This window comes from Numida meleagris, chromosome 4 (assembly GCF_002078875.1).
Source record: "Numida meleagris isolate 19003 breed g44 Domestic line chromosome 4, NumMel1.0, whole genome shotgun sequence".
Classification (NCBI taxonomy): Eukaryota; Metazoa; Chordata; class Aves; order Galliformes; family Numididae; genus Numida; species Numida meleagris.
Genome location: NC_034412.1, coordinates 76,615,214 through 76,687,302, shown reverse-complemented (window position 1 = coordinate 76,687,302; position 72,089 = coordinate 76,615,214).

Here is a 72,089-nt window from a genome sequence, read left to right as displayed (position 1 = left end):
AAATGATGAGAGTTCCAGTTCTTCATTCTTGAGCTTGGTGTGTGGGGAAGGGTGAGAGTAACCGGTTCGTACAACTTTTCTTGTCTGAAAAGAATTTGCATTTCATCTTTAAGGAGGCCCTTTTGAATACTTGAAAACAAAAACTGCAGTGTCATAATACTGGAAATATTTTATAACATTATGCAGTATTTCAGAGAAGCTGATAAGTTTAATGTTAGAATAATTGTATACAGATTTCTTTAAAAGAGCAAGATAAATACTGATAAACACTCACTGAGGGGTAATTTTGCATAGCAGCAGCTAAAAGTCATTTGAAGTACTTCAAGGGAGACAAGAAGGTTTTAGTTTGGATCTGGATTTTTATCTTCAAGTTTGGAACTGAACAAAAAAAATAGGCATTGTAAGTGTAGTTGCTCAAGTAAAAGGAAGTATATAGTAAAAATCAGGAAACAAATATCAATAGTGATGCTCAATTTAAATGAAAGTAATAATAAAAATATTAAGAAGTTAGAACTCCTAGTCTTCAGAATGTAATTAATTTTGTTATAAAAGCATAGCTACCCACTGTTCAAGTCAAATGGCTTACACTAAAACAAATACCTCTGCTTTTAAATCATATTTGCTTCTATTTTTTTTACCTAACATTCTCACAGACAAAAGCACAGATTACTACAAATATGAAATAACCTCTGTGTTTTTTAGCTTTCTTTTTTCATCCATCTGGCAGCACCCTGCTGGACATTGTTCCTTTGATTTCTGTTACACAGTCAAACCACCTCTCCCCCACTGTTTATGTAATTCTTTCACACAGAAAAAGGAAAAACTAAAGGAAGAATGTCATAAACCAAATCAATATTACACTTCTTATAATTTCACAGAAAGCACTCTGTTGATTTACCAGGATACCTATCTAATCAGATACACCATTATCCTGGGATCCTTAAGTACGGGGCAAAAGAACTGGGGGAGTGATAGATTTGGAGTGGGAGGATGAAATGAGGGAATTCTGTGGAGATCTAATTTTCATAGAGGCTAGATTTGAACAGAAATAATGAAACGATGCCAGCAAAAATAAGAGGAGATCAGAAACGCAATGGAGAATGTAGCATTAAGACAGAAACAGTGGAAACAAGGAATGAGAGCAGGAGAGAAAAGATCAGGTTGGTAAAGGTATAACGAAAAAAGAAAAAAAAAAAAGAGAGAGAGGTGACAAAAAATGAAATTCAGCAGAACTTAACCAAATTTGTATTGCAAATTCATCCACACAGGCAGCAGCAAAAAATAATTTTCCAATGATTGTCAACAATGGGTGAATACTTTGGTTTGATGCATTATGGTGACTTTGTCTTGAATCTTCAGTGAAGAAAACCTTTGCAGCTGCAGATTTCTTTTCCCCTACCTTTTTATTTTTCCTCATAAAATAGTAGATTATGGAAACATTTTCTTTCCCTGAGGAAATTTTTAACATGTTTGTCAATGTGTCCTTTATTCCCAGCAGCTCATAGGCCAAAAAGAACTATCTCTACATATCAGCCTATGGCTAGATATGTCACACAGATACGAGTAAGGTTCCTGCTGCTCAGTCTTATTGCTGTCTCACAGAAAAAGCTGGCTGAGGAATTATTTGGATTTGTGATATCAACATGAAAAAAGGAAATGAGATGGAAAATATTAATAAAACAATAGTTCTAGAAGACCAATCTGACGATGAACTGTCAACATAGACTGCTCCCACTCTTTAAGTCTATGTGACAATTTTAGTATGATGAAACAGGGTAAGAAGGTAAAACAAACAAATGAAATAATTCTTCCAGAAATATGATTTGAAAATAATCCTCCTGGGACATCATCCACATATAAACAAAATAATTTTCTTATTGTCCTTCGTAGTAGCAATGCAGGTATCCAATTTAACTCAGTGAGTTTCCCTGTCTTTCAGAAAACCTGTTTTTCCTGTCTACTGCCTTAACTGTCTTTTAATTCATTCCATGTTAGTATTTTTTTCAAATATCTTAATGGAAAGTTACATTTGGGACCTTACCACAGATTCTAAGAAAATTCAGGCAAATTTGTATAGCAAACATTCAGGTAAAAGTAATCTCTAACACAGCTGGAGGTAGTACTTCAGGATGGGTACCACGAATTTCAAAGTAAACTTTTCAAACATGTAATTCTGTTTCTTTTGCCTGATCTTGAGGTTACTCGCCTCCTAGAGGAGAATATTTTGAGAGCCTTCTTACAGAACTGTTCAAGAGACTAAGTTTTGCAGTTCAAATATGAAATTACATGCTCATTTCTAATTTTTGAAAAATTAAAATAACAAAGTTAAAACCCCACTCTGAAGTATTTTTGTCTCCACACAAAATAATTGCATTTTATTGAAAAGATTAAAAAATGTTTTGTTCCTTAATATTGAGCCAATTTCTAAAAGCCAATCCTCAAAAACATTCACAGGTAAAATCCAAAAAAGTAACTTTAAGTGGATATGTGCAGATATGTGTTTAGAGATCACACATTTCTCCCTCCCTGAGAGCAAGTATGGTACATAGACTAAACTCAATAGCAAGTGGATGATTAAAGTGTAATGTATACCATCAGTTTTAAATCTGTATTCTATGAAGATTTTACTTCCATTAACTTCAGTCACCTCTGAACAAGATGTTTCCCTAGTGGTCAAATGAAAGATATCTTCAAAGAATAATTATATCAGGAATTGCTCTCTTTCCAATAGAAGGATACTTCTTAACATTAAAAAAATGTAGTTATATCAAAGTAGAAATATATTGTACATAGCTAATACACCTGCGCGTCAAAATTATTCAGATGTCTCTTTTTTTAATTTGAACATTTGTATTTTGTAATTAAAAACTGCTTGTGAGTTTTATCACTGAAGTTGTGATGTCTGCAGATGTACTGCACTAACCAGTAAATGATCTTACTTTTGCTGAACTGACAGTTACTTTTTCTTTTTTATTTCTTCAGAAAATAACTATCTGGAGTGGCACAAAGGAAGTCAGAATACATGAATTGAATTAACTCCAAGGTATAAACAACTTGATTGAAGCTCTGATATTTTAGTTTTCAAATTGTATTGAAGGAGATGAAATTAGACTATGTAGCATGTAATCTCCCTTTTGTACTCTAACTTAAAAGCAAGAACAATTATGGATTAAATGCAGTGAAGGAAAACCATGGAGTTTTATAAGAAAAAACTGTACTTCCAGATCAATTTTACTTCATGTTTATTCTAAAACAGTGGACAACTACCTTGGCTGTCTAAAGTAATTTCCTGATTAGTTAGTGACTGTTATTTGGATTTTTGCACTTACAAAACAAAACCTGATGCTTACTGGATGTGTATGTTGCAAAAATGACAATTAATTGCACTAAAATATATGGGTCAAAGTTACAAGCCACTGCAGATTTGTAGTCATTACAGCACTAAAGAAATGAATGAGATTCACTTAATTTGCTTTTATGACAAATAATTCATTAAATTTAGATTTCTTTAAATAGAAGTGTGAAATTATCTTCTCAAATCTTTTATTTGTGAGTTAACTAAAACAACAACAAAGTACTTTCTTTTGAAGTCTAAATATTTCTGTTAGATCTATTCAAATTTTTGAAAACGTACACATTAAAAAAATAGCAGATATGTCTACAGACAAATGAGTCAGACAAATGCAACTAAATCACAATCTGATCCATTTTAACAGTCTGAGCAGTCAGAACTGAAAAACTAAAGAACATTTCTTGATGACTAGTTGAAAAATGGTGAATTTAGCTCATTTTTGTAAATGACAGACTGAGTCTTAAGATTACTATCAAAACAAGGAGTAAATTATGACATGAATAACAATAGAGATAGGTATCAATTTAAGCCCTGGAAATAATTCTCCTAACAGACATAGTGGTTGCACTCCTACTAACTCTTTGAATCTATTCCATCACCAAGAATGCATTTAAGTCTCTCAGCACTGACCATTAGACTCCATATAACATCTTTACAATTTTCTTCATCTTAACTTTATTGACAACTTATCTCCCTGAAGATTTTAATTAACTTTTATTCATGTTTTACCTTTGTAGATAGGGATCACGACATGCTTTGTCAAAGTCCTTAATGCCTTTATATTAAATGCATGTTATCATGGTAATCTGCAGTATGGACTTGTTATTTACACAGTTAATACTGTTCTTAGCTGTAGTTATCTAACTGTGAAACAGGGTAATGAGAAGATTTATTTTGAAAACGTTTTTAAAATCATGAAAAGATTGTACTACATAGTGTTTTAGATATTTTTTTCTGAAAAATCTATTGAATACATTGTTCCCATGGAGTAAAAAAAAAATTAAATACAAACATATTTTCTGCATTTTAATTACTTATTCAGTAATATCTTAGCCTGCCATTAAAGAGGCTGATTTACGTAATATCCTATTTACTCAATGACAAGGAAAATTTAATTCCAAATCTTCATCAATTAATTCATTTCTGATATTTATGGAAGAGATAATCTCAGGAGCCATCATGGATGAATTAAAGGTCAACCAGGGGGTCAGGCCCAGTCAGCAGGGGTTCATAAACAGAGTTAAATCCAATTGGCGGCCAGTCACAAGCGGTGTCCCCCAGGGTTCGGTACTGGGGCCACTCCTATTCAACATCTTTGTCAATGATTTTGATGAGGGGATTGAGTGCACCCTCAGTAAGTTTGCAGGCGACACCAAGTTGGGAGGGACTGTTGATCTGCCAGAGTGTGGAAAGGCTCTGCAGAGTGACCTGGACAGACTGGATCAATGGGCCAAGGTAAACTATATGAGTTTCAATAGGGCCAAGTGTCGGGTCCTGCACTGTGGTCACAACAACCTCAGGCAACTCTACAGGCTTGGGGCAGAGTGGCTGGAAAGCTGCCTGACAGAAAGGGACCTTGGTGTGCTGATGGACAGTCGGCTGAATACGAGCCAGCAGTGTACCCAGGTGGCCCAGAAAGCCAATAGCATCCTGGCTTGTATCAGGAATGGTGTGGTGAGCAGGACTAGGGAAGTAATCCTGCCCCTGTACTCAGCACTGGTGAGGCCCCACCTCAAGAACTGTGTTCAGTTTTGGGCATCTCAATACAGAAAGGACACGGAGGTGCTGGAGCAGGTCCAAAGAAGGGCAACAAGGCTGGTGAAGGGCTTGGAGAATATGCCCTACGAGGAGCGACTGAAGGAACTGGACCTGTTTAGTCTGGGGAAGAGGAGGCTGAGGGGGTGACCTTATTGCTCTCTTCAAATACCTGAAAGGTGATTGCAGTGAGAGCGTGATTGGTCTCTTCTCACTGGTGATAGGACAAGGGGAAATGGCCTCAAGTTGTGCTGGGGGAGGTTTAGGTTGGATATCAGGAAAAACTTCTTCACAGAAAGGGCTGTTAAGCACTGGAATGGGCTCCCCAAGGTGGTGGTTGAGTCACCATCCCTGAATGTGTTTAAAAACCCTTTGGATGTGGTGCTCAGGGACATGATTTAGTGGTGGGTTGTTTGAGTTAGGGTAGTATGGTTAGGTTGTGTTTGGACAGGATGATCTTGAAGTTCTTTTCCAACCTGATCAATTCTATGATTCTATTATTTAAGTGCACCTATAATAAATGTTTCCAACTAGCATCAGACAGTTAGGAAATAATTTACCTTTTGAGGAGTACAGACTCTGTCTTCTATGATTATTTTTCTACCTACAATGTTATAGATTTGATTTCCTCTCAGGAAACCATGCTGTAATAAAATATATATAAATAATTCAAATATTTTAAATACAGCAGCTTATTTTAGATCATTCAAATAAAAGATGTAAGATAGACCAATGGATATGAAACCTATCAAATCAATGGAAGACTTATCTTCAATAAACTCTGCATGATATTATCCTGACATGCAAGTGGAAAAGGTAGTAACTTGATATTCTTGGAATCCCCCAAGGCGTAATGTTAAGACAAGGATCCGTAGAATTACTGCTTTGACTGCTCTGATGTTTTTTAGCAGAATACTGGAGAAATAAGCATACAACTTGTAAGCTCAGTTATTGTAATGTACTGGTCAGCTACCAGCACCTCAAATGCGTTGAAGTTACCTCTTTTGTGACAGCAGAACAATGAACAGCTAGGATTGGAAGAGGAAGTGGAAAGGTATATCTTGACTAAGAGGAAGCATAAAAATGAGCTGCTTAAGAGGCTGCCATGCAATGCACAAAATGTGGTCATGATATTCCAGGACAATGCAATACAAAAGAAAATATAATTTTCAAAGAATGGTTACCATGAATTCAGTGTCAGGCAGGAAGAATACGTCAAGTGAGGTTTAGAAGGTTCTCATTAACACGCTCATCAATGAAATCATTGCTGAAAATATGTTGAAAAGGGAGTTTTCTATATGTCCAAATGGACTAGACCAAAAAGACATGACTAAATAAAAGAAACACTCTGACAGGAAAAAAAAAAGGATTGTAACTGTAAAGGTGGTTAATCATTACACTAAATTGGAAGAGGATGCAGTATATGTGGCATCAAAGAAACAATTGCCAAGAGTGGTGAAGGCATATTTTCACTTATAAGGCACAAAAAATATACTAGATGACCTGCTGAGGATTTTCTTAGCCCATTACTCTATTAAATGACACCAGATCAAATGTGGGTAAGTAATTAGGAGCATCCATGTCCTTAAACATATTAATAGTCTTACTGAATCTGGTAGATTAACTTCTGTGTCACCACTCAGTGCACTCTCTTTTTTATTACTCACTCAAATGAATCACTCATTTCCTAAAATTACACATCACTAGGTTACACCAATAGTCCCAATAGTCTCTCTGAATTGCTCCTCATACAGTTTTCCGCAATCTGTTACACTTTTCTCTCCATACACTGTTTATTCACTGAAACCCATTTATAAACTCACTGATACCCCCCTATCTGTACACTCTACCAGAAGCCATACTGATTCTCTGGCTTTATTACAGATCCTTCTGTCATACCAGAGACAAAAGTCAGTCACCAGTTTCTCATTTCCAGAATCCCCTCCTTGGCCATTTTTGTACAGTTCCGTTGTCAGTCTAAAGTTTGTCAGCTGTGGCTGTTTGTAATGCTGAAATACACTTTGGCCAACAGTCCATCAGCTTAATATCTGAGACACTTCAGGGGTCTCAGCTGAGTGAGATCATGTAATGATTTTTTGGCATTTGACTTACTCAGGTGATGTAATAGTTCCTTTGTATTTACTTCAGTCTGATCCAGCTTCTCTGACATCTCTGCTACAGAGAAAGGATCATTTGGGCACTGGTCCTTGCCCTATACCTTCATCCAGGTTCCAAAACAAAGAATTTATTGTTCTTCTCAGATAGAGCCTGTTCACCTGGCACACACTCTTAACAACTTTGTCCTGAAACATTTCCACCGGTTCCCCAGCTCGTTTCTTGCTTTAAATGTGTTAAAGCAGTGTTTGACTCCCTCTTTAAGCATGCTTTGCAAGGTTTTAGGGCTGATATTTCTGTTTCGGGACTCTAAATTTCCTCTTTCCACTTGACCTTCAATTTTAGTAAGTATTCCTTTTTATTTGAGCAAGCTTTTAATTTTTTAGAAGCCAAACTATTACCAACAGAAGTCTCCTTATCTTTTTCAGGAAGTCATGCAGGGTACATTTGGACAGCTATGGTTTCTTTCTGAGTTTTAGCAAACATGCTAGCTGGGATGCAGTATTCATGTAGAATGCAGTATTTTTGAGAAACGCCATCTTGCATTTGAAAATTTGTCTTTCTTTATAGCTCCCTTTCTTGAAATCAGATGTCAATATCCTTGATTTATTTGGCCCGTTCTGTTGCACCACACTCTTAAAAGTAATTGCACTGCAGTTTCCATTACAGCATAGCTTTCCCACTGATCTGTCTTGGACCGTGTTCTTTGCATGTTTCAGGGCAAAACTTCCAAACATTCTCTTCTTCTATGAGCTTTAAGACAAGCTGATGGAGTAAAGTATTATTTACTGAGTCTGAACTTATTTCTGCATCACATCCACATGGCACTGCTTGAGTCTACTGAAATAGTTGAAATCTCCTGCTATCACTCCTTTTCTGATATATGTAGTTTGTCCAATCTCATTTCACATTTTCCAGTCATTGCCTCCATCCTGATAGGAAGCTGACTGTGCAACCCTCAGACATATTTTACTATTAGGAACCTACAATTCAACCCATGTTTTCTTCTCTGTCATAGTCTTTCTCCTTTCCTGTAACACCACAATACTGTTTATATAATGCCTTGATGATAGTGTCATCCTCACATTAGTACATCCCACTAGATTCCTGAAATACTGATATTCTAATAGCACTGCCCTTCTTCCACTAGATCACTCAGATGTGCATTCTGGTGCCTGTACTGTGTGTAGGTGGCAGAAGGAGGGCTGCAGGGACCTCAGTGAGAAGAGGAGGAGAATCTCTAGACTCACATAGCTCAAGTAGTCAGTCAGTAGCCACAGCAGTAAAGAAAATACTATTACCAACCAAAACGTTTTATCATTATTCACAAGCCATAGACTTGCTGAGATAAGCATGAACACAGAAACAGCATATGGAAGTCTTGTATCATTAGACAGACCTTGGTGGTTCTCATCCCACTAAAGAGTTTCTACTCTTCTGTCTTGGACATGTGGTGCTTGACAGAGCCATACTTCCTGCTATAGAGATGTAAAAACTTGGCAAATAAATAAAATCAAAACTTGAGGAAAACTCTGGAAGAGGCAATTTGAGGTAGATGAATGACCAGATTAGAAATCACTTCTGGTCATTTTCAAAGGAAATTTAGGTGGTTTTTTTTTTTTTTTCATAGAACTTAAATACTACTAGGGTGCATAAACAAAACAAAATCAAATAACTATCAACAAATTTTATAATAAATGTAAAATAAGAGTAGAAGATGAACAACATATCGCAATGTTATAGCTCTCTACAACTACTTGAAAGGAGGTTGTGATGAGGTGGGGGTCAGCCTCTTCTGCCATGTAACTAGCAATAGGACTAGAGGCAATAGCCTCAAGATGCACCAAGAGAGATTCAGGTTGGACATTAGGAAATACTTCTCTGAGAGAGCAGTCAGGTGCTGGAATGGGCTGCCTAGGGAGGTGGTAGAGTCACCATCCCTGGGGGTGTTCAAGAAACATTTAGATATTGTACTGAGGGAAATGGTTTAGTGGGAAGTGGTAGCAAGTGGATGGTTGGATTGGATGATCTTGGAGGTCTTTTCCAACCTTGTTGATTTTCAACGATTCTACATAAAAGGTTTTGTAAGTGGTATTGAACACTCCAAAACTGCAGATATCTGAAGAAGTATGTTTTTTAAAGTCAAGACCAATACTGTCCTTCTCTTGATGCCAACTTTATTACTCTTTTCCACTTTATAACTTCTATTTATACTGAGTCCTTTGAGTCTTAAACTGCTTTTTCTGCATGTCTAGCTTCTTGTTATAAAACCTTCCTCTCTCAGTACTTTGACAGCACATCAACCAACAAATCTCACTTGTGACAAACTCTAATGATTGAAGCACACATCTTGATTCCTCTCAGTACCTCAATACATTTCTGATTCAATACAGACTTTACTGTTATTAGCTCATCTTGCCTTTTACTGTCTCTTTTCATCCATCAAGCATAAAATACTTGTCACTCCTACAACCATCAGATTTGAAAGGCCAGAGGGGGACAAGAATAGCAGTATTAACTGTAGTTTCTAGACTACTTTTCCAATATTCTGGCTTGGGAAATTCTAATTTATTTCAAATTGGTCAGTCTTGCACTTGAAAATCTTTAGGCTATTTTTAGTTACATACTTGAGAAAACAGGGGGGTAACTATTTGCTTAAAAAAATTACCCATCATTGGTTAGATCTATCCCTTAGCCATATATTGGAACAATTAGCATAACATTTGTTACAAATGCGTTCAATAACCCTTTTGTAGCGGATGTTAGAACTCACTGGGGTCAACATTGCTTTGACAGCATAATCATGTCAAACATGGCCATTATCATAACTCCAACTTAAAGAAGGTCAGATTCAGAATATTTTCAGTGCAAGTAATTATACTGGGCATTTAAACACTATATTCTTAGTGGTTGGGGTGTTTTTTCTGTTTTAGTATTATATAGACACAAAAGTATGCGTACCATGTTAGTTCTGTACTGCGCTGCCTTGTAAGCATTGAGGAAATTCTAACAGTGAATGGGTTTTGGACAGAAAAAAAATTTCCATCTGAATGATTTCTTTAAGGAAGTAATAGATGGTGAGGGATGGTTGACAGTTTAAGCTTTTAATAGCTATTCGCAATGTCTATTTGATTTGAATAGTTGAACTGGACAGAAGTCAGTGCTAGTGGACCTACCAGGTGAAACCTAGTAAATTATAAATATTCTTATCAGAAACTGAATGTAAGAGATAGAAAAAAATTGTAAGGACCACATCAATCAGAGGTTTTGTCTTACAGACCAAGTGAGAAGTGGACAGATGTGTTGAACCCTTGATCCATGCCTCTATATTATGTGAAGAAATTAATGAATTTTATACATTCATTATTTGTATGTCCAAACCAAGAAACATGAATTTTATGTTTAGAGACACATAATTATTTAAAGAGCAACTTAGTCACGTTCTGTTTTGTTTTGAGCCGCAGTTAAAAAAGTAAATGTCTTTATTCACAGACGTAGATCATGTTATCTGTAGTTGCATTTTGCTTAAAATGCACCCTTGAGGCAAAGCAGGCCAACAGCTTGCTTTAGGAACAGCACTGCCAATGGGTTGAGGAATGTGACCCTTTCCCTCAGCACAAGCAAGACACCTCTGGCTGTGTCTAGGTCTGGACTCCCCAGCACAAGAGAGCCACAGATGTAATGCAGTAAGGGCAGAAAGTGGATGGAAAGTTGATTAGAGGATTGGAGCATCTTCCATGCAGGAAAAAGCTGAGAAAAATACGACTATTTAATCTGGAAAAGAGAAGGCTAAGGGGAGTCTCCTCAGTGTGTATAAATATCTGAGCAATCTGTTCCTACCCAGCTGACACTCCTTCAGGCACGGAGGTTGGACTAGGTGATCTCCAGAGGTCCCTTCCAAACTCAGCTACTCTGTGATTCTGTGATTCTAGACATCATCTTCTGAATACAGTTGTGAGTTAAAAAGTAATATAGATTTGAAATAAGTTTTTCTACATACAGTGAGTTGATAGTGGACATGAAAATGTTTAGGTCTACCACAGAAACTTTGAAAATAATTACCTCCCAAATTATATTAATTATATAAAAGTGGACAACAAAAAATTAGATGTGTTAATCTGTTTTTGTCAGCAGACCTCCTTCGTAAAAAACACATGGGCAGTCAGATAGTGCTAGAGCCAATAAGCTTCGCATTCAAAGGAAAAGCAAACTGAATAACATAGTTTGTACTGCTGAGCAGGTCATTTAAACACCACAGATGAATTTTAGCTTTTGCTTGCAAAGTTCAAGAGCAACACCATCATTTATTTGTCTGACATTGTAATAGAGCTTTGTTTGGGGGAATTCTTCAAGCTAATGCATCTTGTGTACTCTAAAGCATTAAGTTTGCAATACAGTTTTCTAGGATAGACCTCTATATCTGGCAAAATAGTAGCAATCTATTAACATCAGCTGTATGCTGCACACATGCAGGAATCTGCACTGAAGAAAAAATGAATACTGGGCCAGTGCCATAAGATTTCTTATGCTACAGCTTTTAAGAGAAATGCTGTTCACATATTTTAAATATGGTCTATATTTAATCTGCTCTTACAATCTTTGCTCTTCTTCTAGTACATGTCCAAACCCTTAAAGCTGTTTATGTAGTAATAATAATGTATATAAAGAAAAATAGAAAGAGTTTAAATTTCAAGACTTTATATTATTAAAGAAGAGAAGCATTCTATTTGTAGTGATTTGGCTGTCTGCAATAGAATAATTTTTCCATTCTGCTTCAACGAACAAAAAGATATTGATCTGTCAGGAAACAAGCCATTGTCTTTCCAACAATTTCCCTCAGCCAGAACAGTCCAGTCTTCAAGTTGTCATTTATTTATTTAAATTTTTTAAGGATGAGGCTGAAAATGGATATAAGAAAGCATCCCCTCATATACACACTGGTTCGTATCTACGCTACTGAATGACACTTAGGTTACGTTTGCCTCTGTGTGTAAGTTACAGGCTGTCAACAGCAAGCTATCAGCCTAGCACACTGTAGAAGAAGAGGGAAGTGTGGCTTCTTTGAAGTTGTTCATAGTTTCCATCAATACCAGCAAAGATTCAAGCTTATGACAAGATAGCAGTATTCCCTGAGAGAAAGTAATAGATACCTGCAAAAAGCAGACGAAGCTTACTCAGGAGGAAGGATACTGAGAAAGGCACATTTCACTATTTGCACTGAGTCACTGCAATACTAAAAGCACCAATTTGCATAGCCAAAACTACAACGAGACAACAACAGGCCAGGAAGAAGAATCTCTTATTAATTCTATTAATTCAAAAACACAGGCCAAATCATAATTAAAAGTTTCTAAATCAACTGACTGTTCTAGACCATTGTGAAAGGCCTTTCAGTGAGAATCTCTAAAGAAAAATGCTTTCAGGTATAAAAACAAGATTCTGATCTGTAGTAATAGTTTGTATCATGAAGGTTATCTCAAATTGTAACAGAATGTGGGACTTGGTTCATTATATCTGCTGCCCTAAATGCATTTGTCCCTGAGGTAAAACTGGAAGGCATTCATGCCAAATGCTGAAACAAAGCATGCTTGTGCATAAAACAAGAGCCAAATAATTCCATGAGAAGACAACCTTTTTGCAAGGTTTTTCAAGTCATGTTGGCAGGGTCAAGATCTGTAGAACGTAAGTTACTACTTCCATTTTATTTTGAGTTATTAACCTGTGGGTAGATTTAAAATATATATTGAATACTTTCTCAAATGTTTTATAGTAACTTTTTCATATTGAAAAAAGCAAGAGAGTATTTAATTTGTGTTATCACAACCAACATCTTTATCTTATTTTCTTCTCAATATAAACTATAAAAAAAAGTATTTTTTTTTAAATATATATGTATGTCAACTGATTCCATTTTAACATACTTATCTATGCCTTTGGTCCAAGAGCTCTCAAATCATCACAGAAAGCAGCTGGAAGCATCATTTAAACAAAATTACTAAAGAAGTAAGGCCAGTAAGATTTTTGATTTATTTTCATTCTTTGAGATAATTTACTTGTTTCCATGGCAAGGAGCTGCCGATTCTCTTCTATTTCATCTGAATACTAACGTATTAGGTAGCATACATACATTTAGAGATATCTTTTGTTCTATATAGAAAATCAGATGTTTGTGTGTGTGCTTATAAGTAAGCACATGGGAGAAAGACACATCACACTTCTCTTAGTAAAGTATGTGGAAATACACTTCGTGATCAGCATGTCCCACATTCAGACAGAAAGCTTAATGGGCTTAAAGTGTGCATCTTTATTAGATAAGAGAGAAACAAGGATCAGAATACTGCTGTTGTTTTTACAGTTGTTTCAAAGGATGGCCTGGAACTCATTTGTTAATGACCATGGAAGTATTCAATGTATTTGTAATGATTTAAATTATTTTTTTGTCATGAATATTTACATATGCATATGTATTTTGGAATCCAAAAGAATCTATAGCAAGCAAAATATTCCAGCATTGACCTGGAATTACATTTTACTAAGGGCAAAATTCACAAAAGATACTCATACGTTCTCAGCTTTAATCATATAAACAACCACTTCTACTTCTCACCTCCTTCCTAGACTAACATACTAACATTATACCAGTATAATATATATATTATATATATATATAATATATACTAACATTAAATCAGACTTGGATTTGGGTGCTTTTCTGGATTTTTGCACACTCTCCCACTTCATAAAACTGAAGATTCATATTGCAAAAAAGTAGATAAAATGCTGTGGGTTGATCCACACAATTGCTCACTCAGTCTTTGCCACCTCAGCAGATGGAGGAGAAAAGAAGAGCAACAACTGAAGAGAAAAGGAAGGAAAGAGAAATTTTATAAAAGAATTGTAGGGAAGACTAATATATAATGAGTAGACCTATTGAAGACTGCATGACTAACTCCATTATAAAGTGCTACACTGCGTGACCAGGAGGTAGTGATAAATTACACATAAAAGACAGAACTGAAAAATGTAGTGCATTTCAACAGTTAGCTTTCAGCACTATTCTCTACAAAAGCCCTGCTAAATTATAGAAGCAACAGTTCTTAGAAGGAGTGCACATTTTTTCTTCATGAAATATTTGAGCACCAAGGAATCTCTACTAAACATGGGTATATAGCATTTGTTATCGTGTCTCAGATGCTCCACAGTGACACCAGTACTGTTGATTAATCTAAAGTTCCTATTCAAAGCATTTAATGACATCAACAGTGTGACTGAGTGTACCCTCGGTAAATCTATGGACAATACCGAGCTGTGTGATGAGGTTGATATTTTTGAGGGATGGGATTCCATCCAGAGAGACCTAGATTGGCTTGAGCAGTGGGCCCTGGTGAACCTCATGAGGTTCAATAATTCCACGTGCAAGGTCTTGCACCTGGGTCATGGCAATCCCTGCTGTCAATACAAGTTGGAGAATGAAAGGATTGAACATTGCCCTGCCGAAAGGACTTGGCAGTACTGGTGGATGGTAAGCTAGACATGAGCCTGCATTTTGTCCTTAAAGCCCAGAAAGACAACCGTATCCTGGACAGCATCAAAAGAAGCATGGCCAGCAGACCAAGGGAAGAGATCCTGCCCATCTACTCCACACTGGTGAGGCCTCACCTGGAGTACTGCATCCAGATGTGGAGTCCTCAGTACAGGAGAGACATGGACCTGTTGGAGCACATCCAGAGGAAGACCACAGAAATGATCCAAGGGATGGAACTCCTCTCCTACGAGGACAGGCTGAGAGCGCCGGGGCTGTTCAGCCTGGAGAATAGAAGGCTCTGGGGAAACCTGATAGCAGCCTTTCAGATACCAAATGGGGGCTATTAGAAAGAAGGGGTCCTTTAAGAAGATCCTTTAACAGGGTCTGTTTTGATAGGACAAAAAGAAATGGTTTCAAACTAAAACAGGAGAGAATAAAATTGGGTTTCAGAAAAAGGTTTTTTACGATAAGGGTAATGAGGCACTGGAGTGGGTTGCCCAGGTATGTGGTGGAAGTCCCGTCACTGGAGGCATTTGAGGTCAGGAAGCAACAGGCTCTGAGCAACGCAATCTCTTAAGATGCAGATGTCCCTGTTTATTGCAGGGTTGTTTGACTAGTACGGTGACCTTTAAGGGTCCCTTCCAACTCAAATGATTCTATGATCCTAAAAATCATAAACTTTTAAGCTTAATAGTCTTATGAGTCTTGAATGGATATTTAATTACTTCACAGACTTATTGTCTTACCTTTACAAAAACAAAAATCCCTTGAAATCTTACCAGATATTTTTGCAAAAATAGTAATTGAAATCACCTTGAAAAAGCTATGAATTGGAATTGCATCAGAGATGAATTACAGTGGTGTCTATCACCTGGAGATCAAAACATTTTCTTCTTTCTAAATCATCACCTGATTTAGATCAGACACTTAAGATTATTTCTAAATGTAATATGTTTTCCTTGTACAAGTATTATTTTCTTATACTCCTTCCCATATTATTTTCTTACAGTCCTCTGCTGCTAGAATGCCAGTTTTGCATCATGAACAGATTTCATTAACTCATTTCTACTTTTAAAACTAATATGAAAATACAGGAAAAATTCACATTGGTTTTAACAAGCTTGGGCTCTTTCTCCAAAAAATACAAAAAGTATACAGTGAATGTGACACAGCACTTCATGCTACTATTTGTTTCTCATTACCACTGTTCACTCGCCAGCCACTTTGTCTTTTCTCGCTTAAAGATAGCATGTATCATCTTCTGAAAAATGTCATCATTTAGAAAACTGCATGCAGTCATGGCCCTTTTTAGTTAAAATGATGCTTTGTTTACCAGTTTAAATGTTTTTTTAAAAAAGTATTTTTGTTACATTGTTATTTGGACCATCACACAACACTTGCAAATTCAGTTTGAAGGTTCAAGTCACATTTTACTACTTTTTAAAATAGAACTAGAATGATAAAATGCTTCATTTTCATCCTTAATTATTCTAACCTGTTCTTTCCTAATAAATTAATGTTAAAATATAAATCAAAGAAAAAGTTTTCGTGAAAATAGCTATACTCCTACATTCATATTGCATTCAAAAGGAGTAGAAACATTTCTAATTATTATTCAAAAACTATTTAAGCAGAAAGCTGAATTATGGTACAGATAGTCTCAAAGGAGCGGCCTAGTTTACTCACACTTTTGCAACTCCTTCAGAAAGAAAAATGGAGCAGCCTTTTCTGTTAACTTAGACAACTTCTTCCTCCAATGTATTTAAATAACATGCAGAAAGAGAGAGATAACTAAGATAAAACACCCTAAAGATCACAACACCAACTGGCTGTTTAAAACATTGTATTACCTTTGAAACAAAAAACATAATTGATCTGATCCTTTAGAACCCTTCTAATTAAAAGACTCTCCCTAAGTATATTGCATTTCCAATAATACACTCACAATAGCAAAGGGATCTAAATAAGTATGATGCCCCATTAGTTGGCTTTTTTGTTCGTTTGTTTGGGGGGGTGATTGTTTTTTTTTTTTTTTTTTGAACACCTTTTTACTTTTCAACTTAGAGACATGATCTAAAAAATACTACAAAATAAAATTGATTTTTTCATGGGAACAATAGATAGAAGTGCCAACATCAGAAATACACCTTTTTTTTTTTCTTTTTCTTTTTCTTTTTTTTCTCAGAAGTCTTGTATTCAGTGGCAGTGAGATTGAGAGTGTTTTGTTTGACTGAAAGAAAGGCAGCTCAGATCTCAGGTAAGTTTCATACTCCAAACACCCCATGCTGAGCCTCAGCCTGTTCTGAGCAAGCACTTTTTCCTTAGATGAGTCCTGTTCCCCTTGCTTACTTACTGTTTCAGTTTATGCCTGTTGTTTTCACTTTCCCAACAAACGCCACTGCAAAGAGCTTTGCTTTGTGTGAATAACCATGTCTGATTGCTAAGGGGCTGCAGTAATGTTCCCCTGAAGCCATCTCTTCTCTGGTCTGAACAAGTTCGTGCTCCCTCAGTCTCTCTTTCACAAGACAAATACTCCACCCCATCAGCCTGGAGACTCTTCCCTGTACTTGCTGCAGTTTGTCAGTATCTTTCCACTAGAAAGTGACCCAAAACTGTTTGCAGGATGCTAGACAGAACCTCACAAGTGCTGAGGAGAGGGGGACAATTATTCCCCTGCAATTGTGCTCCTGTTTTAAAGACACTATTGGTCTTTGATGCCAGGGTACACTGCTGGCTCATGCTCAGCTTGCCATCTTCCAGTACCCCCAGGTCACTCTCAGCAGACATATTTCCCTGCCAGAAAAGCCTCAATTTCTATCATTATTTCAGAGACGTTACAGGGCTGTGACCACATACACGGCTCTAGTTTCTCCTGTTTGTTTCCCGGGCTGCATGAATTTGAGCATATATTCTAGAGATAAACATCTTTTCACCCTATTTTAACATTCTTGAGGCACAGAACACATCATCACAAAACCCTAATATTTTCCCCAAGATAAAGATGTGGATGAACAGCAGAGGGCGATAGTCCAAAGACTAGACAAGTTTTATCAGTCTCCATAAAACATTGAATCTGAGTGTCTGTGAAGCACATAACTTCCCTAAACAACATGCCAACTTGGGTCATGGGATACCAATCCTCATGAGAAAGGAACCTTTCACTGCCATTACTTCCTAGCTCTGAAATGTCCCAGGCTTAGCTGGCTGTGATACCCCCCCTGTGACAGAGCTTTCTCCCCATGATCTGCTACTAGGGCAGTAAACTTTTTCTGTGGTGGCTGATCTGCAAGTGGAGAACGAACCTGTCTCACACTGCAAGAAGTTACAAGCTTCCAGCCTTCCCCAACCTGAGACTTTCCATTTACCATTGAATTGACAGGCTCTAGTTCTTCCATCTTCTGCACTGTTAGGGAACTCTGGCTTTTGCCTCTTCAGAGACTCTGTGGCTATTAATTCTGTGAAAATCTTTTATTGTCATTTCCCCCAAAGCTATGCAGCTTGCAGACCTCTTCCTACACCACCTTTACTCAGCCATACAAATCTGCCACCAGTTCATAATACCTACAAGGAAGAATCCCATCCCCTGACCCTAGCAGGATTGAACTCTACAGCCCGAGACACAGAGAGCTGCGTCATCCCTCTGCAGCTCTGAGACAAGCCCCATGCTGCACCACGGGCCTTTTTTATGTGAAATTTTTCTCTTGCCTAGGCTTTAGGGTCTGAATATAGATTCTTTAATCTTAGCTTTCTTCTATTTGAAAAGGAAACCTACTGGGTCACAAAAACATCCTCGGTAAAATTTAGAGTACTGTGCATTTGTGGTTAACAAATCCAGCAGGACTTTCATGACCAGATATTTATCTCCATTGAGTATTCTTCTGATGTGGCTTTCACTGCAACCTGATAATTTCTGGAAGAAGAAATATGTTTTTAAAAATGGATTAAAAGGTAAAACCTACAGTGTTTGTCACCATCCCTCCCAGACCCATTGTATCAGCTGATTATGAGGTCAGATGAAACAGATTCTTACTACAGTGCAATTTTTGATTGGATAAATGTTATAGCACTACTGGAAAGAAACTGTCTCCTGTTATATATTGTGATGTAACTTGTTCAGTTACTGATACTTTCATCATTTTCTCTCTTGCATATTCTCATATGGTAGTTGCTACCCAGGCATACAAACTGCATATATCAGACTGCACAGCGCATTTCCTAGTAACTGGCTAGTAGCAACAAAGAGGAACAATTCTATTAGCCACAGAATTGTAGAATGGTTTGGGTTGGAAAGGATGCTTAGAGGCTATCAATTTCAAAACCCCTGGCACTGGCATGGATATCTTTCACCAGATCAGGTTGCCTAAAACCTCATCCAACCTGGTCTTGAACATTTCCAGGGATGGCACATCTGTAGCTTCACTGGGCAACACATTCCGGTGCCTCACCATCCTTATTATAAAAATGTCTTCCTTATGTCCAACCTAATTTTACCCTCTTTCAGTTTAAAAAGCTTTGTTCTGTCACTACAAGCCTCAATAAAATGCCATTCTCCATCTTTCACATAAGCCTTTATGCATTGAAATATCATAGCATTTCCCTGGAGCTTTCTCTTTCCAGGCTAAACAACTCTTGATACTTAATAATATCCATAGCAGTTTGGTGTTAATTCTTATCTTCTATCTGGCTTTTAATAGCTGATCTGTTTCTAACTACGTATCTGTAAATAGAGAAGATATATTTTAAAATATATAATGCAAATGAAGACCTAAACTTTCATATGGCAATTGTCTAATAAGCTTCAATAATTAAGTTTTACGTGAAAACATCCTTATTCCTATCACAGATTTAGGCACACGATACCTTTACTCAGCATACTTGGCAGCAGCTCCAAGCACCCTTGTGCTGAAAAGTCCTTTGATATTTGGCAGTACAGAATGCATAGGTAGATACCAGTTTTTTGTCTTTTCTTACTTACCTAATTAATGGACACAGACAGATAGAAGCACGCAAATTTAAACAGAGAAAGCAGACAACTCACTGGACATATCAGAGAATAAGATGCTTTTCCATTTGTTTGAAACATTAAAGCGGAAAAATATAAAAAATAAAAAAACATGCATAATGCTTTCATGCAATTCATGGGACTATATATAATATTTGTTAGTTACAGTACATAATATAGTTAAACTTTGTACCCATATTAGTAATCAGAAAGATAATCCAAATGAATATAACGTATGCTTTATGTGTGTGCATCATAACCATCTAAACACATCATCTATTTTCAAAAATTTGCTGTTGAAATTCATGATTACACTGAAACATTTATTAACATATAGATAAAATACTTATTTCTAGGCATTTTAACTATCTGCACACTATTCAACATAGACATTTTTCTGCTAATTCCACCCGCAGAGTTCTAACTTCCAGTTCAGTTTGAAAATATATTTCACAAAAACATCAAAAGGGACTTTTTACACTCTCTCCCTCCAAAGCTAACAGAAGCTTTGGAAACTGCCCCCAAGGAACAAAAAATACTCTTCCTTCCTGTTGGTATAGTTTAACTTTGTTAAATAATTCTTCTGATGCTGGGTTACTTTTATACATGCTAGAATAAATCTAGCATCATTCCAAGTCAAACTAAAACAGATTAAATTTGCAGAGGCATGAAAAATAGTGTCTCTTACTTTTAACATAACTTAAATAACAGTAGAAGTTCTTAGTTTCTTATCTACTGAAGGTTTGCACTGAAACTGAAACAGGTCTATCTCTATGAGTTTCAACATAGTTATTTGGAGAGAAATTAGCCTAACAGAAATCAATGTCATATTACACACTGAATGAAAATAAAGGACATAAATGCATGCCTTGTAGGTAGAAATTCTAATGGGAAACAGTTAAGGTCCCACATTACTGAACAATTATTTATTCAAACCGAATAGGAAAATGAAGTGCTAGTATTTCTATCCATACAGTTATTTAACCAAAAGAAAGTTTTAAATTCCACCCTTACAGTAAGGTCACTTTTGCACTGACAGTGAAACACAGTCAGAGCCATTTTTTAATGTTTATATACTGAAATACTGGACTGTACAGAAGTATCACTGTTATCCTTAAAATGGATTTGCCCAAGTTTTTCTAGATGCTCAGAGTGATTGGTAGGTCCCAGAATCTGTAGTATTATTATAAAAAGATATATTTAAATCCCCATATACATTAAAAAAAAACAAATTTATTTTTGTAAAAAAAACATTAGATCAACAATGTCATGATTTTTCATACAGCAGATAGCTAAGCAAGGTTTTTCAACAACAGACAGCAGATATATTGTACATTACTTCTTCTCTGTGACAAGACACAAAAGAGTCTTGGAAATAAAATTCTGAGATACACCACAAATCTATGCCATTTTATCTATCAGAAGAGAATTAACTACCCAGATAAATTTGCCAAGCTTCTTACCAAACATATAATTTGTGCTTTAATTATGGCCCAATTCTTTCAATTACACGAGGACTAACAGGAACCTGAGAAGCCCCTTCAATGTATTATTCCAATTTCATTCCTTTTATGTCAATAAATAACAGATTGTTTGTTGTTGTAACTGATCTCTTTAACGTGATTTGTGATGTACCGTTCAAACTATCATGCAACTTCCGAATTGCTCCTTTTCTCAGAGGTCTTAAGGAAGGGTAATAGCATCAACAATGAAGTCTTGGTTAGAACAGTAAGTAGGTTTCACTGAATTCAGTTTTGGGTCTTAGATTAGAAATTAGCAATGCCAGATTCTATCAGCCTTACTTTGCTTATTTCCTAACTTGGGCAGTGATTCCAATGGCTTTTTTAAGAAACACCTCAAGAAAGAACATGCTAGCCGCTGTTAATAAGCCTGACAGAATGTGAACCTCTAAAACAACCAGATTTCTAAGTTATCAGGACTTCTTAAGATCTACTCCTTAAAAAAGAAAAAAATAAGAACGAACATATTCTGGCCTACTCCTCCTATAAATGCTCTGAAGAAATCAGTTTAGATTCAGTTTTTCATTGTATTTTTTTCTTCTTTCCCACTGGGCTAACCTTCCATTCATTTAGGGAATTTGAATGAAAACTTTACACTGGTATCATTTTCTTTAGAGGACTATCTAGTGTTCACCTGCTGCAAGTTATTCCATGGGTGAATTAGTTCACGTTATCTCTTGGACTGCTGCTGGTACTTCAACTAAAATACTTTAAATCTAGGTAGGATGTTTCTACACTGTAGCTACAGTCACTACAGATGTACTTCAGATGCTCCAAAATTATCATAAAACAAATACACATGAATGTATGCTCACATTTCTAAATAAAATCTATTTGTTTATAAAATTTAACTATAAAATTTAGTACAGATAAAAAATTTTCATTTTATCTGCAGTGACGTTTGTCAAAATTAGAATAATCATCAACACTAATCAGAAGAAAGCTAGTAGTCAAATTTTTTTAGAACATTCTTTTAAGCTACTTCAAACATTGCTGATCTTTAACACTCACACTGGATCTTTTTCATGGCTGATATTGGCTTCCAGTGCGTGTTTTCAGAAAGCTTCAGTCAAAATTGTTCATCTATCTTTGAAATGTGAGTAAAGGGAAAATGTATTGTTTGATTAATATGATAAAGTTGACTTTTTTTTTTTTTTTTTTTTTTTTTTACATATATAATTGCAATATCCTCCAGCTTTCAAGCAGGACACAGACTTTTGGTGTGGTGGTTTCCATATTTGTTATCTTTCTTCCTTCAACTTCATGAATGTGTCCAAAACATAGTGAAATTGTAAGAACTTGATTTGTTGAAGACTGCACATACTCGTGAATTATTTCATTGACCTTACTAATTATTGTGCCTACAAATTCTTTTAGCATGTCTAATTTTACAGATCATAGGACCTTCTAAACTGCACCTGCCCTTTCTTCAAGTGGAGTGTAATTCAGTCCTCAATCGAAAGTGCTAGGAATCCGATTCATTTTTAAGATCTATCCAACTCTAGGTTCTCTGCATCAGAACTAAGTGTTTGATGTATAATTAACCTTTCTTCTTAATGATACAGAAGAAATTTCATAGTGATATGGAGAAAACAGTCAAGTAGAAAACCACATTTTGGGTATAAATCAGCTAAGAGATAATGTGATAATGAGAAACAAGAAAATAGGATTACAAGAGGATATTCTGGGCAAGAAAACTGAAGTATGAGCTGATGATAGGAACATAAATTAGGAAAAGCACAAAGTCCAGTTTTAGAGAAGTTTTAAGAATTCCTGGATGGGAGGAAATGATTTGTGAATACAAGCATGCACTCATGGTATTAGCTAAACTTTACACTAAGATATGTAAATCCATTGAAGCAGTAAGGATCCAGAAACCTGAGTTTAAAGTTAATTTAAACTGCTATTTTTCATTCTATTTCTTTCCCTCCGAGACATCAAGGTGACCCTTTTAGTAACTGTGTATTGAATAAATTCACTATTGGAAATCATAACAGCTGGGAAGAAGTTAACACAAAATGGCTTCTCTCATAGTTGGATCCTCTGCTTTCCAGATCACAAAGATATCCTTAAGCTAATTACAGAATCTCTTTGATGATTTGCACTTTCCTGTATTTGTTACTCAATAGATGTCCAGTTCATAGTGAACCACTTTGAGCAAATTACTTTGTTGTCCTAGGATCTTTAATACATGACCCAGTATTTTTTGTTTTCCTTTTACTCTCCTCAGTCCTTAGGGTCTATAGCAAATGTTTATTACAGTTTCTCATATGTCTTGACTATTATTCTGCCTGTACGTGAAATAATTCACTGACATTTCACACTTCTAGTATTCTGAAGAATGATGACTGAAAAACATCAGGATATCTGGGAAAAAGCAATCATTAGCATCTGCACAAGTTCAAACTAGAAAAGACACACCAGTTGCCCCAGAGAGAAAAAATACAATTTTCTTCAGTTTAGAATATGTCACTGGCATATGTTTCCCACCAGATATTTTCTTTTTACTGCTAGAAAACCATCCATTTTTGAAATTTATTTTGAACCCAATTCTTCTATATTTATTCTTATCAATATTAAGTGGCAGCTGCACTCCCATAGCAAGTATTAAGCTGTAAGAATATCTCAGTAAAACTATGTACCTGCTGCTCAGTAAATGAAAGGGTTTCACAGGTAATTCTCATGAATATAATGGTAAGACAAAACTTTCCCTCCTGGCTCACCTTCAGTCATTAAAAACCTGCTATACTTAATCAAATCTTCTAGAAATGTGTAATGGTATTAATAACAACTTTATTGACAAACTTTATAGAGTAATGTGATTCTTCATTCTCTCACTGCTCAATATAGCAGCTCTCGTAGGAGGATCCACCGCAGACTGAGGTCCTTGTAACAGAGAAGGAACCAAGTACAACAGTATCATCCATTGAAACACTTGTTCAAACAACAAGAATGCTCCTTCTCCCATTTATTCTAGACTCCCAGTGTGCAGAGACGTTCTGCATCCTGTCTGGCAAAGTATTAGTTGTATAAATTATATAAAATGATCCAAATTAAAAATGTGATCCTCATTTCAGAATCATACGTCTAGATTTCAGAAAGTCTTAGATATTACATAATACATTCATAGAATTGCCTGGGTTGAAAAGGACCTCAAAGATCACCGAGTTTCAACCCCCCTGCTGAATGCAGGGTCACCAACCACTAGACCAGGCTGCCCAGAGACATGTCCAGCCTGGCCTTGAACACCTCCAGGGACGGGGCATCCACAACCTCCCTGGGCAACCTGTTCCAGTGTGTCACCACCCTCTGTGTGAAAAACTTCCTCCTAATATCTAACCTACCTCTCCCCTGTCTCAATTTAAAACCATTCCCCCTTGTCCTATCGCTGTCTACCCTCGTGAACAATCATTCCTCCTCCTGTTTATAGGCTCCCTTCAAGTATTGGAAGGCCACAATGAGGTCTCCCCGGAGCCTTCTCTTCTCCAAACGAAACAAGCCCAGTTCCCTCAACCTTTCCTCATAGGAGAGGTGTTCCAGCCCTCTGATCATCTTAGTTGCCCTCCTCTGAACTTGTTCCAAGAGCTCCATGTCTTTCTTGTGCTGGGGCCCCAGGCCTGGACACAGTACTCCAGGTGGGGCCTCACAAGAGCCGAGTAGAGGGGGACCACCACCTCCCTCTCCCTGCTGGCTGCTCCTCTTTCAATGCAGCCCAGAACATAGTTGGCCTTCCAGGCTGCCAGCACACATTAGAAAATGCAATGTATTCTTTACACAGCTGGGTAGGGTATGCTGGACAGAAGACTGGAGGTCAGATCGTAGGTTAATCTCTTTTTTCTTAACCTCTCAGAACTGCAGCATTTCTTCAGATAAGAAAGAGAAACACTCCTGCTAAATCATTGGTTCTCATTGTTGCTTCTCTTTAGAAGCAACCTAGGTACAGTATCTAAGAATAATCCTTAGGACATCATGCTGATGTACCTGAAAACTGATGGGCTATTTACACCACAACTAGCTCTTCCATATCTGTCTAAATTTGTGTAATGTTTTAGAAAGAATCCTATATTGTACTTTCAACAAGGATGTAAGTATTTAGGTCATACCTTCACAGCGCAGCAGAGGAAGGTCCAAAGGTTCCCCCCAAAAGAACATGCATGAATTGACAGAATGACCAGCAATGTAAGGCCTTACTACCTTGGCAGCAGAACTTAGTTTATGCAGCCTTCTCCACGTCAAAATAAACCTTGCCAGTTCATGTAGAGAAATACCAGTTGTTCCCATGCTCATTGTTAATGAATGACTTTAAAAATCACATGACACTCATTGACTCTCTAGTGCAGAGTAGACTTTGATTTCTCAATCACAATTGGGTGAGTGATCTCATATAACTAGCTATTCAGAAGTTAAACATTTCACTTAAAGATAGTCAAAATCATCTGAAGAATGAACATAGTTAACTCACAAGGAAACAATCTTATTAATGAATCTTTTTCAGGATAGAGGAATACGTAGCTGTTTAATTCTCTTGACTCATTACAGAATGCCTGTTCACAGTAGTAACCTATGATTTAAATATCTGAGAACACTCTACGCATTAGTCCTGCTGAAAACTTAAAGGTTAGCACAAAAACTCTGTACACACTGAGAAATTTTTAACCACAGGGATTTCTATATTTGTATATGGTGTATTTACAGTTCTTCTATACTTTTTTTTCCAAAACTATTCTTTTAAAATGGTATCTTCTTTGCTCTCCCAGAAAAATCTGCACAAAGAAACTACAGTAAATACTGATTTTGATGAGCATGCTTTTCCACTACAAAGACAAAAAAAAGTAAGAGCATATTTCACTCCTTGAAAAGGTTAGCAAGCTATTTTGTAAAGTGGTTTCCTTGGGGCTCTCCAAAACAACAGGGCCGCTCTATGCAGAAACAATGCACTGAAGATATAAGGGGACCATAGTCTTTTGAACCAGCAGCTGTGCTACCTGCGGCTCTCCATAACAAGCAGATCAATTCCATGTGGAAACAGAATGAGCACAAGATATAAAAAGATCAAAATTGTTTGAACCAGCAGCTGCGCTACCTGCAGCAGTTAATCTTTCCTGGCAATCTGTTAGAGACATGCATTCCTCAGGCTAAGAGGACTAAGAAGCTTTTGCTGACTGTTGTTCCTCTGAGAGAAGCCAAGTCCAATTCTCCGTTCATATTACTGGAACACTTACATTGTGGGCTAATATATATTCTGGAAAAAAAAGTAACCTTCATTCAGCCTTGTTGGAAAGGACATTTCTGATCAGTTGCCTTGGATAAGAGTATGTTGGTAGTTTATTTCTTAACCAGATATACTTTAACTACATGCTAATTTTTTTTTTTTACTATGAAGAAGCAGATACTACATAAGTTAAAATGTGTTTAATAATGAAAACACTGACATAGAGAAAAAGAAGAATCATTTGCAGATGGGCTTAATGTCTGCAAAGATGGCAGATTTTTAATACTGAAGCTTATTTTCCCTTAAAAGTATTTTAGTTTTTTTTCCCTCTATAAGGAAGTGTTTCTCTTACTCTTAATGCAAGACATTTTAATAGAATAGCATTTGATGCTTCAAAACCTGCTCTCTCCCCTTCAAAGATTTTTCTAAGTATGTCCCTTCTCACACTGTGTAGCATCTTTTACGTCTCTTTTACATATGGGCAATAACATAATAGTTCAGAACATTTTAAATTTACAGCTTTATTTTTTTCCACAGTTTATCTTTTTTATCACGTTTTGTTAGGAGAAGAATATTTCGTATTTTATCTACATTCAAGAAGTTAATTTTCAGTGGAATTTTGAACATATTTGGTGATATTTCTTTTGACAGTTTTTGAGAAATGGAGTAGATCATTTTCATTGATCTTAAAAAAAGACAAATTTGCATATGTTATTGTCCAAACAGGGCATAAACATGAAAACGTGAGGGCTTGGATGTTGTATGGGCAAGCACTCCCATTTTATAAGCTAAAAGACTAAGCTCTGTTCAAGGAAGGAACTTGATTGAGAGATGGCTTTTAATCCTTTCAACCTTGAAGAAATCTGCTTTCATTTTTGTCCTAACAATGTTCTGTACAATTCTAGTCAAAATTAATATTATTTATACACACCCTGAATTTACTAGAGCATGAGCTTCAGACATGCTCTATATACTGAAAAGAGCCAGAAGATATAGTATAATCGTGTGCCATGTGGAAGTATACCAAAAGTCTGTTTCATAACACTTTTATCCCTCTCTGCTTAAAATACAGAGATGTGATTGGTATTTAGAAATAATATTATAATTGAAGTGCTTTGGGGTATTTTTCAGTGGGTTTGATTAAGCATAAAAGTTGAATTAGGTTATTCATAGGATGTGAAGAAAATCATTTTTCAGAACATCAACAGGTGCACATGAGTTCAGGTAAATTCTCACACCCTGTGAGTCCTCTGTTTCTTCTGATTCATTGTACTGAATATCTCAGATTCATCATCTTTTTTCAGAAGATGGCTTTTCACATTACTCAGCATACATTGCCAATCCCTGTTTGTACACCAACCCCACAGTAATTACTATTTAGGAAAACAGAATCCTTCTCAAAACTAACAAACTAACATCTTCTAAAAGGATACTAAAAGGAGATCAAAGAAAATGAAGCCAGATGCTTCTCAGTGGTGCTTATCCACAAAATAAGAGGAAAATGGTAAAAACTAAAATACAGGAAATTGCATCTGGACATAAATTGTGCTCCAGTTGTTTTCTTATCTACTGTTCATGTGCAAGAATTTCATATCTTGTATTTAATATAAATCCACAGTATTATGATTAAAAATATCAAAGTTTTCTGTATTTTATGTAGTACGATTTTAATGATATCTAAGCATTCTCAAGATCTAGTCAAAACCCTGATTTCTGATACAACCAGAGGCCTGGCCACAGGAAGCAAAAGGACTGTTCTCACTCTGATAGCTTTTTCTAGTCATGCAGTTTTTTCATTTCCCCAAATGCCAAGAATGTTTAATATGCTCAGTACATGATATTTTGTGAATTTACAAAGCTTTAACCTTTATGTTGTTGGATCCAACATTAAAATAGCATTTAGATGAAATGAACATTTCCTTCAGAAAGCACAAGCTTTTGTTGTGCGTGCTCACTGTCCTGGGAATGGAGAGTGGTCTGTTTTGGAATCAATTTGTGTTTTACATCTTTAGTAAACAAACATTATCAATGTAGCTTTGCAAGCTAACTGCACTAAAAGAAAATGTATGATTTCTTTACAATAAGGTAAGCACCAGTGCGCCAGAGGAACTCCAAACCCAGTGTATTTTCTGAGCTCAGGGTTTTATTTTATTCCATCAAAGAGGTAAGGAGGTATTTCTGACATGCTACAGTCCAATTATTCCCTTGGTAAAGTTGGGTCACCTATATCAGGTTGCTCAGGATGTCAGTGTCTCCAAGGATGGAGATTTCACAGTATCTCTAGGTAAGCTGTGCCAGTGTTCAACCACCCTTATAGTTATGTGTATGTAAATGGAATCTCCTATAATTCACTATAATTTCTTTTCTACATAAAGAAATCATATAAACTACATGAATTCTTTTATAAAAGTGTCACAGTGTTATCCAAGGATCTGCGTCCGTGACAGGAAAAAAAAAAGGGGAAAAGGAGGGAAAAAAAATTGTCGTTGGGTAGGGGCCATCACCAAGCGGTCCGACGGCAAAAGTGGCAGGGAAGCCGCGGACCCATACCCTGGGGAAAACAAAGGGCAGAGGAGGAAGGTAGGGAACTCTTAGGCAGATCTAAAACAAAACAGTGGCACCAATCTGAGGAGGAACAACTAATTTTACTAAATATATCGAAACTGAGGCCAGTAAAATCAGAACAGAGAGTTTACAAACTGAGATTCTTACACTGTAAACTTCAGGACCACCACATGCTTCTCCACCAGGCAGGGAGGAAGAGACCCCAAGTCTCCCAGGCAGCTTCACCACCCCCTCTAATGCAAAGACCCCTGGGGAGTGCCCCTCCTCCCCTCCCCCTCAGAGGACCACACACCAAAAAAGGCAGTTTGCAGTAACCAGGGAATTAACTCTTTAACTGCCAGTGCTTTACATGATGTTATGACGTGGAATACCGGCAACAAAAATCACAAAACCATGACAAAAAGTTGATAAGATTCCTGTGAGTTTTCTCCAGTCTATAGAAGTCCAGCTCTCTCAGCCTCATCATGTATGCCAAATGCTTCTAGTCTTTCACCATTTTAAAATCTAGATTTGGCCTACCTTTATACTTACTGAGATGAAGATTGTAAAATTTTGCTCTGATTTCCAACATGCTGAATAAGTCATTAATATAGGAATGAATTAATGAAGTGACCTCTCTATCAATACCATCACTGTCACTGAAGAACATTGGAAAGGAAAACTTTCACATTTCTCTGGAATAAGACACAGCCATCTACTCATAGAAGGCAATTTATCTCATGCTCCCCAAGAAGACATTTTACTTAGACAAGAATTAGGTATGTAAACTGTAACAGGGACTGAAATTTCAAATACATATTTTTTTTTAGGGATCCTGGGATTCATCTCTATGCAATTATCTGCTCTGCTTGCTAAAAGGGCCAAACACAATTGCTCTTCATTCTGTAATGTCATGGTTTTGTGATTTTCAGTTGTTGGTATTCCACATCATAACATCATGTAGTGAATGTACCTGGTTCTCAGAAGAGAAGGACTACTATGGCACTTTGCTCCTCTGTTACCATTTTCCAGCCGGAGGGAAAAGATAAAAGCTCACAGTATAAAAACTTGCAGATCACGAGACCTCATCCCTTTTTCCGCCGTCTCTCGTCTTGGCAGCATCTCGCTCTCCAGCCATCTTATCGTCAGTAGTAGAGTAAGGCCTACCTTGATTTTGGGGCATTCTCTCTCTCTGTATTGGATTTATCAGCTTAAATTGTAATTATATTGTATTATAGTGTGTTGTTTTGCATTCCTATATCTTATTTAGTAAATTAGTTTGTTTCTCCTCAGATTGTTGCCGCTGTTCTTTGCTCTCAGGGCCATCTCCTTACCCATTTTCCCTTTTTCCCTTTTCACGGGGTGTGGACCCGTGGATCCCCCATCCCCTTCGTCACGGAACTGGGCCGAACGCCCATAAACTGTTCACATGTATTAACTCTCCTAATACAGTGTAGGGAATGCAATTTCTTCCATGAACATCTGAATCCAATTTAAGGATGAGATATCCAGAAGATAATTGTTACACTAGCAAACTAAAAGATAATTAACTAATTTTGGTTCAGATTACTGAACCACTCTTAGAGTTTAAAACATGGGTGTCCAACCTACTGACTCACCTTGGCTGCAATGAGTGAAGAGGAATTGCTTGGACCACATATAATATTTCTAAAAAATTAATAAAGTTTTACTTATATACATTACAACAAAGTAGAAGAGGTCAACAAAAGCAAAACCAGTAAGATATTTTCCAGCACAACATTGTTATTATTTAACCCAGAGGCAGTTGAGCATCATAGAGCCATTTGCTCTCTCCTTTCCCCAGAGAGATGAAGAAGACTATTAGAAAAAAAATGGAACTCATGTTTAAGTAAGACAAAGTAGAAACAAAAATACAAAGGTAACTATACATATATAAACATGCACGTATAGATATATCCACAATGCAATTACTTGCCACCCTTCAACAGATGCCCAGGTAGCGATAGAACTGCTGGCCAACTGATGTCCCACTACCAGTGTAACATATCACCTCACACCAACAAAAACCCAGCAATCCCAGAGCTGTAGTCAGCTCCAGCCACCTCTCCACATCTTTAAAACCTTCCACATTGTGTCATATGGTATGGAATAACCCCCCCCCTCCCCAGTTCAGGCCAGCTATCCTGGCTCCACCTCTCCCCTGCTACTGTGCCAGAAAGGCAGCAGCTCTTCCCTACCGAGCAGCTTGGCCTGGTCCTGCCTCAGCTGTGCTCCCATCGCTCAGCAACAACCAAAACACCGGTGCATTAACTAACACTGTCTCAGCAAAAATCGGAACACATGTGAACATTCTGCTTATTTATATTTAGAATATTGCATGTTGGAGAAAAAAAAAACATTAACCAGTTATATAATATGCTATCTTCTAGCATTATTGGCTAAGGAAATATATTTGATTTTTACTTGGGAAGAATAAGATTGAATTTTGTTTAGAATTCGTATTTGATGTTTACACTGAAAAAAATGCAATATTTGACAAGTTGATTATCAATTGAGAATATTCATACATATTAGGGATGTATTTTATTCATGTATTTGCAAAAGGCAGTCATTTCACTATGCAAAACACATTAAGTTCAAACAAATAAGCTTTCCTTAGTGTGAGAACAAAGTCTTCATGCTGACAGGCATAGAGATACAAGAGATACTTGTATTTACTTCAGCATTTTATTTGATAAAAGTATGCTTCCTTTGCTGTAGATTCTCATAAAACTTTCAAAACAAAGTCCTTTATCTTTCAGTCACTTTTATGTTTTCATTAGCTTCACATGCTCTTTCTTCGGGGGTGGAGAATAGGAAGTGAAACACAGCTCTGGGATGAGACCTAACAATCAGCTAAGCTGGGTCTAATGTTCTTTCAGATAATCTCTTTATCTCTCCCATACAGCAGCAACACTAGTCTCTGCTGCAGCTTTTACCTTGCACTGAACAAGACATTTTAAGTTTTCAGATTCAATGTAACTTGCTGTGCAAGAGGGATGGACAGGCTTTTTTTTTTTTTTTTTTCCCCAACAGAAACTTTTCAAGATATAAAATGAACAACTACTTCAAGGTATAGCTGAACCACCCGTGTTTAATAAAAACTAACCAAAATCTTTGTTCAAAAACTGAATTATAACTTTATTTTCCCATAATTCCTTACTTCTTTCTGGGATTAGAGGCAAGAAAGTAGACTCATGCATGACAATGAGCTTGCAGTATGCTCTTTCAATTATTGCCAAAAATAACAAAGTAATAAAAATGTTATGAAACTAAACATCGTAAATAAGACTGAATTCTAGAGAAGTGATATCTAATTAATTTTGAAAACCTGAAAAATAGTGCACTGAACAATGGATAGATTTATAGTCCACATCATTATGAAATTATTATTCTAATAATGCCTGTTCTGAATATGTATTTGTAAAAAAAACCCAAAAACCAACAACAACAACAACAAAAAACAAAACAGGAGATTATATGCTTGGTCCTTCAAGGAAATTAATTTACTAAAAATAAATTCTGTGGGAGGAACAATAAATGACAGAAAAAGCACAATGGATATTAGAGTGTTGCTGTTCGCTTTTTTTTTTTTCCTCCACAAGATCATTGTTGCTGGAATAAACTATGAGTTCAAACTGTGAAGATCTTTCCAGAAGATTTGTCTCAGTCAGAGTATAAGATATTGTGTTCAGTAGAGGGAAATGCGAGTAAAATGTAATGGTGTGATAAGTAAGAAAACAAAAAGAAGAAGTTTTAAAGTTATTTTTGGCCCTTTAAGTTATACTGTAGGGCTTCAAACAGTAAAATAATGTGTTAAAAAAATAAAAAAAATTATCTAAAAAAAGATTTCCAAAGGCTTTCAAAGCCTAATTTCAAATGATTTAAACAGAGGTAAAATCATGAATTATTTAAAACAAACAAACAACCAAAAAAAATAAACCCAACAACAACCCTGAAACAACAAAAAACAACAATCACATAACTGATAGATACTCCAAGAAAAAAGAATTTTTTGGACCTGTACCTTAATTTAGGCAAAATCTTATTTTAATAGTGCATGAATTAGCAGGTATGCCAGCCATCCAATTATTTCTCACTAGGAAATAATAATGATACCCTTTGTTTGAATAAAGCATGATATCAGTTTGCTATTTCCTTATTTATCCAGGAATTATAGAATGGCTTGGGTTGGAAGGGACTTCAAGGATCATCAAGCTCCAGCCCCCCTGCTGCAGGCAGGGCTGCCAACCTCCACATCTAATGCTAATGCTAGACCAGGCTGAACAGGGCCTCATCCAACCTGGCCTTGAACACCTCCAGGTACGGGGCATCCACAACCCTGCCAGAGGGGCAGCCTGTTCCAGCACCTCACCAATCTCTCTGTAAAGAACTTCTTCCTGGTGTTCAACCTAAATCTTCCCTCCTTTAACTTAAAACCATTTTCCCTTGTCCTGCCATTACCTACACTTGTTAAGAGTTGACTCCCCTCCTGTTTGTAGGCTCCCTTCAGCTACCAGAAGGCTGCAATGAGGTCACCCCACAGCCTTCTCTTCTCCAGGCTGAACAAGCCCACCTCCCTCACCCTGACTTCATAGGAGAGGTGCTCCAGCCCTCTGATCATCTTTGTGGCCCTCCTCTAGACCCTCTCTAATAGCTCCCTGTCTTTCTCATATTGGGGGCCCCAGAGATGGACACAGTACTTGAGATGGGGCCTCACGAGGGCAGAGTAGAGAAGGACAATCACTTCCCTCTCCCTACTGGCCACCCCTCTTCTGATGGAGCCCAGGAAACCATTCACTTTCTGAGCTGCAAGAGCACACTGCTGGCTCATGTTAAGTTTTTCATCCACCAGGACCCCCAGGTCCTTCACCGCAGGGCTACTCTCAAGGATTGCTCCCCCCAGTCTGTATATACGTATATATGCTTAGGATTCCTCCGGCCCAAGTGCAAAACTTCGTACTTTTCTGTGTTGAACCTCATTAGATTCACTTGGGTCCACCTTTTGAGTCTGTCGAGGTCCCTCTGAATGGCATTCCTTCCTTCCATTGTGTCAACAAGTCCTTGAATAAAGTCCTTCATAAAGTCCTTGAGACCGCTGGCAGAATGCAAATCAAATTGGTTTGCATTTATATCTGTAGTAGTAGAATATTCACATCAATAGAAACAACTTATCTTCTTTTCATGAGACTGAATCCTCTCAAAAACAGCATATGCAGAAGGCTCAGCGACGTTAAAATAGAGAGAGCTGAACAGAAAGCCTTAGCTGTCTATGATAGCAAAAGACTGGTGTCTGCCAGGATGGCAGTAGTTCTGCATTCTTCCAAGCAACAAAATTTAAGTCTATTTAGTCTAGTACACAAAAAGAAAAGAAAGTTATGACAAAGTATTATGCTTGAAAGGGGTATTCATTATGACAATTTTGACCTACAGCACGATAGTGACTTATTCTCATCTAGATAGTCCAAATCCACCAAAGCAAATTAATAATTCAAAGTCTTCAGTACTTGGTTTATTTATCTCACTTGTACTCATCCTCAATAGCAGATATTCTCTTGTACGTGATGCATAGTACAACTCTTTAGGAAAATGTTGACAATTTCGTACAAGGAGTCAAACAGAATTTAAATTGAACTCAGAATCCATGGAAAAGAAACCGTCTGAGCACAAAAGATAGTAAAAACCAGAGGTATTATTCTGAATAGTTTAATTTCTGAGGAGTACTGCTGTGCTTTTAGGAGCCTTTAAAATCCATCTAAAGGGGATTTAATAATTACTTTCTTATTTACTTTGAGTAACACTCATTATTTCTTTAATTACTAAAATTAAATTACTACCATTGCTATAGAAGTAAAGACAGTATTAACATATTATACATTCTTGTAATAAAATCATAGTCCACGTTATTTCAAGAAACTTAGGAGTTTTAACTCAGTCTCTTTAAAAATAACTCACAATGATTAAAAAGTAATTTTAACATAACAAATAATATCACAAACACATAAAAAGAAAAAAACAGCTTTACTGCTAAACATATTTTCACAGAATCATAGAATTGATCAGGTTGGAAAAGAACTTCAAGATCATCCTGTCCAAACACAACCTAACCATACTACCTTAACTCAAACAACCCACCACTAAATCATGTCCCTGAGCACCACATCCAAAGGGTTTTTAAACACATTCAGGGATGGTGACTCAACCACCACCTTGGGGAGCCCATTCCAGTGCTTAACAGCCCTTTCTGTGAAGAAGTTTTTCCTGATATCCAACCTAAACCTCCCCCAGCACAACTTGAGGCCATTTCCCCTTGTCCTATCACCAGTGAGAAGAGACCAATCACGCTCTCACTGCAATCACCTTTCAGGTATTTGAAGAGAGCAATAAGGTCACCCCCTCAGCCTCCTCTTCCCCAGACTAAACAGGTCCAGTTCCTTCAGTTGCTCCTCGTAGGGCATATTCTCCAAGCCCTTCACCAGCCTTGTTGCCCTTCTTTGGACCTGCTCCAGCACCTCCGTGTCCTTTCTGTATTGAGATGCCCAAAACTGAACACAGTTCTTGAGGTGGGGCCTCCCCAGTGCTGAGTACAGGGGCAGGATTACTTCCCTAGTCCTGCTCACCACACCATTCCTGATACAAGCCAGGATGCTATTGGCTTTCTGGGCCACCTGGGTACACTGCTGGCTCGTATTCAGCCGACTGTCCATCAGCACACCAAGGTCCCTTTCTGTCAGGCAGCTTTCCAGCCACTCTGCCCCAAGCCTGTAGAGTTGCCTGAGGTTGTTGTGACCACAGTGCAGGACCCGACACTTGGCCCTATTGAAACTCATATAGTTTACCTTGGCCCATTGATCCAGTCTGTCCAGGTCACTCTGCAGAGCCTTTCCACACTCTGGCAGATCAACAGTCCCTCCCAACTTGGTGTCGCCTGCAAGCTTACTGAGGGTGCACTCAATCCCCTCATCAAAATCATTGACAAAGATGCTGAATAGAAGAGGCCCCAGTACTGAGCCCTGGGGGACACCGCTTGTGACTGACCACCAGCTGGATTTAACTCCATTGAACTCAACTCTTTGGGCCCTGCCATCCAGCCAGTGTTTCTCTCAGCAGAATGTATACCCATCCAAACCATGGGCAGTCAGCTTCTCCACAAGGATGCTGTGGGGGACAGTGTCAAAGGCTCTAGTAAAGTCCAGGTAGACCACATCGACAGCCTTGTCTTCATCCACTAAGCAGGTCACTTTGTCAAACAGGATCTACCATTCATAAACCCATGCTGACTGGGCCTCATCCCCTTGTTGACCTTTAACTGATCCATGATGGCTACCGAGATTACCCGTTCCATAACCTTCCCTGGTGCTGAAGTGATATAAGCCTATAGCTACCAGGATCATTTTTCCAGCCCTTTTTGTAGATGGGAATCACATTTGCTAGTCTTCAGTCAACTGGGGCATTCTGCGTCAGCCAGGACTGTCGAAAGATTATGGAGAGCAGCCTGGCAACCACATCCATCTGGCCCCATGGACTTGTGAGTGTCCAGCTTTTGGAGCAGGTCCAAAACCATCTCATCATGGATTTTGCATGACCTATTCTGTTCCCTATCCCCATCTAGAAGCTCAAGGGGCTGTGTGCCCAGGGCACAACTAGTCTTACTATTAAAGACTGAGGCAAAGAAGGCATTAAGTACCTCAGCCTTATCCTGATCCTTGGTCACCGTGTTGCCCTCAGCATCCAACAAGGGATGGAGATTCCCCCTAGCCCTCCTTAGGAATGAGGCAAAGAAGGATTAATCAGAGGGCAACGGTGGGACATACATCCAAGGAAAGTACAAGAGAAAATAAGGCATCCATGTATAATAAAGATGACATATCCTATGAATGAGGTTATCATGAAAGTAATTGTCTAACAAAATGCACATTACAGCAGTCTACAGTTGACAAAGAACATTGAGTTATGAGATTGACATTCCATTATATATGATGCAACATGTAGAGTGTTTAATGTACTTTAAAGAAGCATCCATACAGTAAAGCAGTTTAAATGTGAGCCATTACCTTTCTCCCCAAATGAAAACACTGCAAAGACTTAATTGTCATTTTTCCTGTTTTTCCTATGATTGAAGATATGTTCCCTATGTTTTCTGTTGCAGTTATTAGCCCAGAGTACTGCAAAGGTAGGTAAAGCAGTAACCTTGATGTTATTGTGCATTGTGACAATGATAAATCCATAGGACTAGCTCTGTTCCTATTGATATACTATCTATTTCACCATTAACTGCAGTAGAAGTAGAGAACAGTGCTTGAAATTCAGAAACACAGATGGTGTATATAAATTTTGCCATGCCCAGAAGAACTTTTAGAGATACAGCAACAGGAATCCATTATACAGCCATTATACGCTGTTCACGTTATCCCTAGATCAACAGCCCTGGTGATTCCTTTTCTTTTTGGAACAGTTCCCACATTTATCTAAATCACTATCAGCCACTTTACTGCAAGCACATTAGAAATAATAATCATATCTAGTCTGGTTCTCAGCACAGTGATTTAAGCATGTTAACTTTATTATGCAAACTATTATTCTCCCAAAATATTTCTTGCAGGTAGTGATGACTGATTTGTAAGAAATTATTTAAACAGGAGTAATATTCTCCTGTCACACTCTGAAATAGTTATTAATAAACTTATAAAGCATGCAGTAGCTTGGCGTCAGCATCGCTCTTTTTGGTAGGAAACTGTGTTGCTAAATAATCCTAGAGTCAGAAGTATATTGGGAAGATCTGTTTATAAACTGTGTGTACCAGTTTCCTCATCCTCAAAATAGATATATACAAATATCTACAAACAAAAGCCAGGTCTGAGCCACCTGTTATGGAACAGCTTCTTAAAAACTTAATGTGTAAACAGATTATCCACATAAATCTTTTTAAACATTAAGGTATATGTACAAAATAGTCTGCATAATGTGGTTGAAGTGGTGAGTTATTTCAGTCTATGAGAAAAACAAGGCAAAATATATGACAGTAATCTTACTGTTAAACCGATTTTTTCATGTTGGCACTCATCCTATCCTGTTGTGAAGGACAAATTTTAGTGCTTTTGCTCTAGATTACATGCAACTGACTTAAAATTATTCTGACGACTACTTTTGTTTCCTAAAATTATCTTACAACATTGAAGTGCTGAACTATTACTTATGTGTCTTAATGTTATAGCCAGCATGTTAAGGTTGAATAATTTAATTGGATTTGGGAACTTCAGCAAACAGCATACAATTTTAGGTTCTTTTGAGTCACATACTTTGGTATTTACCCACGTTCCTTTGACTGTTGATATATCTAAATAATCCAAATATTGCCAGCAATATTGTTGCAGCAGCTGCACAAAGATAATAAGTTGCTGCCTTTTTTCCAAATGTCTGACAGAGAAGAAAGCAAGCCACTTGAGGGAGTGAAAACACATGCTAGAACTAAGAATAAGGATATGGAAGCAACATACATAACAAGCTAAACCAGTATTTGAAATGTGTAGGTTGTTTACACATATTTACATTAAATCATCTTGATTAATTGAACCTAGAACTGTTATCAAAACATGAGAAGTTTAGATGAATACAGAAACTAAATATTCTCTAGCTGAATATAACTGCATTGAAACTGTAATAAAACATTTTGATAACATTATATATGAAGAAACCAAAGATAATTTTTTCACCCATGATTATTCAGAACTGATGACCACAGCACCTTACGTGCTTGTGAATTATTGGATTGCATTTTCTGCATGTACTAAAGGAGAACAGTATTTTGAGGAGCGATGTGAAGCAGAAGGTCATCACAAAGGGCTAAAAGTCAAAGAGATCCAGAATATCATTTCCAAGACTGAGAAACATCCTTTCCATGTGACCAAATGGAGATGGTACAGATCAAATCTGTATGCACTTGAAAGTAAGTAGAAGTAACCAAGGAACTGATGTGTTTAATGTAAATTTGTCTATTTGTCATCCTGTAAATTGGCACACAGAAAAGATGCTTCTAATACAATCATACTTTTAACTCAGTATTTTTATACAGTGCAAATAGCTTTACATAAAACTTAAGGAAGAAGTGCACTGCTCTAACTGCTTTTGTGTTGTGAAGCCATTGTATTAGTTCCTAACAACAGCTGAAAATTAAAGAATTAGAGATCAACCCACCTCCTCAATTTTTTACTTCTGTTTGTATTTTTTAAATTTTCATTAATAGAACATGTGATTGAAAGCTATATAATACTTTGAAAGTTTTGGGTTTTTTTTTAAACAGCTTTCAAGGGGTTATATGATTTAAAAGATAATGGGACAAATTCAACCCTATACTGAAGGATTGTGCAAGTTTTCAAGTAAAAATATTTAAGTGGAAAGAGAGATAAAACATGAAAACTTTTAGCAAGCTTACTGTCCATTATTCACAGGGTACATGAGCAAACAGTATTTCCACTTATAAAAACCGCTGTCAGTTAATGTTACATTATTTGTTAAGATAGTTATTGAAGATGACTTATGCATCAAGATAATGCTGAATTGCCTTGTAAAACATAACAAATACTAATCTAACTTGATGCTTAAGGTCTAAAGCTTCAAAATAAAGGATTTTAAATGTCAGAATTAATGCCAATTAATTGTGTGAGTAATTAAAATTTTCATTTTATCATTTGTACAATAAAGACATGAACATCTGAGGAACAACCTTGAATATTATCATGGTGAAGCTTCAGCTCCAAGTGGAATTTTTCTGTAATGAGATCTGTCCTCCTGAAAATATAAAATCACTACCTGAAGTCCATTTGCTGAGTATTCAGAAATTCTCAGGCTTTCATTATTTCCTTTCATGGTGTATCTATACACAAGTGGAAAAAAACAAACAAACAAACAAAAAAACAACCTGCAACTTAGATGAAAAGCCAGACACGCTTATTAGGCAGATAAAGTTTTGTTGGTTTGGTTTTGGATTTTGCTTTTAATCTTAGGAAGTCTGATGGTTTCAAAACAAAACAAACAATAACTTAAAAGTTATAGTTAGAAAAGTTAGAAAGACTCCAGTTCCTCTTCTCCCAGGATTGTGACTGCACGTCTTCTCCGGCACTTGTCACACAGGTCCATGTTTGACTTGGTGTCTACCAGGATCCCCAGGTCTTGTGCCTTTCAGAAAAAGTTGCATTGTATTTGACATAACATCGAAGAAATTAAATTCTTCTTTTTTTTTTTTTTTAAATTATGGATCTCATGTATGATTACCCGTATTCTTGTCAGCCGTAGAGAATACCTTTCAAAGAGAGAGCATCAGGAAAAGTGAGCACGTTCCTGGAGTTACTTTGTGCCTACTGGGCCCAATTGCTTTTTGTGAACAGGCAATTGGCTGCATGGGTAAAGGAAGAGCAATGAACATTGTATACTTTGAATTTAACAAAGCCTTTGACACGGTCCTCCATGCATTCCTAACTGCCAAATTATTGTGATATGGATCATATAAGTGGAAGTTAAAGTGGAATTAAAAATGAGTTTTTCATCAAAAGCTGGTGATTAGTAAACTGGTAAAGTTACTGGATTGGTAAAGTTCAGCTGGAAACCGGTTGGAATATGTAGGTATTTCTAATGAGGTGAATGATGAGAAATAATGAATTTTCAGTTGGTGGATGACAGTAACAGTCTCAACGCTGCCCCTTCAGCCAAGAATCCATTTACATACTGACCTGTGCTAAGCAGCCAGCTGTTTAGAGGAAGTAATCCTTGTCCTCTCTTAGGCATATGTGAGACCTCGTATCACAAACAGTCCAAAACTGAGCACAAAGATATTGACATACCTGAGCAAGTCTAGCAGGTGTTACCAAGATAACTAGGAGGCTAGAAGAAAAGCCTGAGAAAACAGTCTGTTCAGCCTGCAGAGAAGTTTGAGAGATCTTACTGCTGTTTATTACTACCTGATAGGAGAGTGTAGAGAAGATGTAGTCAAGTTCAGTGAGGATCTTCTCAGAGATATACAGAAAGAGGATAAGAGGAAACAGACAGAAACTAGGAAATACTTAAATCTGAATAAGATCACTTTAACTAGACTGTAATCAAGTATTGTCTAGGTGACAATGTAGTTTATGGAATGCCCAACCATGCAAATATTCAAATTTTGGATACCTCAAGCAATTTGTTTTATCTGGAGTGGCTCTGATCAAGAGGTTGGACTCGTTCCCTAAAGGGCCCTTCCCACCCGTGTATTCTGTCATTCCTCTCTAGATACAGAGCAGCCTGAATACTATTGTTTGACTCCTTATTAGTTACAATATTGACAGATCACTCGTGAAGTCATAAGACTGTATCTACCTCAAAAGAGAGGCATGAAAGATGAATTGTCTCCATTTCACTCAACTTGAAAAAATGGGTATATCTTCCAATTACTAGAATCTCTGACCTAGCAAAATAGTAGCAATTGAAATTAACAGTGCATACCATCACCCAACAACTTTTCTGCCACTTCAATAATGAAAATTCCAGAGGATCAAAAAAGAGGTCATGATGCACACTTAGTGATAAATTATCATGATTTTGCTATCTCCTTATATTATAAATAAAATTTCACATGATCATTAAAGGCAATATCAAGGAAGAGACCAATCTCAAACATTTCAAGAACTTGGTAAAATAGAACTGAATGAAGTTGGACTACTGAGAATGTTCAGTTGGCAAAGGAAGGTATGAAAGGGTAACAGAGTTAAGGTCTTAATCTGTCAAACTTTGGAAGTCACAATTGTCATACCGTTTGCTAGTTTTGCACAATTCAGAGTTTAACACATCACATTCTTATTTCCAAGACTAAAATGCAAATGGAATATCATGTAAAAATTCTGGTACAATGTCAATGTCCAAAACACCAATCCGCAGGTAGCATTATCAGGGGATTTCCAAAAGTTATTCTAGTCCATAAATAATAAGTTATTTCAGATAGACACAATATGTTTATACATAGCTCTTCAGAAAAGGACAAAAATATCTGAAACAAGATTTTCTGGCAAATCAGTGTCTCTATTAGCTGCCATTAATTCAGATATGTATATAGCCGCTTCTCAATGCTTTTGACTAACTGAACTTTCTTGTCTGAACATTGTTAACTATCCTCTTAGCCATCAATAGATAAATTAAACCACACACAAAAAAAGCACTAAACTAGCAAATAAAATAAACATCAACCAAGCAACCATTCTAGAGCCCAACATAATGTCATTGAAATTCGTATTAAATTCTACTGTGTTTAACATTTAAGACTGAAGGACAACATGGAGGAGCATGTTTCACTGAAAGCAATGCCTCGCTAGCACAAATAATCACAGAATAGACTTTGGTCTATACATTCATCAACCGTCATACTAAGCATCTTTTCTCCTACAGTCTGACTGTTTCAGAAATTGACATCTCTGATTTGGGATGAAATTGTTCACGTGAATTTAAGAAACCCTTTAGAATTCAGTGTTAGTATTCACAACCATCTTATATCTATTTCTTCATGTCTCAGATTTGCCCTTAGAGTCATCCATACTAATGTGAGCTAGAATGATATGATACATGAATATTCTCTTTTTATTACTACTGGGCATTTTGTAGCAGATTTGATCCAACCTTATTCTTAATACCAGAAAACCTCCCAAAACTTTGAATTCAGTGATCTGTGATACTAAAAAACTAACTTTCCCTTACTAAAACATTTTTTTCCCCCTGACTGTATGATCAAAAGTCTTTAAGGTGTGCCTTGCATGTAATCTTTCTTTCAGACTCTCGTTCCTTAAATAAAATCCAGAGCTCTTGGTTTCATCTTCAGTGCAGTTCTTTCATAAATTATGTAACAAAATTTGTACTTTTTTCCCAAACAATCAATAATGAACTCATTTTTCGCAAATTTGTTTTAGCAAAGACTTATTAAATAAATTTTATTTCTTTGTAATGGTAAGTAATTAGTAGGATGAAGGTAAGAAAGCTATGAAAGACTTTTTTGTTCAATGCCATCATAATAGATACGTCAGGTACCAACATCTATCCATCTGTGTTGCTGTATGCAGTCAGAATTCTAAGGGAAATACAGCACCTGAATAAGGAGCGTGAAGCATTTAAAGTTTTTTCCCATTGTTAACTTTTATTTGTAAAAATAACTTGTTTTCTGTTTGATAGATATATGGCAAGACAGAATGTAACGAATATAAAAGTAAATGCACAACATTCTCAAACACAAATTACTAACTATGGAGCATTATTCATTTTAAACCATTGAACTACAACTAAATTTCTAGCATAGAAGGTTGTTTAGAATCACACAAAATGGAACTCTTTAAACATATACTTAAATTAATGATACATATTGTATATTAGGAATTCAAAGTTCACCTAAAAGGATATTAAAGTCAAAGAAGATCTTCCACACACTTCAGCATTTTTGCGTGAGCCCCAAAAAAATTTTGGCACAGGTTAGACTCATGTATATTGTTCCCTTGCAACATGAATTTCAGAAAGAAAAATCTTCAGAAATCAAGAAGGAAATAGACATTGCTTTGAAGTGATTCCTTTATGTCAAATCTATAATAAACTCCAAAACTTAATGGATTGAATTTGATTTGATTTAATTTGAAATGTAGACCACAGCCATGCATGCTTTCTATCTTCATACTAATAGCTATAATTAAGCAAATAATAACAGTAATAGGAGTAAAATGAAAGTGTACTGAAATTATTCTGCAGTGGTAAAAATGCATATTTTTCAAATTTCACCCTTACGAATAAATGATTTGTTGTTGCTTTTAGCTTCAATCACAAAGTAGACTTAGTACTTATGCACTTTATAAAAACCAAAGCAGAAGAGAAGAAAAAGATGTTTTTAAACAGGAAATGATATTGATGAAGAACACCATATTCATGAATAATAAATAGCTCAGAAATTCTCATTTTCTAATTAATACCTCATTAACTAATATTTTGTTATATTGAAAATATTTTTTCACAATGGCACTAAAATATTTTCTTTAAAGTACACTATTGAAAATATTTCTCAAAATCAAGTAAAACTTGATAATTTTTCATAAATGTTTCTGACTGATAGGATTTTTAAAATATTATTTCAAAGAAATAAAGCAAGTTCATTTTTAAAGAACAATGCTGTAACAGATCAACTCCTATAAAAACATAAAAATAATCCTTTTTAAAAATGGAAATACAAATGTCTTGATCTTTAGATATGGGAAACAAAAACTGACATGGTTAAGTTATTTTAGAGAAAAAATAGAAATGTGTTTTTGAAGGACATAATCTCAAATGCAAAATATTTTCAAATAAAATATAGTATTTTTGCCATAGAAAAGTGAAATTCTCAGATATTCTCCCTTTTTAATCACTAATTCAGTAAAAATACAGGAAATAAATGTACATCATTTTGACTGTATTTTACTTTAAAGCGCTTCTCAATACAACAGTTTGTTACAGAAATTCTTAGGATTAACTTCTCTTTGCATTTTACATTCCCTCCCCCCCCCCACACACACACACACCGGCTGTCTCCTTCAGTTCATGTCACTTTTTTTGACATTTTAAGCTTGAATTGTAAAAATTAAAGAGCATTGAAACGAGAGAAACAGGTTTGAAATCTAAGCTGTTAACTTGCTACTTGCTTTCAAGGATCCCCATAGGTGGGAACACAGAAACCTCTTAAAGCAAATCACCTCCATCTATCATTTCTCTATCAGTAAAAATAAACTGAAATGTTATTTTTCTCTTCTTAAAATTACAGAGGAAAATAAAATTACTTCAAGAGAAAGAAAGAGAAAAAGAAGTAGTAAAAATGTTACTGTTAAGGAAAATATTTAGAAATTGTTGGCTTTTGTCTAAGTAGGTATGGTAGAATAAAGATGTGTTTATAAACATGAACGTTCAGAAAATTATGTCTTTGTATATGCCATCCTTCTTCTGACAAAGATAAGTGTTAAGAAGTACTATTTAAATTAAATTCTTATTTAAACACTTAGAGAAAACTTTAATTAAAAACATTTGTATTGTTCATTTTAACAAAAAAAGAAGTAAATGAAAATGTAGCTGAAACTGTGAGTGAATCTCTGATGGAAGGAGAGTTGATTTGTAATTTTTGTTTATGTTTGCTGTGCAGATGTATTGAGCTAGTCTGAAAAGAAATTGCAAGGCAGAATAAGCATGAGAGAAAAGAGCAACGTGAGGTGGACTGCTTTTCTTAGAACATTTGTTTCTTAAATGACCGCTGATCTTGTTTACATCATCTTTGAAGCTCCTATAGTGGACATGGTCCATCACGGAGAAGGTGTCTTTGCTAAGACCACAGAAAACTGAAGAATAGAAGTCTCGGTGATCTTAGAAACAGAACACGAGCAACACGAAACATAACGATACATAATAGAGTAAGTAGTAGTGTAATTTCATTGATTGATTCAGAACAACGAAGATAAGCACAGAATGTCGACAGTTGTACTTTCGGTTAAAGCACTGGACTAGATAGAAACCTTTATTCCCTTTCATTGCTGTGAGTATATGATTGATAAAAAAACAGGAGACGCCTTTTTGATACTGAATGAAATTCAACAGTTAGAAGTGTAATAAAGTGTAGGTGAGGACAGGGTGGATATCTTTAGTAAATAAGACAGTTTTAGAGGTCAGGCGTTACATTGGTTGAAGGAGAAATTGGGAACGCTATGAGATAGCATGGAAAGACACTTGTGATGCACTTAGCAGAACACAAGCAAGGTACCGTTTCCAAACTTAAGAATAAACCAAATTTCTGTAGTGCTTTAAGTGAATAATAAGCACACTTTTGCACTAGAACGAATGTACAGGAAATAGAGATTGAGAGATAAAAAGAACTTGAAGAAAGAGAATAAGAAAGAGGAGACATAAATACATGAACTGGGATTGTAATACAGAAGTTGCATACAGGCTTATCACTGAATTATAGAATCACAGCGCTTCTTTGCTTTCTCTCTGGTTCAGTGACTCCAGTGGTACATTTTCACTTATCTGAAAAATGCTTGACATTCCTATGGTGAGTTCAAATACCTCTCACCACAATGGGTCATAGAGGGAGAGCTTGTACTATAAAGCACCACTGCTTCCATACATGCTTTTAAGTTTTATCTGTTCTCTAAAGGGAAAACTCACACAAATTAAGAAATAAAATTCAGGAACAAATTTTAAAATAAACAGGCACTTTAATGTTCTAGTGCAAGAAAGGACTGTGAATTTAGACTTTCTGCCTTCTTCCACTGAACTTAAAACCGATGATGCTTTACTCAGTGCTATGAATTCAATACAAGGTGACAACTACCCAGACATTAAGCATGGCAGTGTCAAGTGTTAGGATGACATGGTGGCTCCATGAATTTTATGTGGTGCCACAGCTTGCAAACTAGAGGGAAGAGTCCCTTTTTTTATATTGCTATACATTCTGGAAGGGAGAATTAGTAAAATAACCACACTCTCAAAAGAAAAGAAAAACAAACAAACAAAAAGACAGGAAGAAAATGATAAAAAAAAAGAAGTGTCAAGAGATTGTTTTCATGAGTTTTCATACAATTAGGCCTGTCTCAATTAAAAGCAAGATAAATTTTAAAAAATTCTAGGAATGGGTTAAGATCTAGGTAGTATTATATAATTACAGAGAGGTTTTTTCATAAAAATGTAATTGATTCTATGCTATTCTGGAAAAGGGATCTGAGTACACTGTTTAATGAAGCAGATTGTACACCAATCTGGAAACATGTTCAAATGTTCAATTTCTACACGTCAACTGAAATTTAAGTGAAATATACTTGCAATTGACGTTACTTAAGTAAAACTATGGGTGAGGCATTTTGCTCTATATCGGATTTTGATTAATATTTTAAAATACATTCCCTAAAATAACTGAATAATCAATACACATGCACACCATACACAAAAACAAGTGTTTTGTGATAATATCCACATAATTCCTTGATTAATGATCTTGAAATTACAATTTTGCTCAACCTATCGAGAAAGACATTAAACAAAAACACTGTCTCTCATCCTAAGCATGTACAGTGCATCTCACGTGGACACCTGAGAGTTCTCAGTCAGAGACCACAGAGGGAGTCAGTAGATGTTCACTCTTATTATGATTTATGAAGCCAACTTAAAGAGCACTTTTCCACTGCCTGGAACACAACCAAATCCAAGGCTTGGGTCATCAAAATGTTGTATACAACTGAAAGGTTTATGACTTTTCTCTTATTCTAGCACTGGTATTTTGAACTAAAAGTTCATTGTTGTGTATGTAGAAGAAGGAAAAGAGTAAGTATTCTATAGAGCTTTCATGGTATAAACATTTATCTCCTGGCTTTCGAGCAAAAATGTCTGAAAGTGAAATTTTTAAACTACGGAAACATAAAATGTCTGAGGTTGGAAGAGATCATCCGGTTTCACCTCCCTGCCATAGGCAGGGATGCCATCCACCAGAGCAGGCTGCCCAGGGCCCCATCCAACCAGGTCGTGAACACCTCCAGTGATGGGGCACCCACAGCTTCTCTAGGCAACCTGTTACAGCACTCCACCAGCCTCTTAGTGCAAAGTGTACCCCCCAACATCTAATCTAAATCCCCCTTCTTTTAATTTAAAACTATTCCCCCTTCTTCTATCACTATCTACCTGTGCAAAAAGTTGATTCCTCTCCTTCTTATAAGCTCTATTTAAATATTGGAAACCAGACAGTATTTCCTGATCCTTTGCTACCAAGTGCTCCTTAATAGATGGTACTGGCTTTATCTATTTTACAAGACTTACCCTGGGATTTTTAGCGACCACAGTATTCCAAACCCACATTCAAAACTTTGTCCCATACATGAAACTAGATATTCAAAATCATGCTCAGTTACTAACACACTGCAAAAACAGTGTCTCAAATTAATGCTAACATAACGCAGTTAGCATTGTACATCCCTAATACTAATGAAAAGTACAAATGTTGAATTGAAATTCTGAGTGTTAAGCAGTTAGACCAAGTTGGTAGAAATTCAATGAAAAAAGTATTGATTCCTAACACATACAGAGTTCCAAAGTCAAGCACAGTTGTACAGCTTGGTTATAAACTCCTTTAAAATAGAGATTTAAATTGGTAATGCTGACAGTCTTAAGGCTGGCAGAGCTAGTTGGACCTGCTCTATTATGTTTTTAAATTAAAATAATGTTACTAGAGATGTGTCAATGAAATACATAGACACAAAGGCATATTTGGTGCATTAGTCAGTGTCTTAGTGTCATACCAGGCACTCTGAAGAAGACAGTTCTATCCCAGCTGAAACTATGTTTAGGTTCTAGGAGAAAAATGATAAGGCACTCATGTTTATAGTTGCCCCCCCCCCCTTTTTTTTTTTTTTTTTTTTTTTGGCCTGTAACATTCTACAGAGCCAAGACCATTTGCAGCAAATGGCCTAAGGAGCTGGGAGGGAACAGAATTAGGACAACTAACTTAAACTGGCCAAAGAGACATTTCATACCATATGCCATCACACAGAAGGAGTTTTGAAGGAGGTGGGGAGTTCATCTCACTCTCCTCCACTGCTCAGGGTGCTAGCAGGGCATCTGTTGGAAGGTGGTTGAGCAATTGGTTGTGCACAACTTGTTATTTATGTGTGTGTATATATATATATGTATAATATAGTCATAACAATTATTTTTCTCATTTTCTCTTAGTAAATAGTTTTATCTCAATCCACAAGCTCCCCCCCACCCCCCACCTTCTCCCCAATCCCACTGGGAAGGTGGGGTGTGGGTGAATGACTGTGTGGTGCTGAGCCACCTGCTGAGTTAAACCACAGCAGTCAGAAATACTGTAAATGACCATATCTATTGACTTCTGAATTACAAGAAATAGGGACACTGCCTTTTCCTTGAAACTCCAGCTGCAATTTATATAGCCATTATTAAGAAATTAATGTCACTTTATATTAAGTGCTGCTACAGAGATACAGCACAATAACCCTTTTTGCATTAATATTTCTTATTGCATGTTTTGAAAGTCACTCCTGTGAGAAATTCTGGCTGCTAAATTAAGTAAATCAATTAAAAGGTTATAAAATATAACCTCCTAAATCTTTCAAAAAAATAATTATTGAACTAGAAGCCTCTTATACACCAAATAAAATAATTGTGAATTATTTTATTATTTTATATATAAATTTAGAGATCTAGAGGACTCGTGTGAAATCTAAATATTAATTCGGATGTTTTTTTTTAACTCACTGAAATGGATTCAGTGAGGTATATTCAGTAAATTAGATTTTAAAGGAATCATAAATGCAGTTTGTAGCATTCTGAAAATACATTTGCTACTGTTTGCAGCAGCTACATAATATTCTTCTTATTTTCAAATGTCACACTATGTATCTCTTTAAGACCCACCATCAACAATACAAGTCTCAAATCCTAGACCAAGCCTAAGGATACATTACTAGATAGATTACTAGATACATTACATCACTAGCATTTGCTACAGTGTTCAGTGAAACTGACCTCATTCAGATTCTAGAGGGTTTTATAGTTTGCAAGACTGTAACCAGATGAAACAATCCTCATAGGGTTCTTTACAGAAAGAGTACACTCAGAGTTACAGGATTAAAAGCTATAAAGCAGACCATATATCCCTGCCTTAAACTTACTATCTGCTGATAATAACACAGATACAGCAGGCATGTCAGTCTTAAACACACTCCTAATTTAGGACACTGTTCTTTTACCTTCTATCTTTAGATTTATTAAAAGCCAATGTTTCTCATGGGCAATTCATCCTAAACCACTTTTTTTCCCTGCCAACTTCCCATTAAACTTATTTATTCTTACAGTACAGTATCCTCATTGCCAAACTAGCACCTATAATCTTAAATTAGAGAAGAGTTTCAAATCTATTACAGGTTATTTGATACACCTGGCTTTTAAGCTTTGACATTAAAATAAATGAAAAGCATAATGTGTCAGTTCTACGGTGGTACTGAGTTTTACACAGTCAGTTCTGCCACTCAAGCAATTAATGCTGTGTTTAGGAATAAGAAAAAGCAAGGACAAAGAACATCACTACAGCAGAGAAGATCTGGGTTTCTGGATGTTTAGTCTTCTTTGTACCATCCATTGCCTTCTTATTTGGATACAGCCTCACATGAGACACTATTTTGGGGGCTACACTGAATTTTTCCTCTTAATAAATTTGTGAGCTAATCACATTAGCTCTTTTCCTAACGATTGTTACTGAAGCTATAATCCATAAGGGAACAAGCTTCAGGATAATACATTGACTGCAATGTCAACAAAGCAGTCCTCACTATGTCATAGTTTAATGCTGACAACATTTTATTATCTTATTTACCAAGAAGTGCATGGATATATGTTGGCAGAGCACAGAACTGAAATTCAGCATATGGAAAATTACATACCACTTAGCAGAGAAGGAGGAAGTCACTCCTCTGGACCTCCTGGCCATGCTTCTACTACTGCAGCCCTGGCCTATTCTGCAGAGAAACAGCACTACTGGCCCATGTCCAGCTACCAGGACCCACAGTCCTTTCTCAGGAGAGCAGTTCCCCAGCCAGTCTGTATTATTTTCTGGGCCCTTCCTTTCCAGGCACAGGAGTTGATATTCATACTTGCTGAATTTTAGGAGGTTCCTGTTGGTCCACTTCTCCAGCCTCCTACATCCTTCTGAATGGAAACAATTCTTGAGATTATCAAGTTGCCCTCCCATTTAGGTATCACCTGTAAACATGAAGAGAGTGCATTCCATCACCTTCTCCTGATCAGCTGCCTGCAATCTAAGTTGAGGTGCATATTCTCTGTCCTGACTAAACCCTAGAAACTTAGATGATACAACAAAGTTAGGTAGTTATAGTGTATTTGTTGCTTACAGCAGCATTCTTCTTGTTTTTTTTTTTTTTTTTCCCCACCTCTTGAAAAGAAATTCTGAGAGCAACATTTCAATCAAGTACAAAAGCTCAGTTTCTAACTTCACTTTTCCTGGTTTCTACTGGCAGCATCAATACTCCTACTGTCATTTGAAATACCAAAGAAGCCATCTGCTCTCACGGTACACACAAACACAGTAACAGCTTTTTTAAAAATATAAATGAAACAACAGAGATAATAATTGTTCTGCATATTTATAATAATGAGCATAATCTGTCAGATTTTAGGATAGCAATCTCAGATAAGACGGAAAAAAAAGCATTACAATGGAGGGACCATCCTTGTGTTACATTCCCGTTAATGTAAAATGACATCCTAATAGGTTTTATTCATTCACTGAATTTAAATTTACCAAAGTTGGTAATTATCCTGGACACTCATTGCACCCTACTCCTATATAACAAAAGCAGATATTTCAGGAACATACTAATAAGCAGATATTTTGAAAAATACATTGATGGAGCAGATAATTTCAATGTTCTTTTAATGAAAGTACACTGTACTAACAAACAAAGAAGGGAATATGAAGGCTGAGGGCAGCCTTGGCTGCAATGACCATGAGATTGCGTAGTTCAGGATCTTACATGGAGAGAAGCAGGGCAAAAAAGTAGGATTAAAAGCCTGTACTTCAGGAGAGAAAACTTTGGCCTCTTCTAGGGCCTACTTGGAAGAGTCCCATGAGTGAGGGCCCTTAAAGGTAGTAGGGTACAAGAGAGCTGGTTAATATTCAAGCTTTACTTCATTCAAGATCTGTGGGATTCATTTAACTTTCCAAAGAAGTTTTAGATTCCTCATTCTCTATTTTTGCTTCAATTCAGCTGTGTCCTTGATCTAGTTTTAAGTGTTTGCTATTTTTCTGTAGTAGAGCTTACTATGCCAATTTATGGGAACAAATGGTCCTGTGAGATTTTTGTACCTCAAAGTAATGTGTACCCTGACTTATTTTGAACTCTCTCATACTTTTCTATTATGTTGTCACTGATTTTTGTTTCAAGTTTCATGAAAAACTATTTGTTTTTCCTTGTAGAAACTTAGTTCTTTAAACTCCTTTGTAGTTTTACTCTCCTGCTAGGTGTTTTTTTTTCTTCTCAAAAAAAAAAAAAGAAAAGAAAAAGAAAAAGAAAAGAAAAGAAAAGAAAGAAAAGTTTTGGTTTCTAGTTGATAAGCTTTGGTCTATCATCACACAAATTTTATCTTCTTTTTACCTTCTAGCTGCAAACTAATGGCATCCTGCTAAGTTAGTGTTTTTACCTTATCACTTAGATTTTCCTGTGTTGTGTTTATTTCAGAAATTGAATCCATGCTGTCTCTTTTGCTTATTAGATTGTTATTAGAGTATGTTTTCAGAAATATATTTTGTAATTCTGGCTTATGACAAAAGCTCAACTGTGATTCCTTAGCAGGCAACCAACCAGCCTTCAGATTCTACCTGGAAGACAAGTAACTGAGGGAAGCAAACAAGCAGCTCTGAGAATGGGAACAGGAGAGGAGGGGATCCTGGATTGCCTTACTCATTGGCCAATAGAAAATTATGATTAGATGCTCATTCCAGGTGCAACTTTCCCAGCTTGAAAATTTCCAGCCACTTGTAGGTCCCATAAACTTTTTCATACTGAAACAGATTGGAGGTAGACAGTGATACAGGATAGATACTGACACCTTCATCATAATAGTTTAAAATACATGGAAAGGAGTCCTGAAACCTAAAATCCAGAGTCACAAGAGAGAGAGAACTTCAAGCTTGGAGGAAATAATAAATGACTGTCCAGAAATTACAACCTGCAAGTATAATGTACCGTAAAGGTAAAGTCAGTGACAACAATATCACTGCCTAGAGAAAATTTTAATGGGGAGAAGTTGCAAAAGATGATGAATGGACTGCTGGTCTGAAAGGAAATTAAACGGAGCTTAGTTTTAAATAATATTTTCGTACAAACTAAAGTAATGTTAGATGTAGTGATGTTACTACCAAGCAATATAAAATAATATATATTTCTGGGATCAGAAAGGCCAACAAATAAAACACAGACCCAACAGAAGTCAGTGAATCTTTGTCCAAAGACTGTCAGTGTCTGTATTAATTTAACCTGAAGCTAAGCCCTCTACTGAAGCACTGACAGCAGATATAGAGCAGCCCAAAATATTATCTGCAGTTGCTAAAGAGATAGAAATATATAACAGCAGATTTTCCATTCAGTTCACTTTGCCAGCAAAGTGCCATTGTTGTGAAGAAAGCTAACAGTAACCAAGGCTGCAATTAAGGCTTCCCATTACAAGAGAGACATGGATATACCGGAGAGAGTCCAGTAAAGGACCACTAAAATGAAGAGGCTGAAACATTTCCTCTTTGAGGAAAGGCTGAGATAACTGGGACTGTTCAGCCTAGAGAGGAGAAGCCTCATGGGTGGAGATCATCAGTGTGCATAAATACCCAAACATAGTGTGTAGCTGAGATGGGGGAAGGCTCTTTTAGTGGTGCCTCCCAGGAGATTCCTCAACCTCTGGGCAATTTGTGCTGTTGCACGGCCATCCTCACACTGGAAAAGTGTTTATGTTCATCTTGTGCCCATTATCACTTGAACAGAGCTTGATGATGAATGTATTCATTGCTATTTCCAAAAGTCTATCCAGGGTGGAAATATGGACAATGATTAGCAGAAGTATATCTCAGGAAAAGACAAATTAGTCTATTAATAGTATTAGTAGGAAGGGAGAGAAGCAAATTAGTTGTGATTGTTAGTACAGCCATGGAACTAATCCCAGGCGCTATTTCTGACTCAATAAAAAGTGTTGTTACCAAACCAAGTCATATTTAAATCAGTGAGAGTGTGATAAAGACTTACAGAAACACGTTTTAAAGGTTAGTTTTAATTTATGAAATGAAAATAAAAAGAACAGGTCAGAGCTTTTAAATCCTCACCCAAAATGAGCAGTAACAGTTTGGAAGCTGCAACATAGTTTATTGCATATGTCAGAAATGCAGATCAAATCAAGTATATAAAACACCCATGGAAGAGAGAACATTGTACCTTAGAGAATACACCTTAGAGAGAGCGTTGTTCATCTAGATGGGAAAAAAAGCAACTGATTACGCCTACACTATAACTCTCACTTTCCTGAACTAGTTTTTTTCCTAAGATTTACAGAAAATCAAAGCTGTCAAATTCATTTTCACCAGGCACGGCATGTTACCATCATGGAAACATTTGACAATGGAGTTTAAGTTCTTGAACATTCATTGCAACAGTTCACGATGTTTGAAACACAACATAATGACAGAATAATGCTAATCCCCCTAACCACTGCATAGAGGAAAACAATATCAAAAAGAGGATTAGATGTGAGAAGTAACAAAGCTAAATTCTGATGCGTTTGATACTACCACACTAAATAATAGCTCTGATGAAGGATGAGTTGCTACTTTCTAATTTACAGTGAACACATTGTCAAAGTATACTAGCCCTTTAGAAATGATGGATAGAGATATTGAGTCTTGCTTCACTAACTGAAGTGTGGAAATTACCTCTGCTTCCTGATGTACTCTTTTTTTTTTTAAAACAAAAAGAAGTCACACAACCACACGTTACGTAGCTTATAAAAGATTACATATGTAGTGTCATATTTGAAAATGAAGTTAACACTTGAAATATACTGTACAAGATATTAATGTTGAAAAACCAAATAGAAACATTAAAACTAGAAGGAACTCTACTGATTTATATTAATATTTAAATTATATATTTATATCTATATATAGTTTTATATTTCAGGTATTTCTCTGTATTATTAACTTGAGTTTTACCTGGATGTTATGTTTTGTGACAGTGCAATAGATTTCCATTAGTAGAAAATTAAAAGTCTTGCACTATCTAGGTGCAGAAGAAATTCAATAAAAAGTTGCTGTAATGAAATTCCAATGGTGGCATGGGTGATCTTTTTTGACAGTTTCAGAAGTGCTCTAAAAGTTTATTTATTCCATATGATTGGTACTGTTGAGTGACAAGTCTTCTGTTTTTGTGATTTATCAATGCTTGGCTGAACTTAAAAGTTTCAGGGTGTTCAGTTCAAGTCTACCTTTGATGCAGTTTTGGATCAGAAGCTTTGATGCTTCACTGTCAGCAGAAGACTGTTTCAAAGTTTGTCATTATTGTAAAATTTCACTAGAAAACCTTATATATAGGCTTGTATAAAATATAATATATGTGTATGACTGACACCAAGAAACAATATACATGAATATAAAAATATTTATGTATATGTGTGAATCAGAATTTGGGGCCTGATAGATTGTACGGTTTTTCTTTCATAGACCGACTGCCTAGTAATATGGAAATGTTCATCAGCATTACTAAATTGATATATTCTCTTACAGTTTTCAGAGAATGCTGAAAAATGTATTTTGTAGATATTTATAGGTTTTCACCTTACTTTCCATTAAGAAGAAATAGTGCAAGCAATATTCAGAGGGCCTAAAATTTTTTAGTTAAAATGATTTTACAGAATCAGCAAATAAATGAGGCTCTAATCAGCTTCTGAGGTTGGTTTTGGTTTTTTTCCTCTTCATTTTTAAATGATTTAATTCCTGAAAATACTGTTCTGAGTAACAAAAGGTGTATAACATTCAGATTATCCTGGATACCTTCTCAGCAATATAGTGATGCTTAAATGACAGGATCAGACAGCATTTCTGCCAAATTAAAAAGCATATTCATAGAATATACAAAGATGGAAGTTATAATCCAATATAGACTACAAATTTCCTGAATTAATTGCTATAGTCAACGGTTAAGTAGCTTTTCATTTCCTAGCAAATATCCTCTTACCAATCCTATGCCCACTGCATTCCATTATAATTTATTTAACTCCATTTAGTTTATGTCTGAACATTTTTAAAGTAGATCTGGGATGGAGCAGATGAATGTACATGTACAGCAGATGTTTTGGGGCAGAAATATTCCATTAAACAAAAGATGTGTTCTTCAGAGAGCTGTAATTACTGTAACAGCATAGAGTACAGAAAACAACTATAGTAACACAAAGAGAAACTACCCCTGGCAAAGAACATGATATTAACACCTATTTCATACTAGTCAAGATCTTACAAAAAGAGTTGTTCAGACTAAAGGGATAACAGAAATAAAGGAATGTTATTTTGCAAATAATACTGTATTTAGGGTGTAATTATCACATATCACAAAAATAAATGCATGTAGTGAATAAGTTGGTCTCTTTACTAAACAAAGATTTGGTACAGATAGTGTATTTGAAGCCCAATAAAATAGATCAAATCCCAACCATTAGAGTTACTACAAAAAATAGAGATTTTAAAAGGTAATTTATGGTTATTATTTTAAAGTCAACAGTATTTGCAAATGCATACCTCCACCATTTTTTTTCTTTTGTGTCCTCCCCCTTGCCCCCTAGTAAATTAATTATGTCATTCTATTTTGTGAGCACGTATTGTTGAACTTTATGGTCATCTAAAGATTTTCAAAGACTCCGTCATTCAGCTAAGTCTTTATGGACAAAGTTGTTCATTTGTACTTGCTTCACAAGTTGCAAGGTTTAATCTTCATCTCACACCATTGTGATCTTTTGCAGTTAGGTAAACATGCTCCTGATACAATGCATATGAATAGTTCTTCCTCTGTTGCTGTTATCCTCAGCCATCTTTTTTAGTATCCACAAAACAACCAAGTCTGCCCACACACCTTCTGTCTCATACATTGCTAAGTATTCAGAAGTCTCACTGCCAGTGTTTTCCTGAAGCAATGATTATGTTTTTCTCCTCATTTACAGAAACAGGCTCCATATTGCACTGCTGGGCACCTTGGTCATTCTAGTTAACAGAAGCTTCTTTGTCTTATCACTTGCAATGCATCTATTTATTCATAATGCTAACAAATACTTAATTACATTTATGACTTGTTTGCTCATCAGAAGCTTCAAAGGAGGTTTTAAAATAGCTAGTGAAATGCATTTTTTATTTTTTTTTCCACTTATTAGACCAAATCCTTGTGTCAGAGCCTGAATTTTTGAAGAGTCTTTCACACAAGCATCAGCCTTATGAAATGAGGGATTTTCACTGCTAGTGGCTAGTTAATGTGTTCTTTATCTGAGATAAGACAGAAGAATTTCCAAACCAGCAAACTGCAGGCTTAACTTCCATATAAGCAATCCACCTCTTGCTGTTGCTGAAGAATACATTAGTTTTATGCTGTTCCAGAACAGCACTGGGAATTGTTTTTCTGACAGTTTCTAAGAAAATCCTGGCAGATGATTCTTTACTTGAGCCAGAAAAACAAAAACGCATTAAAAATCCTGGAGTATATATATACTTTAGTTAGTTATAGTTAGATTTGTTTTTTACATTTCAAAGAGTATTTAATCCAAAGAAAAAAATGTTAAGAACTCTGATTTTGAGGAAAATATATGGTGTGGAAAACATACAATCACAATCTATCTTTCAGGAACATTGTCTTATATTTCCATGCACTTCTAATAATTGTTTATTTGAGGCTTGTATGCAATTTCAAATACTGTTTTTATGTCATTATTTATTCTATTAGATGGCAAGAAGTAGATCAATTATTATGGATCAAGGACTGAACTTTATGAAGGACCAAGTCTTTCATGTTGGCCTAGGACACATAAGCAAGCTTGCTACTAAAAGCAATTTTTCTTATTCAGTTTTGAGAAGAGTTTAGTTATCAGAATGTCCAAGTTATTGAAATAGCGTCTCATAGAAACCTGAAAGTAATTTTTATTGTTATGATGTATTTACCGATATTATTTTTAGGCTATATTAGCATGTTTATAAAATGCTTAAGGACAGCTAAAGAATCTAATATAGTGATATTATTAAAATGTTTTTTTCATATTTTTCCTGGAGAATTATAAAAGCTTTTTTTACATGAATATTATATTCCTAACATAATATACCAATTTATAAATCATCATTAGCAGAATTCTAATTTTCATATACTGTATCAGAATTGAATTTTACCTTGGGGAAGTTTTTAAAAGAAACTGTTGAAGGAAACTACAGCAAGATTTATTCAATGTGTATATGGATCTCAATAAATGACAACCAAGACTAATTAAAAAAAAATCCTACATGCAGCAAAACACAAAAACTGAAATCCTTCTGTTCCTGCTCTTCCTAGAGAAAATCCAAAAATTTAAGGTTCTCTGTTATGTTTTAGTTTTTTTAGTGAATGAACAGTATGGGAGTCTGACAAACGTGAAAAAAACTAACTTCCCCAGCCTGCAAATAAAGGAGTCCTTTTTCACTCACAGACGTTGGCCGATAACAGAATTAATATCATGATATTGGAAGAACTTGACACGAGCACTTGGTCTGGTTACCAATACTAAAAAAGTTTAGTCTTAGAACAGTTCCCAACAGCTTCCAACAAGAATAAAAGTCCAAAGATCACATCTAAAATGCCACAGAAAGTGATTGAGTAAGATCACAGGTATCAGTTCTTTTAAATCCTTGTATTACAACCTGTCAAGATTGCTATTTCTGTAATATTCAGAGAAAAGTTTTCAGGGAAAAATAAACAAATTTCTGCAAGCAGCAAGGAAGAAAAGAAAAAAATTATTTGTGACCCACAAGAAATGAGTAGAAGCCCTGATGCATGTTCGCCCAATGTTTATTTCTGATAATGATATCAATTAATTAATAGCATTATGAAGAAACAAGAAATTTAGAAGTTCCAGTAACAGTAAAAGCAGAAGAAAGCTTAAGAAAAGCAATAACAAGTGGAGTTTTGAAATGAATTTAGAACCAACATTAAATTCAGGACTAATTAAAGTGCAGCTATGGCCAAACACAGCTAGACTGATTGGAAATCAAAATGTTTTACATTGTTAGTGAGAATGGTATAGTCTCCATTGGCCATATATATATAGATCTTAGTCAAAACCATGAGTGTTTATGCAGCAGTCACAAAACTGCGTCCTTCTCCAATTAGAGCAACCAACTGAAGGAGCCAATTAGAATATAGAAAAAAAAAAAAGAGGAAAAAAGTAGAAGAGAAAAAAGGAGAAGCTGACCTCCCCAGACACACAGGACTAGAAGAGTCGCAGAAAACTCCATTCCTTAAGGAAACTGTTATTCATTTAGTTTGGTTTGTTCTGGTTTGTCTTAGTATGGATGGTCAGTTTGGGACAGTTGACAGCTCTGAAATAGCAAAGCAAACAAGTATTAACATTTAAAATAGAGCTGGGAAGACAGAAAGGAACATAAATGCTTTGAATGCATTAAACTGAAATTAGAAGAACTTGCTGAGACCAACTTCATATCCACTCAGGAAACACAACTATACCCTATACTTGAATTACATATCTAAATCTATTTGCCTAGAACTGGAACTCTTTTGGAGTTAAGGATGTGCTCGAGCACTTTGCTCAGCTGAGACCTAAAGAAGCAGACAATATTATTTCCTGTGCAGTTCTACACAGCTAAATGGAGATGACACCTGCTGGGTGGAATGAGTGATAGTAAGCCTGATCCCATTTGTCCTTCAGTGTCCTCCTTTTATCCACAGTTTACTGTTCTGGGAACAGATGTCCTCTCAGGTAGACTATTATATGACTTAAAAAATTCATTTTACAGTGTTATTACAATCCAGTCTGTTCCACTTCCTGTCCCTAATGGCTCCTTCCAGACAGTCATTCCTTCACATTGCCAATAACCCTGATCTGCTCATGTCTACCACTGTCCCCATAAATCAATATCTCAGCCAATTTCTCAAGACTGCATAAAAAATGGGAAGTAGTTTTATTTTTTCTTTTTCCCCTCATTCAATAACTGTTCCTCCTCCTCCTGTTAGTACTGCCTTCCACTGCTGTGCCAGACTGGAAAGACCCCGGAGCCAGCATGTGTCAAGACTTAGCACGGCTGAGACAAAAAAATATCATCATGCAGGAAACTCATGCTAAATCCTTCAGTTCAACAGCCACACCAGAAAGAGGATATGGAAGGCAGCATCCTTGAATTGATAAAAAAAAAAAAAGACTGAGGGAACAGAGATGTATAATGAGAAAAGTTGTTAGACTAGCAAGAAGCAGCCTGGGATGAGCAGAAGAAAGAAAATGTCATGAAGAGCACTAAAAGGACATTTCCAGCCACCTGCGGCTGAAAGAAACAACAAACAGAGAGAGCAGCCATGGTTAAAAGAGAAGGAGTCTGAGAGGAAAAAATAAATGAAGGCAGGAACCCAGGAAGAAAATTGCATTTTCAAAGGTTGTTAGAGTTTTTTGTTGTTGTTATTGTTGCTTTTTTTTTGTTATTATTGCTTTTGGGTTTTTTGTTGTTGTTGTTGTTGTTGTTCCCCCCCCCCCCCCCCCTTCCCCCTTCTGAAAGATAACTGAAATATTTCCAATGAATATAGGTGGGTTACAGATTTCTCTATGACACTTACTTGATTCTGCTTACAAATAAATAAATATCCTAAGATCCAGCATCCTAAGATCCTCGCAATGTGTATGCGAACCCTTTGCAGCAAGAAGCAGAGGAAAGGTAGCTTCTGCTGAAATACGTATGCTGAGTTGCATACATGCCTAGTTAAAATGTTCTAACTCATACCTTAAAGAGTACTGGAGGAAGCCTCTTCTCATGGTTGACAAGGTTCCCTATTATTTTGGGAAATTCAACTTCCCACTCAAAGAATTACATTACCCAAGCTCAGGCTGCTGTGTGGAGTGCTTTACCTTCTGGTAACTTCACAGTTACCTGGCACCTTCACAATGAAGTCATAGCAGACTATATGTCTCTGCAAAGAGTTGCTGCAAATCCTTATCACATATACATATATATTCAAATCATATGTATTGAAGAGTTTTAAAAACATAATTCAATTTTGAAATCTATATTTTTCAATTTAAACTATTTTAGGACTCGTTACTTAAACTGTTAAAAAATAAACTGTTAATTAGAACTTATTTTTGTCAGAGAACAAAGAACATCAGTCAGATTTACTGTGGATAGTAATTAATAGTGACTATGCTGCTTAATATCCAGTTAATAAATTCTATGCCCTATACAACAGTGTGGAGTTTAATTTATCAAGTTCCAAGGTTAAAAAAAGACAGTGGAAACATGCAAACCTAGAATAATTTACTGCACCATTTGTCTGAAGTGTCATAGGCAAGACTTCTGGCTTTATGTTTTCATTTATAAATATTAATCGCATGTAATTTGCATTTTTAACTCTTGTAAAAATGCCACAGAACAAGCACTGCTGAAAAACCTTAGGAATGGGTCATACCAATGGCTACAAGAAGTTAACAGTTGCTACCTGCTAGATCATATCAGTTCTTTTGAGGACAGTCACTCTGATGGATAATCATGTAAAAGGCTAATACTGGAGCTTTAGAACTAGCCACTTAGCTGCAGAGAATGTATGTTGACACTGTTGCTTCAGTGCTAAAAATGAGGAAAAAGATAACAAAGAGGTGTACATTCAGGTACACACTAGCCCTGTGCTGAACCTGCTGAAACACAATTATAAAATATAATCTTAAAAGGAAAATTGAAGTATGTTGTAAAAGTAGAACTACTTAGAAAATATGAAACTGGAATTTTAAAGAATTTCCAGTCTTGTAATAACCAACAATAGTGTCATACCTCTCATGATAACAGTTCATTCAAGATTCTGAAGCTTTTGTGGTTCAATTGTTACACAGTAGATAGAAAGATACTCATATTTGATTACTGCATACCATGCTGGAAGCTCAAGTGGTGAGACCTGAGTAGCTGAAAAATGAATGCACATTCTCTTAAAATCTGATAAAATTGGTAAAGATTATGAAAATTCTTTTAGCAATTCCTTTCTGCTTCCCATAGATCAGCATTTAGAAAAAATAAAGTGACTTAAAAAAAAAAAAGAGAGAACTTCAGTTATAAATAACTTACTGAAAATATCTCCTAATGGAAACTCCACTCTGGTAAGTTTTTCTATTCATTCCCCACCTCCTCCTTCTCTCCCTTATTTTTTTCCTTTGAAGGAATGTTGCACATTTCTCTGATTGTTTCTCTCAGAGAAGAACAGATGAGTAAAACATTAGTAGCTGTTGTTATGCAGAAGAAAATACAGCTTCTAAAGCTAAAGTAAATGTTTTGTTGATATATTCTGAAGATTGTTAATTGACAAGCTGAATTAATCCTCAAAATACATAATATTTGCTGCATCTGGTAATTTTATGGTTACCTTAGTATTTCAGAGTTAGATAACAGGGACAAAAAATCTGAAATAATTTCTTAATTGTGTACAACACCCTTTCATAAAGTTAACAGTCTTTAAATATTAGATTCAGAGGACCAAATCCAACCTTTGTGCAACATTTGCAGCAGGATCAATATCAAACAAAGACGACTCAACCATTTTTATTCAGTGCTATGAAAGCTAACGCCCTTTTGGATTCTGCCTCTTGTTACTATTGAATAAGCATTAAGGACTAATAAAATGATTTGCTTTATCTTTGTTTATCTGAACTTACACTAAGGTTGTCAAAAGGGAGAAACTCCTCAAAACTGAGAGATTCTGAAAAAAGAAGGTTGCAGAAGATGAACTAGTGGATATTTTCTCCAACAGTCAGAAAAATAATACTAATTATGACCCTGGAAAAAAATTCAGTATCAGAATCATTATCCATTTCTAACTGATCTCTAATCCAGCTGCAGTTGGATGGCTTTTTTCTGCTACCTGGATTTCTGCCTTTGTACTTACATAGAACCATTTAATTACTGATAGAACGAAACTCTGATGAACTGAATTCAAGCTATCCTCCAGCTGAATCCTGAGGGAAGCACCCTAGCAAATGCCTTCGATGTCTGAACGTTTCAAAATAGCGAGGTAAAGGTAACCCAGCTCCATATGCTGCTCAAGTTAAAAAGGCTGTGCTAATAGTTCAATACCAGGGCCCATAAATTCATGTATGTCCAATTCGCCTAAGTATTTCCTGACCAGATCCTCTTCCACCAAGGTTACATATTCCTTGCTACACTCTTTCTCCATGGTCTCTGAGATCTAGAATTCCTGAATGCTAGTCTTGTTATTAGACTGAGGCAAAGAAGGCGTACAGTATTTCAGCTTTTTCCACACTTTGTGCAACCAGGTGCACTATCTGCAATCCATAACGCATAGGAAACTGCCAGTTTCCTACCAACAGGTTTCTCTACATTTCCCTAATGAACATATGCATATTTCCTGAACTTCTCTTTCCTCCATTTTATTTCACTTTTTGTAAGGGTTTTTGTCCTTTCGTAAGCCAGTTTCCATGCTATATTTTTAAAGCCACCTCTAAATCTAAAATACATCTAACATTCTCACCTGACTTCTTGAAAATGTGGACCTGGTCACTGTTGACTGTAAGTGATTCAGCTTCTGTACAGATACTTTCTAGATGTAGATTTCATATTCAACTGTTGCTAATGTTCGCAGGCATGAAATCTAAATACACCTGGAAGTGTCCATCAAATCATCTCCCTACATTTGTTCGTTCTAATGTTCTAGAAATATCCTTATAACAGAAAAGGAACTCAATGGCATTGCACAACCTCTCCACTAACAGAAGATCACTGAACACTTTCAAGTTAAAACTAGCCTTGTAAGATCAATCCCCCACATACACATGGTAATCTTCTTTCTAGATAGTTAGGCTTCTGATGTGATCTAAAACACCCCAAAATGACTGCTAGCAGAAGTGGACTGCAAGACATCATAAAAATCAAGCATCTTATTTTTGTCGTGTCACAAACATTTTGGAAAGGGAAAGAAAAATATTGTATAGGTACATATTTCATATAAGGAAGCTTATAAATCCCATAAGGAAACCATCAAAAAGATTCATACTTTCTTTTTCAGGCTATAAGACAAATAAATTCTGTCAGCTCACACTTCAAATTCTTTTAAACTGTAGAATTTATACTTCATCTTTCACATTCTCATTAGACACAAGTAGAAAAACCCTACCCCCGAAAAACCACTTCCCCCCCCCCTTTATCTGAGGTAATCAGCATCCCTCTCCTTATTTTCACCAACAATGGCAATGCCAATTCCTACCGAATAGCTTCTAAACTGGAAAATCAGGATTCTTAGTCACAGATTCCTCAAGTCTCAAGAAAAATATTCTTTTTAGATTACATTATTTAATTACGTGGTGATATCCTCACTCTGGAGCCACATTCACCAGCCAGGATATATTGCCAAGCCAACAACAACAACAACAACACTATTTATTAGAGGTAAGCTCATTGTAATCTACTACTATAGCCACATAACACAATGAAAAATGCAACAAGACAGCAGAGCAATAAGGTTCCAGGCCACAGCAAGTGAGGATTCACTCAGATGTAACAGCACTACATGCAGAAACAAGATTTAAAAAAAAAAAAAAAAATTTCTTACCTCTAAAAGGCCCGCAAGGTCCTCAGATAAGCAGGAATCTCCAGATACGGTACAGTCACCTCCACTGCCAACCCTCAAATGAGATCTGGGAGGGGGCGGATCCTAGCTCCACCCCTTCCAGTCACTCAGGTGCATTGCATGCATCTGAGCTCCCCTGGGTTAGCCCTGCCTTCCCACCAGGTGCTCAATCACTGGTTCGAGTCATGACTTAGTATTTCCACTACAAACTACAATCCACTATCTGTGCACGTAGACTGCTTGTGGTCTTTTTAACAAATACTAGAGATCTCTGTCACTGAAGAGTGCACTTAACTGAATAATATAATCTTTCAGCAGTGTTTAGAGGTGACTATCTTGATCAGTTGATGCTCTCAGTTCTGCCGAGTTAGAGTTGAAGACCAGTACACCAATGCAAATAAAGTCTGTGACTTTAATGGAGCCTCACTTTGTTATTTCTTGGAGGGGGGAAACCCACACAATTTGCCTTATGCTTTAGGACTGTTACATCCACCCCCACCTGGGGGCTTTAATTTAATATTGCATTTAATAAAATATCAGATTTTGTATTCTTGTTGTTGCTGATGTTAAGAGTTTTATGATTGCCTCCAAATGAATCCAATTCCCTTTAAACTTTCCTCCCTTACACGTGTCACTGAATTCTCTATATATTATTCACATATTTCATTTATTTTTGTGCAGCCTGTACATGGTTTATTTCTATAGATGATACAAGTGCATCAACTACTCTGGCTTTTTACAGTAACATGTTCTTAAACCCCATCTCTTTATACCACTACATGCTCTCACTGAAGCAACTGATTTCATTTAGATTAAGGAGGCAGATTTTTTTGGCTTGCCATCCCATTGCAATAGTGAAGTAGCAGTTCTGAAGAGGTACAAAATATAGCAAACATTGCAGTTACCCTCATAGCTAAATCTGCATGTAAATGAGGTATTTGCAGAAACTGAACTCAAATTCAATGCTATTTTTTCTAACTTCCATGCCTAGCAACTGGCAAAGAATACAAGAGGTTACTGCTTTTAAGCCAGACCACTAAAGAGAACCTAAGAGGCTCCTGCATAATTTCTGCATTTGACCTCAGTCTGCTGTTTCATAAGATCACTGCCAAAATTTTAGCAATATGAGCAGAAACATTTGTTAACAGCAGGAAAATGAATTTAGGTTTCTCGGGGTAAACAAAATATGGTGAAATAGCAAGGACTGAAAACTTATTGCTGTGGGAGCCATTTACCATTCATCACGGATATTTCTTTAGAAAGATTTATGTTTGAGAAAAAAAAAGTGAAATATAAAAACACCTGGAAATAAACAAATTATTGGCAAGGCACTAAACAGAACTGCCTCCAGGAATTTAAATGAGAGGTGATAGGGACATCAGCTGTTCCTATTCTGAGTTTCTCAAACATGGTTATGGGTTTTTTGGTTTGTCTGGTTTTTTTTTTCTTCATATTTCTAAAGCCTTTCAAGCACATAACACAGTGAGTTCCAATGAGCTGGAACATACTGTTGTTCCAGCTTGTGCTTCTTTTTTTTTTTTGTCACCTAGCACATGGTCAGTATTTTCTTGTTTTGACAAAATGTACGGTGCCCACTCATTTTCTATGAAAAAGGTAACATTTCTCTTGCTTTGCTGTTGTGCCAAAAAGCTCCTGGTGAAAAAGAAATTAGTGTATGTACAGGTGCAGTGTTAGAGAAAAAAAACAACTCAAGCAGTGTGAAAGTGTATTTTGAATGTTAATGAACTGATTTGTTTGCTTTTGTCAAGACTTCTATACAACCACTGCTGTTATGTTAACTGACAAATACAGAATAGAGAAAAGCCATTGTTGCCTTTTGTTTTGCAAAACATGTGGGTCCAGATGAAGAACAGTGACTTTTTGGTTCAACTCAAGGGAAATGTTACCCTTATAGTAGAAAAATGGGTGGACACTGTTCATGTAGGTCCACATAAGGACAGGTCACAATGTAAGAAACGTCTGGTGTATATAAGATGCTATTTGCTTCTACTTTTTTGTTTAGGCAACACTAATTTTGGTTTGCTAACTCTCCTAGCTCAGAGCTTTTTTCCATTTTTATGGTAGGAAATAACGTGCTACTGCTTGCTACAAGGATGCTTTTGCGTGAGAAGAAACATGGTGCTGATAAAACATAGAATCATAGAATCAATTGAGTTGGAAGGGATTCTTAAATGTTATCTGATCCAACTCTCCTGTGATGAACTGGGACACCTACAGTTCGATCAGGTTGCTCAGAGCCCGGTCCAGCCTGACTTGAATGTCACCAAGGTCAGGGCATCCACCATCTCTCAGGTCAGCCTGTTCCAGTGCTTCACTACCCTTACTGAATTGGTTTTTTTCCTTATATCCAACCTAAATCTACCCTCTTTTAGTATGAGTCCATTTCTCCCTGTCCTATCATAACAGGCCCTGCTAAAGATCCCTTCTCTTCAGCATGACTAAGAAGGGACTGCAACAAAGAATAGGCACAATATGCACAGTTACAAAAGAATAGCCTTGAAGGGTAACAAGAGTTTGGCTTCCTGCAAAATATTTTTCAACTTACTTGCAGTATATTTGCATCCTGCCATGTATTTCTATGCAAGACTAATGACTACTCTTCATTTCAGTCTAATGTTGTGGTTTTATGATTAGCATATATTGCACAATCTGTTTAATTACACTCTTTAGTATAAGAATGTTTGAGGACCTAACCTTTAAATATAAGAATATTATTTTGAGAATTTCAAAAATTTTCCCAAGCACAGCTTGTTATAATGATGGGATTTATCTCATCTAAAACTAGAAATCTATGTTCTGTGCTCACTATAATATTTTCTTTTTAGTCAATGATAAGAATAGGGACATTGAAGGCATAAAATATCTGATTATTAATAGTAAAATGAATTGAGCTTTAGCATGTCTTTAGAAGTCTTCAGTATAAAAAAAGTTTCAAAAACTATATCAAATACAGACAATTTGATTTTCATCAGATGAAACCATCAAATGGCATTGAACTAAACACAGTATCAGAGGAAATAGATGTCTCCCTGCCAGGGGAGATTCAGGCTGGACATTAGGAAATACTACTTTTCTGAAAGAGTAGTCGGGTGCTGGAGTGGGCCACCCAGGGAGGTGGTGGAGTCATGAACCCTGGAGGTGTTCAAGGAACGTTTGTACATTGTGTTGAGGGGCACAGTTTAGTGAGAACTATTGGTGATAGGTGGACGGTTGGACTGGATGATTTTGTAGGTCTTTTCCAAACTTGGTGATTCTATGATTCTGTGTTGAAAAAACAACAGACTGGCCAGGATCCTTCACAGCCTCAGATTCCCTCATTTTCCAGTCCCAGTTGTCAGCATTGCAGCCTTACTCCTACCCTGTAATTGTCATAGTGTGGAGCCTACAGAAAGCCGTAACCACAGCTGGAAGAATAGGAAGGGGGAAAAAGGGAAAAAGTTTCCAGCTACTTCCACTCAAGGTGTGGAGCCATTTCTAGGAAAAGAGAAATGTAAAGAGAAAAGGAAAGCGAAAAGGGAAGAAAAGATGAAAGTAGCTTTCTTAAAACCATCCCTTGTTACTTGTCTGTTTATCTCCCTCAGGTTCTTGAGCTCCACTATTTCACGGTGACCGTGGCTAAACCTACCATTGATTATTACATCCTCAGCTTGTTCTTCCCTGTCTGTAAACAGTAGATTCACCGTACATAACCCCTTAACTGGCCCATCAAAATTTCTGTCAAGTTATCTTTGACATCCTCCAAAAATCATCTGGTTTGCTTGTACCGCCCTTCTAGAAGATACCAGGGAGAACACTGCACCCAGTTAGAACCAGGAACTTCCCTGAGTTGTATAAAGTATGCTTCATCTGATATTTTAATCCTGATCAAGTGACCTGAAACAAACTTCCATCACAATGTCAACCTTCATAGCTTGACTCAGAAATTAAGTAGATTTTATTTAGTAAAAGGTACAGCACTAATAATTGCAAGCTAATGATCTCAGCATTATCAAAATGTTTAGTGTGACCATTAGATGACACACAAGACTGCATAGCAGGAAACCTGGATTCCATGTCCAGTTCTGCAATTTGCTTGCTATTTGACCTTGAGAAGTCATTTTATGTACCCTTTAATTCATAATGAGAAAAAAAAAATCTCCTCTCCTTGCTCTCAATTTAAAATGGCATTCAGTAAATCTGACTTATTTCATTTGTTCGAATACTATACTGGAGCAGCAGTCTTACTGAAGATTTAAAGGAGTTGTGTTCAGATAATATTTTAAAGATTTTATTTCTAAGAATACATTGTACTCACTTAAGCTTAGTAGGAACAAAAAGTGTTTCAAATTTGTGTTCCTGAATTCTCTCTAGTAAATATGCTTGCATCTTGACAGACTGTAAAACTCCAAGCTGAAAAATTAGCAGGATCCTAGAATGGTACAAGAAAATTATTTTCTTTTAAAACAGTCCTGAAGACAATCAAATATAGGTTTTATTCCTCTATAGGTGACATACATAACAAATGTCAGCTCATTAAAGAGTGGAATAATACCCATGGAAATCAGATGTTTCTTCGTACCATTTTCTCATAAAAATCTGCGTTTGAAAATGAATACAGGGATTTTCGATATATCATCTTGTCTATATAGCACGATCATCATGAATCCTTGTAAACAACAAGGGCCACACAATGCATTAACAAAACAAGCAAAAGTCTCATTTCAACAGTGTAGCAATAAGAAATCACATAATTCTACTTAGTGTGTGCAAAAGAATTCAAAAAAAAGATTAGTTAATTTATGGCAAACAGTTGAAACATGTTGTGATGTCTAAAATCCAAAAGAAAAACAATATAAAATTCCATGTTATTTTACTGAAAAGCAATATTTGAAGCAGTTTCTGGCAGCCAAGTGCCACTATATCAGAACACTGACACTTCATTTTGTTTTGTCGTGTTTTTACATTTTTGTATACCCACCAGGTTTTTCCTGCTTCTGATGGGTTTAAAATGAATGACAGATCAGAAACCAAATAATATAATCTCTGAATAGCACTTTGCTTTCTCAATCCAAAATTATATCTGAACTTAATCCAATAACTCTTATAACTGGTAACATGTAACAGATTTACTTCATACACAGAACATGTAAGAAAGGTCTGTAAACATTACGTGACTGAGTAGCTGGTTATTTGCACAAGACTGTGAAAATATTTTGAAGGATTCCTCCTTCCTACTCTACAATAGTAGCAGTCATTGTCATGAAGACATAATTAGTTTACTCTCAAAAAAAATTTCCCCTGAAACACTGTCAGATTTATTATGTCTTATCTTTCTCAACAAAGTAAATTACAAAAAAAAAAAAAAAAAAGTTTGGATCAAGATGCCAGCAATACTGTTAACTAAACTGTTTGGGAAACTCTTAAAGTAAAACTTCAACCGTTTTTCTAACTTCTGTTTTAGTTTTGAAAGTCTTCTTATTAAGAATATTTGAAAACACTAGACAACGCCTGCAAACTTTCCCCTAGGTCTGTAGTGATTTAGCTCTATAAGGAAAATTCTCTGGATAAATGTTATAAAAATACAACTATATCTTCCCAGAATATTGAGAATTTTTCTTTTCAGATTTTTTTGTAGGATTTTATTTTGGTTTCTTGATGTTCTGAATTTCATTAAGCAGATGATTTTTTAATGCTATATGTATTGTGGGCTTTAGGTTTGTGCTCAGCCATATCCCTTAGCTTAATTAAGTTTGTTTGTTCATGCTACAAGGACTTTACAAAATTCTGGAAAAAGAATGGGTAAAATCTGAGGACATTCACTCAGCTGTTAAGCTGCCAGTCCATCATAACTTGAATATTGATTCTGGGGGGTTGGTGACATTCCCTAGGTGTACATGTCAAGTTTGTTGACAGCGAATTCTATACTTAATTGAATGTGATGTCTGTATGTGAAGTGATGAAGAATGTCAGTGATGTATATGCTCTTCCTCTTCTACCCTCCAGCACTTTCCAATATATTCAATGGCTTGTTATGATATTCCAGACTGTTTTGACAAAGCTGCCTTCATTTTATTTCTTTCTTCATAAATCGAAAAGCTGGGTCTGATCTCATGTCATTTTCACTCAGGTACATCTTAACTGGATTGTGAGACAACAAACAAATTCTACCCTTTTAAACACTCATTTACTGCTCCTGAGTGTTTATGTCAGTGATAAAGGTGAACTAATAGGTAGCAATTCACATTACAGCTTTAGACAGTCTTAATTAGGGCTTTGCATGTTCTGCAGTCCATTCACTGTGAAATTAATAATCTTATGCCACTCTTACTCAATGCACCAATATGAAGCTAGCTAAACAAAATACGTTCAAATCTCAGGTGGCTTAAAATTTATATGAAACTCATACTTCAGTATTTCTAAGCCACAAATCATCATCTTAGTACCCATAGCATATTTATGAAAACTACAACAGATAAAAAGAGCACATTAATACTATTTGATAGAGCAAATTCTCAGCTACAAAACACTGTTTTTCAACACAGTCACCACCATTAGTTGTGCATTTCCACCAGCAATTAACAAGAGCCTGCATGCCATACTCAGAAACAACTGCACCAGAGCAGGTGACCCACTGTCGCTGTCACCACAGCTGAAATGCACTGCTCATTGCCTCACTGTGCTCACATCCACTGTTCAGTCTTTGTGACAATTCAGAAAGCATCAGTGAATGGCAATGGATGCAATTTTTTATCCACATGGGGGAATTTAATTACATACCTTTACTTCATCTGCACTTCCATGCCACATGCCATTTTGTCAGAGTGCCCCTCTGCTGCTACATGCCGCACAGCAGCAAATTATAACAGAATATTGGGGAGATGGTTCAGGTTCTTTCATCAACGTCTGCTTCTGACAACGTGGGTCAACAAAATAAATTAAGAGGCATTACTTTTGGAGCAGCCCTCATAGATGGATCTGGAAATTCAAAGCAGGAAATCATGTTTATCTGGAGATCCGGCAGGCAGGTACAATGCATTTGTTAGGACACTAACTCACACAATTTCAAGATCCAGGAAAATATATCTATTCCAACAGAGATGTGGTGGAACCAAGAATAGTGGAAACGAACAAACTGACTGAGAGTAATGGAGGTAAAAAAAGTTCCTACTAGGCAGAGCATTGAAAAGACTGCTGCATACGTGCTGAACCCACAACACCCTCTTGTCTGTAGATAACAGGAGTCTGCTTCCAACAGGTCAGGTACCAACAGAAGCCAGAAACACTGATAAGTGTGGTTATAAAATGGAAGAGAATAAGATAACTTCTCTAATTTAACAGTAGAATTACACAAGGCAACGGAGACATCAGCTTAACAACATGAGCTTCTGATCCATGAAAAACTTTACTCTCTAGCAGCAAATTAACATTTTCATGACTCTTTATAAGATTTTGTTAATATATCCAAATGGAGAAGGATTTTTTTCTGAAACCAGGGAAGAGTCAGCCGGTTGCTGCACCTAGCCAAAATGTTCTTTAACAAGAAACTGACTTTGAACCCCTCCAAAGGTAACTATAACCGTCTTGCTCAAAGCCTCCTTTCAAATTTAGGTCTTTCAG